This window comes from Nicotiana sylvestris, chromosome 9, assembly GCF_000393655.2.
Source record: "Nicotiana sylvestris chromosome 9, ASM39365v2, whole genome shotgun sequence".
Classification (NCBI taxonomy): domain Eukaryota; kingdom Viridiplantae; phylum Streptophyta; class Magnoliopsida; order Solanales; family Solanaceae; genus Nicotiana; species Nicotiana sylvestris.
Window position 1 is genome coordinate 61,729,026 of NC_091065.1, and position 72,089 is coordinate 61,801,114.

General features: G+C 39.8%; 2 protein-coding genes across 2 annotated transcripts; both read left to right on the top strand.

Annotated features, from left to right (window-relative positions):
• Positions 1 to 9,428: 9,428 nt before the first annotated feature.
• On the top strand, positions 9,429 to 14,014 carry LOC138877657 (uncharacterized). Its single transcript, XM_070157284.1, has 5 exons — positions 9,429 to 10,271; positions 10,465 to 11,165; positions 12,050 to 12,613; positions 12,662 to 12,961; positions 13,831 to 14,014. Exons 1-5 carry the CDS (start codon positions 9,429 to 9,431, stop codon positions 14,012 to 14,014), a joined length of 2,592 nt encoding a protein of 863 aa, XP_070013385.1.
• A 14,625-nt stretch (positions 14,015 to 28,639) lies between these two features.
• LOC138877658 (uncharacterized) lies at positions 28,640 to 29,101 on the top strand. Its single transcript, XM_070157285.1, has one exon. The coding sequence runs from the start codon at positions 28,640 to 28,642 to the stop codon at positions 29,099 to 29,101; it is 462 nt and encodes a 153-aa protein (XP_070013386.1).
• Positions 29,102 to 72,089: the final 42,988 nt, after the last annotated feature.

Below are 72,089 nucleotides of genomic sequence, written 5' to 3' on the forward strand. Positions count from 1 at the left end.
ATAACGGCTCCAACACCTCTCTAATCTTCAATCCCAAGCCAAACGATCTGAAACTAGTCAAATAAATGAGCAATCGGATAAAATACACTCCAATACTCATAATAACTCAATTCATAACAATTCCCAACTCCTGTTAAAAAGTCAATAAAGTCAACCCTCAGGCCCACGTGCTTGAATTTGAATTTTTTCGAAGATAAACATTATGCATAACATTACGAACTCAAATATATAACTTATTCCAAATTCCATGCCCAATTTCGTGGCCAAATTCCAAAAATACCAATTTCTAGGTTTTTCTTCAAAATCCTATAATTTCTACAAATTTCAATGTTTAAATCCTTATAGAATTCATGTATTTAACTTACAATAGGTGGGGATAACTTACCTTGCCATTGACGATGAAAACCTCCACTTGAAGCTCTCCAAGAATCGCCCAAACCAAGAGAGAATGAAAGAAAATGCGCCAAATCCTGTTCTAAAAGAACACACTACCCAACGACCTCTCACACATGCGATCACTTGACCGCTTCTGCGGTAAAAATACCGCTTCTGAGGTCCTCCTTCAGGCCCCTAAAATCCGCATCTTGGGCCCCAACCGCGCTTTTACGCCTTTGCTTCTGCGGCTCCACATGCACAGGTGTGGTCCCACTTATGCGGAACTTGACTGCATCTGCGATCCCAGCCTTCCCTAGCCAGATCCGCTTCTATGACCTTCTTGACCGCTTCTACGGCTCCGCACCTGCGGCCAAAACCTCGCAAGTCCGGTAACACCAGACGACAGCTGCTTCAACATTTCCTCAAGCCCAAACTCGATCCATTTACCATTCGGAATCCACCCGAGGCCCTTAGAACCTTAACCAAATATACCAACATGTCCTAAAATACGATACGAACTTAGTCGAAGCCTCAAACCACGTCAAACAACATCAAAACTACAAATTGCACATCGATTCAAGCATAATGAACTGTTGAACTTCTAACTTCCATATCGGATGCTGAAACTTATCAAATCTACGTTCGATTGACCTTAAATTTTGCACACAAGTCACATTCGACATTACGGACCTACTCCAACTTCCAGAATGAGAATCCGAACTCGATATCAAAAAGTTCACTCCGAGTCAAACTTCCTAAAAACCTTCAAACTTCCAACTTTCGCCAAATGACCCCGAAATGACCTACGGACCTCCAAATCTACATTCGAACGTGCTCCTAAGACTAAAATCACCATACAGAGCTATTCCCAGGTTTGGAATCCCAAACGGACATCGATAACATCAAAATCCACTCCAACCCAAACTTATGAAATTCATCCAAAATGCCAACTTTCCACAATAAGCGCCAGAATTCTCCCAGTTCATCCAAAACCTGATCCGGACATACACCTAAGTCCAAAATTATCATACAAACCTATTGAAACCTTCAAATACTAATTCCAAGGTCGTTTACTCAAAAGTTAAACCTTAGTCAATTTTTCCAACTTAAAGCTTCCGAAATTAGAATTTTCTTCCCAAATCAATTCCGACTACACGTGTAAGTCATAATACCTGAAATGAAGCTACTCAAGGCCTCAAACCGCAGAACGACACGCTTGAGCTTAAAATGACTGGTCGAGTCATTACATTCTCCCCTAGTTAAACATACGTTCATCCTCGTATGTGCTAAGAATTGATCCAGAGTTGTCCAAGACCACTGTTTAACACCTCGTGCACCTACACATGTCACCACAGTCCGGTTGAACACATTAGCTCGAGTTTGACTGAAGATCCTTTGTTTTATTTAGTCAATAAGCCTTAGAACCAAATTCCAATCTTTGAATTTCTCTACAATACCTGATTCTAACATATGAACACCATATCAATCACTATACATTGCACCTAATCATGACCATGCTCCTTCGCTGAAATCACACCATGCACCACATAGGTCGCTTGACCATAACAATATCCTATGACAACAATATAACTCCACTTCCATGAATCTGATGCCTATAACACACCTCATGATGCATACAAGTCCTGGTCCAACTATCGCAGTTCCGCCACGATGAAAGCGATGCGTAGAAACTAATAACCGCCTGCCGAATCAACAAATCATGGAGTCTCTCTTTGTGACAAGGACCATTACCTCATTCTGAATTGAATAATGATATTTGCTCCTTAATATACCCTTCCTAACTCCAATCGCACTAATCCCAAGTCCAATAACCTCGTCTCGCCAAATACAAGTTGTTCAGGCAATAAGCCATCTCAAATACCGCCAAAATCGCATATAACACCAACAATGCACCAACAAGCTACAAATTCGAATATAACCCATAAGTAAGAACGAACTCTGATAGAGAATTACCCAGCTCGCGTAACGAATAAAACGGTCTAATAGGTGCTATGAACCTACCTCAAGGATGAAGACAATGCACATAAAATAAGTGTAAGGAACTATGCTCAACATCTCACTGTTGTAGCGTGCAACCCGATTCAATATGACACTGTTGCGGTGTGCAAACCGATCCAAACATGACAATGTTGCAACGTGCAACCCGATCCACACAACCTACCCGTGGCGACGTGCCACCCGATCCAAATAATATATACGTGGTTGCGTGCCACCCAATCCGCACATAATAATCAAGAAGAAAACACAATCAAATCATAATGCTTATACTTACGAACTACCCGAATATCGACCACAAGCACGCCAAGTGCATAATACAAATCCTGGGGAGACGGACAACGCCATACTCTACGAAACCCAAGCACAACTAAGGTGTGATATATGATCTACATCTCGAGAGCCATCCTGCTCACATAACACTACAACTATACAGGACCTCAACAAATGTGCGAATAATCAAACTGTCTCACAACCCACATGGCATAATAAAGTATTACACGAAATAACTGACGATGAAATTAACATCCAATGTCTGAAGACTCCTCCATAAGAAATGCTATGCTGAATGAACACACCCAGCATGGTGTAGAGCACACATCCACATTTAGACCGATCAACGGACCTCAAGCTGATTCTGATCATACCACACTGGGCTAATAACCTTTCAAGGATCCACACTGACCTATTCATGACATATAAGAACATCAGTCAAATCCAGAAGAAAGTCACAACCTATAGCCCTAGGAATAGAACGACTCTCAGGCATTAACTCTCGCATTTGTGATATTACCATAACCTCCATACTTGGTTTCAATCTTTAACAATCAAGTTACTAACATGTCACACTTATACAAATCTCCCCGTGGGGTACACTCCCATGACCTTCCACTCAGGTAGCTAAGTCCGCATATCCAAACCACCAACCGTTCCAATTCCGTAAAGCGAATCAAAATCTGTAAGTCAATACATAAAGCCTCTTCCTCAGAACATCATTCTCGGGTGACACTAAAGAAAATGCCAGCTTACTTTAAACATCTGAATTCATCCCTGCTCATCCGAGCTCGTGACATACATTTAACACCGAACCGCGACCTTGACCTTCATCTTCCAGTTCCCATGCCGCTCACCGCACCCATCATGCCGCTACGCGATAATACACATATTCACCATAACCCTTGAACTACTAGTGGAATAAACACTTCATTGGCTAGAAACCTTTCACTTAGCTCATTTCAGAAGGACCAATGCAACACGCAACAGAATCCTCAAACCGCAAAAAATACAAACCTCAAGTCGTGATCTAAACTGCCATAACTCTTCCGAAATCCATTTACACAACAAAGACATTTGAACCAAATACCTCTCAAATCAACCAAGTTGTGGTGGAGCTCAAGCCCAAGTGTACAACCAGAAACTACATGTATAACTTCATGCTGAAGAAACTGATCATTGCCACAATCATGCTGATTCAACCATTACTAACTGACCCAACTTCTTCAAATTTATTCTCGACTTGACTAAGAAATAATAATAGCTCTATTCAAACATGTAACGAACCAAATCTTCACTCATCCTAAGTGACCCATATCACGAGATCACACCGTCTCATTACCCATGAATCATCCCATACTGGCACAATAGCGTCACCGTTGGTACACCTATTCTGCAAGACCTTCCGTGAATCTGAGGCTATTCCTTCCTTTCCTCCAATACTGCACTGCATACCCAATGATAACATAGAACATCCCAAGTCCTTAGGAACTATACTTAAATTATTGACCCCACTAGGACCACTATTGAGAGTCATCCACTCCGACTTGTTCCCAAATATAAGCCAAACGCTAGTGTGCTATTAGCACGTAAACACCCGATCAATGAAGCACCCGACTGAATTCCTTCCCCTTGTACATTACACCCAACAGAAGTAGAAACTCTAAGTCTTCCCAAAACCGGAACATGAGCCGATAAGGCCCAAATATAGCACACATTCCTCAAATCCTTCGCTTGAATTACCACTGATGTTTTTTTTCCTTATTCATATTAACCTACCAATATGCCGATAACCCGAAACCGCACAAGCAGATGACCACACGATCATATCGTAGAGGTGGGGCTCCCCTACTTAGCTTGAAGCTACAATTACATAACTTGGGACCCACCAAGGTTCCTCCTTCCCAATTACCATGATCTTGCATAATTAACCCACCAAACTTTTTGTAGTTTCTTATTAAGCTTTTCATGAACATTTCGAATTATCAGCCATGATTGCCTGTTCGACCTTCTACTGGATAGTAAGTAAAACTCTTCGTGAAAACTTCACCAAAATCATGCAACCGCTAACCTACTCACAGGAGATAACCCACCCATGGATTCGCATGCCGACATTTTCCAACGGCGCTGCATTGGGTACAACTACTATGAAATTAGTAGGCCCTCCTGAGCCTGTGCTCATCCACCAGCTGTACAAGTCTATTCATTTCCCATTGACATCAACTGAAAGTCCAACAATACATTTCACACTTGACGTCACACTGCATTCCCCTTCATTTTAAGCAAACTCCTTTTTGCCATATTTAAGGTTCCTCAGTACAGTAGCCACTATCCCAAATACAATCCGTAGACCTCGTCACTTCTCCACCATGATTCCGAAATCACTCTAAACATTCTTCAAATAAGTAGCTCCCTACCACAGAATTCATATGCTACTCTACTACTGCCACTTCAGTTATACCTGTTCTTTAAGTAATTGCTCAACCTTTGCTTTTCATACTTGGCCTACTAATAATTAAACCACTGCGAGACACCTCCCGCCATGCCTTTCCTCATACTTTTCTGCTTGATTATTGCCCCAATCAAATCTATACTTGTAGCACCTGAACTAATGAGTCGTTACCAACTCTAAACCTCCTAGAAGATCACCTTTCTCAAACCATCAACATTATAAATAAAAATTCGATCTTGAACCACTACACACCACTACCTCTAACAACCGATCCTTAGGCACCATTTCACAACACCCTACCCCATAGGCAAAAAATCAAAAAGATTATAACACTGGCGAACTTTAATGTGTTCCAACAAAGACGGCGACACCACATATAAAATTAGAATTCCACCCCACTCGAGAATATCAAGTTTCGTTACTCCATCAACTAAAGCCTGAGCATTCACAGATCGATTGTCTTTCCTCCGCTGGATTTAAACGCTGAACCCCTAAATCATGTGCTCAGAAATCCTCCTTTACAGTCATTCACTGCCTTGACACATAAACAAACACCCTACCATTACATCAATATTGTTCGACAAAGCCTTATAAACATCATAGAAACCTGTAAATAGCCTCAGAACTATCAAAAATACAACAATTGAGCTAAAATGATCAAACATCCTTCCGCAAGAAGATGATAATAACTTGCTCGAATGCGCTGGGAGAAATATCCTACCCTACGATAAGTAGGAATTTTAGCCTATTATTTGCCCTCTTTTACTTAGGTTTTGGGTTAAAAATGCGCGAAGGTATTCCCGGAAACTAACTTAATGTGCTTGCTTACAGGGTTTGTTCAAAATATGTCAAAGAAACCATAATCAACTTATAAAGGAGTCAAACTTGAACAAATCCAAGACTGGGATAAGAGCGCGGACCACGACATAAAAGTGCATCCGCATAAGGATCGACGTCGAGGCAACCATATTTCGCAAAACGCGAAGTAGAGATTCAGAGAAGTGGTTTTGGGCACATACATGGACGCGGACAACGACAGAAAGATGCGGCCGCTAAATTATTGGCGCGGCCGCAATTGTAATTCCACTGACAACGTGTGATAAGGATCAGATACTTTGCAAGTTATAAAAAAATGAAGAAAGCGGTCCGTTTCAAGAATACACGGCTGCAAAAAATTGCCCACGCGGACACGATGAAAAATACGCGGTTCGCGAAACAAGTTCCAGCCCATTCTCAAATGTATAGAAACTCGAACCACGCTCAATATTACGTGGCCGCGAAACCTCTATAGAGGCATTTTTGTCTAGAAATTTCTGCCTAGTATAAATAGATCTTTTTCACATCTTCAGGTTATGTTATGTTTTTGCTGAGCACGTGAGACGACTAGGTTTTTCCTTTTTGGGCAATTTTGTACAAGATTTACCTTATAACATTAGAGTTTCATCTTTTAATTTAGCATTATGGATTTTATCTTCTCTTTATCTTTGATTTCTACTATTATCATGAGTAGTTAAGCCCATAGCTAGGGTTGTGACCAAACCCTAGTGTGGGTATTTGATGGGTCTTGAATTTTAGGGCTTGAATGTGTATGGGTTAGTGATTTTTAGCCTAGTTCTTGCTAGAACTATTGAATCAGTAGTTGCAAACACTGATTTATGCCTTTATGACTTAGTTTCTACGTGAGAAAGAGGGACTAAGTCTAGGAAAATTAGGCTAACAAGAAATTGGGGTGAACTCAAGAAATTGATAGCCCCAATAAAAGGGCTAAACCTAGAGATAGTAATACTCAACTTGAACTAAAATCACTTGAATTGCATGAGTACCCATTTGGACTTGAGAAAGCCAAATTGGGCAAAATCGCTCAAACTACCGAGAGGTATAGAGTGAGTACCCGGGTGTGATAGCTATATTATGACCCCACTTAATCATATGGTTTCCCTAGATCCATGCTACCCGTTAGATATCTACCTAGGTGGAAGTAGCTACCCTAGTCCCTTTAAATCCTTGAAAACAACCAACAAAAACATTGTACTTAGTTTCAAATACTGCATGCTATAGACTAGAAGTAGAAGTAGAAAACAAACCAACCATTTGTATAAGTGCAATTAAGAGCAAAACCCGCATCTTTACTTGGATATAAACCTAACTCCAAACAAATTAACTCCCCGTGGATTCGATCTCGACCTTGTTAGGTAAAACTGCATCAATCATCCTCCCTACTCAATAGTAGTGCAGGCTTGGATCCGATCACTTTTTGGCACCGTTGCCGGGGAGTTAGACGGTTTTAGCTATATATACAAGTATTCATGTATTTTGTTTTTCTTTTCTTCCATTTTTATAATTTTTTGTGAATTGCTTTTAGGTACCAAATGGATCTTAACAATGATGCCCTCAGAAATTTGCCATTGGGGGAGGAGGTAGATGATAATAACGTGGATGAGATTCAACCCAAACCTCAAGTACAAAGGAGAGGCCGACCGCCTCATGATAATATTCCAAACCCTCCCCCACCTCCAGCAAGGGCAACACACCGGGTGTTGCCCAACGAAGGCTATGCAAGTGCAATAGTCCCGCCCCGAATTAGGGTGGGCAACTTTAAAATAACCAATGTCATGCTTACACTCTTGGATCAAAGGGGTTTCTTCACCTGAGCTCCACACAAAAATTCCTACAATCATCTCAAAGGTTTTGTTGACACGTGTTGGGGGAGCAAGCAAACCAACGTTTCTGAGGACGCACTGAGGTTAAGGCTATTCCCATTTTCTCTAAGGGGAAAGGCTTTGGATTGGCTAGAAAGGTTGCCCAACCATTCCATCACCACTTGGGATGAGTTGGCCAAAATGTTCATTGCAAAGTTCTTTTCTCTGGGACATATGGCGATGCTAAGAGATGAGATTCTTGCTTTTAAACAAGATCCAAATGAACCGCTTCATGAGATTTGGAAAAGGTATTGGACGACGGTTAAAGAGTGTCCGAATAATGATATGACCAAAGCCATGATCCAACAAACATTCTACCGTGGCATAAATACAACAAACCAACCTTTGGTGGAAGTGAAATTAAGAGCAAAACCCACATCTCTACTTGGATATATAAACCTAAATCCAAACAAATTAACTCCTTATGGATTCAATCCTGACCTTGTTGGGTAAAACTGCATCGACCATCCTTGCTACGCAATAGTAGTGGCTTGGACCCGATCAATTTTTGGGGTCAGGGGAAGTTCATGAACACGCCATATGCCTAAGCGTGTGAAATACTTAATGAGATGGCAGAGACCTCTTCGGCATGGCAAAGTCAAGCTAATGTGCCACAAGGTGGCCTTAATATTATTCACCTAAACAAGGAGCTCCATGACCACGACCAAACTATAGCCGAGTTGACTACTACCATGAACCAATTGGCCAAAGCTCTGTTACAACAAGTTCAAGGGCCAAAACAAGTGAATGCCATGGAAGGAGTGAATATGATGATCAAAAAGAGAAGGCAACGAGGTCAACAAGTTCAAAACTATCTGAACCAATTTGAGAAAAGTGGTAGTGGGCATAATCAAGATGATTCCTATGATGATCAAAGTGAATAGGTGCAATATGTCAACAATTATCAAGGTCAACGGGGCTATGCTCCGAATGAACAACAATGGAGATCGCAAGGAAATTGGGAAAATCAAGGTCAACAAAGCAATTGAAATAGTGGCAACAACAACAACCAAGGCAATTGGGGTGGCAAAACTAATAGTAATTGGCGAGGTAATAACAATCAAGGGGGTTGGAACAACAATAATCAAAGGAATTGGGGGCCGGGCTTTCAAAGGCCTCCGATGTATCAACAATCAAACAACCCGCCTCCATATCCATCACAAGGTCGTAGCTCGTACAATCATGAGCTGGGACGGATTGAATCCATGTTTGAGCAGATGATGAAGAAAAATGCCGACTCCGATATTGGCCTCCCACAACACTTCCATCCGCAACTTGAAAGTCCAACTTGGCCAAATTTCTCAAGCTTTGAATACTCGCGTAAGGGGGCACTACCAAATGATACGGTAGTAAACTCGAAGGGTGGAAACAATACGGGCCATGCGATGGCGATGACTACAAGAAGTGGTAGGGGTGGAGTTGCTAGTTCCTCTAATCCAAGAAAGATTGTGAGTGATGATGTGTTGGTGCAAGATGATGATGAACCAAGCAATGAGTTGCAAGTGAATGATGAGAATGTGAATAATGAAGTGAGGATAGACATTGATAACAACATGGAGGAGACACAAAATGATGTGAACCCATCTAGGGAATACGTGATAGACATACCATAAATGGTAGTGCCTAAAGCTAAGGCTCCCTTGCCTAGGCCTCCTCCACCATATCCTCAAAGGCTCGCAAATCAAAACAATAAGAATCAGTTCAAGAAATTCATTGATATGATGAAAAGTTTGTCCATAAATGTGCCTTTGGTTGAAGCTATAAAACAAATGCCTGGATATGCAAAGTTCATGAAAGACTTGGTAACAAAGAAGAGATCAGTGAATTGTGAAACGATCAAAATGACACATCAAGTGAGTAACATTGTACATTCTATGGTCCCAAATCTAGAAGACCCCAGTGCTTTTACAATCCCGTGCACTATTGGTAGTGCCACTTTCGCCAAAGCTTTGTGCGACTTGTGGGAAAGCATTAACTTGATGCCATATTCTGTGTTCAAGACATTAGGGATTGGGCAGCCAAGGCCCACGTCTATGAGGTTGCAAATGGCAGACAGGACAATGAAGAGGACATTGGGGAAAATTGATGATATGCTAGTTCGGGTCGACACGTTCATACTTCCAGCAGATTTTGTGATACTTTACTATGAGGTTGACTATGAGGTGCTGGTCATATTGGGGAGACCTTTCCTAGCTATAGGTAAGGCCTTAGTTGATGTGGAAACATGGGAGCTCACCTTCCGGGTGGGTGATGAAAAGGTTGTGTTCCATATTTGCAAGTCAATGAGGCAACCCAATAGCAATGAAGTATGTTCATTTGTGGATGTTGTGACCGAAGTGATTGTTGAAGACACAACTGTTGTGATTAATATGGAAGACCCATTGGAAGCTATGTTGTTGAATCATGATGTGGATGAGAAGGAAGGCTTGGTTGAATATGTCAATGCTTTACAAGGAGTGGGTTTGTATATATATGAGCCCCAGAAACTTTCCTTGGACCTTGAGAACCGGAAGACTCCACCAACAAAACCCTCAATCGAGGAGCCTCCCATATTAGAGTTGAAGCCTTTGCCTTCACACCTCAGGTATGAGTTCTTAGGCCCTTGTTCCATGTCCCGTTATTCTTTCCTCATTCTTAACTAACGTGCAGGTAGATGCCACCCTTGTGGTACTCCAAAGGAGGAAGAAGGCAATAGGTTGGACTTTGGCGGATATTCGGGGTATAATACCCTCCTTTTGCATGCAAAAAATCATATTGGAGGAAGATGCCAAACTCTCTGTGGAACATCAAAGAAGGTTGAATGAGGCCATGCAAGAGGATGTCAAGAAAGAAGTTATCAAGTGGATATATGCAGGGGTTGTGTACCCTATTTTGGATAGTTCATTGACTTCGTCGGTACAATGTGTACTGAAGAAGGAGGGTATGACTATGGTCACACAGGAGAAAAATGAGTTGATCCCCACTAGGACTGTCACCAGATGGAGGGTATGCATGGATTACCGAAAGCTGAACAAAGTGACCCACAAAGATCATTTTCCATTGCCCTTTCTTCATCAAATGTTGGATAGACTTGCCAGGCGTGCCTACTATTGCTTTTTGGATGGGTACTCAAGATACAACCAAATTCTCATTGCACTGGAAGACCAAGAGAAAATCACATTCACATGTCTGTATGGCGCATTTGCATTATCACAGATGCCATTTGGTTTGTGTAATGCACCGGCTACCTTTCAGCGGTGTATGATGGCAATATTTATGGATATGGTGGAGGACTTCCTCGAAGAGTTCATGGATGATTTTAGTGTTGTGGGTGACTCCTTTGAAGAATGCTTGGATAATCTTGACAAAGTGTTGGCCCGATGTGAAGAGACCAACCTATTGCTTAATTGGGAAAAATGCCACTTAATGGTCGAGGAGGGCATTGTCCTCGGCCATCAGATCTCAAAGAATGGTATTGAAGTGGAAAAGTCGAAGATTTAAGTGATTTCAAAACTCCCTCCTCCTACTTCCGTCAAGGGATCTGGGAGCTTTCTTGGGCACGCGGGGTTCTACCGAAGGTTCCTCAAGGATTTCTCAAAAATGGTGAACCCCTTGTGCAAGTTGTTGTAAAAGGATACAAAGTTTGTGTTTAATGATAATTGCATGAAAGCTTTTGAGCTTCTCAAGTATAGATTGACTACTACTCTAATCATTACCTTACCCAGTTGGAGCTTACCATTTAAGCTCATGTGCGATGCTAGTGACATTGAGGTAAGAGTGGTTTTGGGGCAAAGGATCAACAAGATATTTCATCCGGTCTATTATGCCGGCAAAATGATGAATGTCGCCCAAGTAAATTATACGGTGACCAAGAAAGAGTTATTATCCATTGTCTTTTCCATGGAAAAGTTTAGGCCATATCTCATGGGTTCCAAAGTGATTGTGCACACCAATCACGCAACATTCCGTTACTTGATGACAAAAAAGGAATCTAAGGCTAGGTTGATGAGATGGGTTCTTCTGCTTCAAGAGTTTGACCTTGAAATCATTGATAAAAAAGGGAGTAAGAATCAAGTAGCAAACCACTTGTCCCGCTTAGAAGAGGAGGGGAGGCCCCATGATGGCCTCGAAATTAATGATTCGTGCCGGATGAACAACTCCTCTCCGTGTCTTTAAATGATATTCCTTGGTTCGCCGATGTGGCTAACTTTCTTGTGACCGACATTGTCTCGAGTGAGCTCTCTTCTAACCAAAGGAAGAAGCTTAAATGGGGCAGCTTGGATTATTATTGGGATGAGCCATATATTTTCAAGATTTGCAATGATGATGCGAACCGGAGATGTGTTCCGGAAGATAAGCAAATGAGTATTCTTGATGCTTGCCATTCCTTGCCCTATGGTGGTCATCATGGTGGGGCGAGAAATAATTCAAAGGTTCTCAGCTATGGATTTTATTGGCCTACCCTGTATAAAGATTCTAGTGAGCTTGTTAAGATATGTGATGAGTGCCAGAGAGTTGGTGGAATTTCCAAGAAGGATGAAATGCCTCTCACCACTATTCTTGAGATTGATATTTTTGATGTGTGGGGCATCGACTTCATGGGGACATTTGTGAGTTCATGTAGTAACACTTACAATCTAGTTGTTGTTTATTATGTTTCCAAGTGGGTTGAAGTTGTGGCTTTGCCCAACAATGAAGCACGGAGTGTGGTGGCGTTCTTAAAGAAAAATATCTTCATAAGTTTTGGCACTCCAAGGGCGATCATCAGTGATGGGGGTTCTCATTTTTGCAACAAGGCCTTCGATACTTTACTGTCCAAGTATGGTGTCAATCATAAGGTGTCAACCCCTTATCATCCCTAGGATAGTGGACAAGTTGAGGTCTCCAACAAGGAGATAAAGAGGGATTGGTCAAGGAAACTTGACGATGCTTTGTGGGCTTACAAAATTGCATACAAGACTCCAATTGGTATGTCTCCGTACCGGTTGGTATTTGGGAAAGCATGCCATCTTCTGGTTGAATTAGAGCATAAAGCCATGTGGGCACTGAAGAAGTTAAACCTTGAATGGGATATAGCTGCCAATCTTCGGGTAGGGCAACTAAATGAACTTGATGAGTTCTGGTTTCATGCTTATTCCAGCTCATCCTTGTATAAGGACAAAATAAAGTACTTACATGACAAATATGCCCGAAATAAATAATTCAAGGAGGGTGACTTGGTTCTTCTATTCATAATGGAGTGGCCCTTTTGAAGTGGTGCATGTAACTCCGTTTGATGCTCTTGATTTAAAAAACAAAAATGGTGAAATCTTTAGAGTTAATGGGCACCAAGTGAAGCACTATCTTCGCAAGTTTGATGACAGCCACATGGTGACCTTGATCAATTTTAAATGATGATGGTAACATACGTCGTGTCGTGATGTTAAATCAGGCGCTTCTTGGGAGGCAACCCATGTGTTTTTCTTTTATTTTGATTTTCTTCTTAGTTTAGGATTTGTTTTGTACTAACTGGTTGTGAAGTTTGTGTAGGAATTATTTGTGTAGTGTAGGACTTTGGCTGAAAAATTCGCCCAACTGTGGGAATTTTGTGGACTGCGCCCAAAATCTCGCGGTCCGCATTAGCAATACGCAGTGGCACTTTTTGTTCGCGGATGCGTACTTGAAGAGCTCAAAATATCAGCTCTCTGAAGTTGAGTTCCCGTCCGCGTTCATAATCTGGCGGACCACAGTGACTTTCGCGGCCGCGCATATTTTTTCGCTGACGGCATCCAGGTTTTTGCAGCAGCCCTACATAAAGGTAAAAAGCATGGACCACGGTAGAATTTCGTGGATCACTCTTAGGTAAGGCGGTGGGTCCCCATCTGTTTGTTATAAATAGAAGGTCCTTAACACTTTTACACTTTTCGAACCTCAAATTTCGCCACACTATAGCATTGTTCACCTTCATCTCCTTTGGCTCTCAATATCATTTCACACTAATCAAGAGTCTAATTTCCACTAAATTTCACAACTGGTATGCTCAAATCCTTTATGCAGGGCTGACCAGTTTGAGGAGCCGGCTGGCACTACACATGCTGTTGCAGAGATGATCCAGATGCTCCGCAACCCCGTGGTCCCCCAACCAAATTTGGAGATCCAGTTAGAGGACCCGGAGGGAGCTGCTGATCCTATGCAGTCCGAGGAGCCCACTCATGTGCCGGACCTGATGCAGATCACATAGGGAGTTTTCTTTACTCTCTAACCCTTTCCCTGATTTTGTTTTGATATTAGCATTGAGGATAATGCTATCTTTTATTATGGGGGGGTGGGGGGTGGTCTATTTTGATTTTGTGATAATTGGATAACATTGGTATGTAATAACTATGAGATTATTTTTTTTCTTTTATCTTTACTTCTCGTTATTTTACTTTTGGTATGTATATATTCGTTACTTTCACATTTGGTATGTATATATTTGTACCATTTGATGTATATATTCATTTTCATTTATGTAAATATTCACTTTACTTCAATTTTGTATATATTCAGTTTGATTTCTGTAGTTTACTTCCTAACTTCTTTTCTAATTTTACTTCATAGCTTCTTATTTCCTTTAGTAATTTCTTTTTAAGTTGTTAGCTTCTTTTTACATTTTTGTGAACAATAAGCCTTTGGTTTTCTTAATGCCACAGTTCTTTTCAAAGGTGGATGTTGTGTGAAGGTGGCTCTTTCCGACGATGGATGACTTGACAACCTTCATAAGGGATTGAGTCCATTTTTCTTTTTGCTTTGATATGTAGTAGTAATGAATAAAAGTGTCTCAGAAAAGCGTCACTTGGTCCTAGCACATTTACCTATGATCTTATGGTTAGAAACAAGTTGATTTGCAAAGAATAGTTCTAGTTGTGACCTTTAGACTCTTGTGTTGACTAAACAATCATCGAGTGGCTTCTTGGAGCCATTTGTGATGCTCAATCTTAGCTAGGGTTGTTTTGGGTCCTCGACTATGTTCTCTTTAGCAATCCAACAACTTGTGAGGTGAAGTATTGAATTGCAAGTCCAAATCCCATGTAAATAAGTCTAGAACTTGCCCTGAATGTTTGTCTAGGCAAAATTCTAAGTGTAGCTCGACTTGTGAAATGATTATAGGCTCTCCTTGATCCAATTTGAAACTTGAAAGCATCCATGCCCTACCAAATATGATACCCCTAATCAACCTCGTTGAGCCGAATCCCTTTTTCTTTTAATAACCATGATACAAGCCTTTATACGTTCTATAATGACCATCTCTTGTCACTCAATCTTTCCTTAGGATATTGGCAAAAGCATAAGTTTGGGGAGAGACGAGGAATGTGAAAGTGATAAAAAGTACAAAATGAAGAAAAAGGGAAGGCAAAAGAAAAGAAAGAAAACCCAAAAAGTCAATGAAAGCCAAAAAGAAAGTGAATAAGATAGAAAACTGAAGGGATTCAATGAAAGCAATGATGAAAGGCATGGAATGATTAGAAAAGGAGAAAAATGATCGTCATGAACAAGAAAGAGTGGCAGTGTGTCTCTCTAGTTCCCCTAAGGAAGAAGAAAATGACTTAAAGAGTCAAGCAAGTGTGAGCCAAAATAAGAAAATGAAGTGCTTAAGGAAAGATGAAACCTTTATAGACCGATAAATCCTACCTTGATCCAAAATCCTTCATTACATTCCCGCAAAATCCCTATATGATTTCGAGTTGAGTGAGCTTACATTAGTGGTGATTCATATTAGGGGCAAGCTTATGGTACTTAGAGCCGGACTTGTGACATTCCCTTGTGAGAGATGAATGTACTTCTTCACAATCCTTGTTTTGAATGCTACAATTCTTAAGTGAGATTTGCTTATGGAGAGTAGAGGAGAAAGAGTTTGGGTTCCACAACGACCTACGTAATAGAGCGAGCTTCCTTGGTGAATTCAGTCAGCTCTTGATGCTCTAGTGTTGCATCAGAACTATGGTACTCAAAAGGTTTTGTGTTGTTGATAATTCATTTGTGTTGAGGGTAATTGTTAGTCCCAATTGATGCTTAATGAAGACACCTTAGGACAACTGAAACTTTCCCTTATTTTTCTTGTGGATGTGTGAATTACCTTATTTACTTGAGGACAAGCAAAAACTTATGTTTGGGGGAGTTGATAAGTAGGAATTTTAGCCTATTATTTTCTCTCTTTTACTTAGGTTTTGGGTAAAAAATGCGTGAAGGTATTCCCGAAAACTAACTTATTGTGCTTGCTTGCAGGATTTGTTCAAAATGAGCCAAAGAAGCCATAATCAACTCATAAAAGAGTCAATCTTGAACAAATCCAAGACTGGGATAAGAGCACAGACCGCGACATAAAAGTGCATCCGTGTAAGGATCAACGCTGAGGCGACCATAATTCGCGGACCGTGGAGTAGAGATTTAGACAAGTGGTTTTGGGTATAGGCATGGGCGCGGACAACAATAGAAAGGCGCTGCTGCTAAATTACTAGCACGAGCGCGATTGGAATTCCGCTGACAGCGTGTGCTAAGGATCGAAGACTTTGCAATTTATGCAAAAATGAAGAAAGCGGTCCACGTCAAGAATATGCGGCCGCAATGAAAAATATGCGGTCCAAGAAACAAGTTCCAACCCACTCTCAGATGTAAAGAATCACGAGCCGCGCTTAATATTACGCGGCAATGAAAGCAAGAGTGCGGCCACGGTTAGAATTACGCAGCCGCAAAACCTCCACAGGGGCATTTTTGTCCGAAAATTTCAGCCTAGTATAAATAGATCTTTTTCACATTTTTAGGTTATGTTATGTTTTTGCTGAGCACGTGAGACGGCTAGGTTTTCCTATTTGGGCAATTTTGTACAAGATAGAGTTTCATCTTTTAATTTAGCATTATGGATTTTATCTTTTCTTTATCTTTGATTTCTGCTATTATCATGAGTAACTAAACTCATATCCAATTCTAGTGTGGGTATTAGATGGGTCTTGAATTTTAGGGCTTGAATGTGTGTGGGTTAGTGATTTTTAGCCTAGTTCTTACTAGAACTATTGAATTAGTGGTTGCAAACACTGATTTTTGCCTTTATGACTTAGTCTCTACTTGAGAAAGAGGGACTAAGTCTAGGAAAACTAAGCTAACAAGGAATTGGGGTGAACTCAAGAAATTGATAGCCCCGATAAAAGGGTTAAACCTAGAAATAGTAATACCCGACTTGAGCTAAAATCACTTGAATTGCATGAGTACCCATTTGGACTTGAGAAAGCCAAATTGGGCAAAATCATTCAAACTACTGAGAGGTATAGAGTGAGTACCCGAGTGTGATAGCTATATTAGGACCCCACTTAATCACATGATTTCCCTAGATTCTTGCTACCCGTTAGATATCCACCTATGCAGAAGTCACTACCCTAGTCCCTTTAAATCCCTGAAAACAACCAACAAAAAGTTTGTACTTAGTTTCAAATACTACATGCTATAGACTAGAAGTAGAAGTAAAAAACAAACCAACCATTTGTGGAAGTGCAAAACCCGCATCTCTACTTGGATAAAAACCTAACTCCAAACAAATTAACTCCCTGCGGACTTGTTGGGTAAAAGTTCATCGACCATCCTCGCTGCTTAAAAGTAGTACAGGCTTGGATCCGATCACCCCATATCTATAGTAATGCTGCAACCCTTGATGCCCAATTGACATGAGCACTCCACATTGTATAAGAATGAGTAGGAAGGAAATAAAGGCACAAGCCTCAAAGGGGTCAAATCGCACAATGAGGAATCAAGAAGGGAAGTGCTCCTAACAGCCCTGTAGCACCTCAAAGATAAGTACAGACGTCTCCGTACCAATTCGCAAGACTCTACTAGACTTTCTCATGACTCGTGAGACCTAAGTAAACCTAACGCTCTGATAACAAGCTAACATGACCCAAAATCCACTATAGGTCGTGATGGCGCCTAACGATGCCGTCAGGCAACCCAACATTGATTTATCAATTTATTTACTTGTTTTATTACTTTTGAAATCATAATCTTCATTAATTCAATGATATAAAACAGAATTTATAGGGTGAATTATGATAATTATGTGATCTATGATAACAAACAATTAGTAGGAACTCCTAAACCCCGGTGTCACAAGTGCATGAGCATTTTTCTAAGGAGTACAATAATAATACAACATATGTCCGGAATGTAATAAGGCAGAATAAAATAAATAATACAATAGAGACTCAATGAACCATAGAGCGTAGCCTGGAATGCAGCTCACATAAAAATCTCCTCCACAGGTGCACCCACGTGCCAAGATGATCACCAAGTGACCTGTCAGATCCTGCACATTTAGTGCAGAAGTGCAGCATGAGTATGTAAATCAATACATACCTAGTAAGTATCTAGCCTAATCCCGGAGAAGTAGTGATGAGGGGTCGATATCGACACTTACTAGAGGTCTAAATAAATAATATAATAATTCATAGTAGATATGAAGTGCACAACAATACTGAGGTAAAATATGAAATTTCATAATGTTCCGATTATTCCTATTAAAGCATAAGTTTCTCGTTCTTTCATTCTATCTTAATATCTCAGAAAATTTCAAGGGTCAATGCCAAATAAATAAGAAATACTGTAAAGTTTTGGGCATTAATAGGAAGATTAGCTCCTGAATATTCAGACTACTAGCGATATAACGCACAATTCTGCTGAGGTTATTCGGCCCGATCCAGAACAACATGTACACTGCCGAGGGTCGAGCAGCACAAATCATAGATGTTTTTATATAGTAACGAGGCATTCGGCCCGCTCTACACGAAAGGAAGGAAGTTAACAAATTACAACACACATGTTCACAATATAGTGCATAAGCACAATAATAGGTACACCTCTATACATTTATCAAATATCTTAGAACCAACACAAGGTGATAAGCTTGACCATATATATTTATTTCTAAATCAACTTCAGATATAACTTTAATTAATTAAGACAACGGAACAAATTCAAATAATTCAATTATTACATGATAAGGTCCTAAGTCTACCTGGACATAAACATTCTTTAGTTAGGTACGGACTCTCATCACCTCGTACGTACGTAGCACCCACAACCAGTTGCACATAACAATAAATATCACCTAGGGCGTAGTTTCCCCCTCACAGAGTTAGACAGGAGACTTACCTTGCTCCAAAGTTCAATAAACGGCTCCAACGCCTCTCTAACTCTTGAATCCCAAGGCAATCGATCCAAAACTAGTCAAATAAATGAGCAAACCAATAAAATATACTCCAATACTAAAATAACTCAATTCATAACAATTTCCAACTCTAATCGAAAAGTCAATAAAGTCAACCCTCATGCCCACGTGCCCGGATTCCAAAATATTTCGAAGATAAATATTACCTATAGCATTACGAACTCAAATATTCCAAATTCCATGTCCAATTTTGTGGCCAAATTCAAAAATACCAATTTCTATATCTTTCTTCAAAATCCCAGAATTTCTACAAATTTCCATGTTTAAATACTTATATAATCCATGTATTTAACTCACAATAGGTGGGGATAACTTACCTTGCCATTGATGATGAAAACCTCCACTTAAAGCTCGCCAAGAATCGCCCAAACCAAGAGAGAATGATAGAAAAAGGGCCAAATCTCGTTCCTAAAAGAACACACTGCCCATCGACCTCTTGCACCTGCGGTCACTTGACTGCTTCTGTGGTTTCATAGGTGCAGCAAAAATACCGCTTCTGCGGTCCTCCTTCAGGCCCCTCAACTCTACATCTGCGGCTCCAGCCGCGCTTCTGCGCCTTCGCTTTTCCAGCTCCACATGCGCAGGTGTGGTCCCGCTTATGCGGAACTCGACCGCATCTGCGTTCCAAGTCTTCCCCTGCCAAATCTGCTTTTGCGACCCTTTTGGCCACTTCTGTGGCTCCACACCGGCGGCCAAAACCTCGCAGGTGCGGTTACACTAGATGACAACTGCTTCAGCATTTTCCCAAGCCCAAACTCTATCCATTTACCATCCGAATCCACCCGAGGCCCTCGGGACCTTAACTAAATATACCAACACATCTCAAAATATGATACGAACTTAGTCAAAGCCTCAAACCAAGTCAAACAATATCAAAACTACAAATTGCACATCGACTCAAGCATAATGAACTATTGAACTTCTAACTTCCACATCCGATGCCGAAAGGGGAGATAGTTGCAATTCTTGATGAGTTATCTGAAGATGCTAATAAGTCACCCTTTGAGAGTGCTGAAAGAATAAGATCAACTGGTGTTCACCAAGTTGATGCTAATAAATCTGTGCAGGTACAACTTGATGCTATGGCTAAAGAAATACAAAAGCTAACCTTATCTACGATATAGAGTGAGCCTCATACAACTTGGGATATATATGGAAGAGGATACCCTAGTCATGAGTGTCAAGCTCAACTAAGGAAGTGAATGATATGGAAAATTATAACTTTAATGCAATGGGTCAGAAGCACCCCGATTTTTCATGGAGTTTATCTGGGGGTTACCGCAAATGCATGGAAACAAAACAATCCCAAATTCTAGGGAAAAGGAGCTCCTAGTTTTGTGAATTAGCTGAGGCATATGTTTCAGCCTCAACAGCCCAATCAACCTAGTCTAGAAGATATCATAAAGGCCTTTATTGTGAAAACTTATGAACGATTTGAAGTACAAGGGGACATAATTCAAAATTTTGAGAAGCAAGTGGGACAGATTGCAAAAATATTATCTGAGAGGGTTCCAGGAACTCTCTTTGCTGATACTGAAAGAAATACTGAAGAAAAGTGAATGATGTAACCTTGAGAAGTGGGAAAGTGTTGAAAGAGCTCACCCCAGTCCAAAGAGAGGTGAGACTTGAAAAATAAAGTGGAGAGCAGCTGAAAAGTGATATTGATAAAAAAGGAAGAAAATTCGAGAAGGAAGGAACCTGAAGAGAACAAGCATACACCCGATTTACCTTTCCCCAAAAGCTATATAGAGAAAAGCTAAACAAGCAATTTGAGAAATTTCTGGATATGCTGAAATAGGTTCATGTAAACTTACCATTCATAGAAGTGCTCTCACAAATGCCGGCCTATGCGAAGTTCTTGAAAGAGATCCTTACGAAGAAGAGGAAAATATAGGAGATCTCAGTGGTTGAGCTCACAGAGCATTGCAACGCGATTTTGCAAAAACAACTCCCACAAAAGTATGGAGATCTAGGGAGTTTTACTATACCTTGCTCTTTAGGAACTATTAATTTTGATAAATCTTTATGTGATTCTTGTGCCTCAATTAATTTAATGCCTTTATATATCTACATGAAACTAGAGAAGAAGATTTGATAAATAGGGTCTGCACCCATATCTTTGCAGCTGGTAGACCAAACGACTGTAATACCCGAGGGGATAGTGGAAGATGTGTTAGTTCAGGTGGATAAGTTCTTATTTCCTATGGATTTTATTATGGTAAAGATGGAGGAAAATAAGGAGTTCCCCCTCATCCTAGGAAGACCATTCTTAGCAACATGCAGAGCTATATTAGATATACAACAGAGAAAACCCATGCTTAGAGTGGGTGAAGAGACTGTAACTTTTAAGATGGATGTAGCAAGGGGGACACAAAAGGAAAAACCAGCTACTAGTGTTGAGTGGAAAGTAAATGGCTCAAAAGAGAAGGCTGAGGTGAGCGAAAAAGATAAGTGTGGGGTGTACCCAAAGAAGGCTGAGAAGAAGCTGTCTGCATGGATGTGTGCATTAGTTCGGGCGTGAGGAATGGAGCCCGACTTTAACTTAGACCCCGACTAGATGTTCAGGGAAATTTTCTTTACCTTATGATTTTTAATTGTGTGTCATGGGGACATGCCACAACTTAAAGTTTGGGGTAGGGGATATCTGTTTGTATGTATGTATATATACTAGTTTTAGTTTTTTTTGTTAGTTGTAGTAGTTAGAGATAGAAAAAATGAAGAAAAAAACATAAAGTTTAGAATTTGTGATTTTCCCGATGATGGATATCATCAATAAGTTTCTTGAGGGATTAAAGTCAAAGGAAAAAAGACCAAAAAGATTTTCTTTTGTATGTAGAGTAATAATTCCCCCTTGGTTTTTCTTTGTGCCACGATCTTTTCCAAGGATTTTGTTTGAACCGGATTTAGTTAGTTTTTAATTTTGTTAGGAGTAGGAAACCTTGTGCTATGATTTGAAATGGAAGCAATATTTCTTGACTTATTATGCCTTGAGAATATTGAGTGCTTTAGTTGTGACATTTAGGCTCAATTTTTGACTCTTGTATAAGTACCTTAAATTGTATGATCTTAACTTTGTTTAACTGCTTTTACTAAAGTGTCTTGATGAGTCTGATCTAAGTGAGTTATGTGCCATGTGTGTGTGAGGTTTTGTGTTATTCTGTGCATTGCATTTGATATCTAGAACTTGCCTCGTGTGTTTGCAAAGCAAAATTAGTAGTTTTGTTCAGTCTAGAAAGTGATATAGGTATTTCTTTGTTGAACCGGTTATATGCTTTCACCCACCTAATTGTTATGTGTCTTAGTTAACCCCTTTGAGCTTGTAATCCTATTTCTTTGTCAACCACATTACGAGCCTTACCCATCTGGTTGAATTGACTATCTATTTGAACTTTGTACCTCTCGTGAGCACTTGAATTTGTTATAAACTTTGTAAAAGTTAAAGTGTGGGGTATTAGTTTGGCTTTTGAGTGGAACTATTTAAATAAGGAGAAAGGTGCACTGTTTTGAAAAAGTAAGAGCCACTTGAATTGAAAAAAAAACTTGTATTTTTGTGCAAATATTCCTTGACAAGTGGTAACTCTTGATGTAATTGTGCTTAAAGAAGTAGGGGAGTTGATGTGTTTTGATGTGAAGGTGGAGTTATGGTTTGACATAAGTGTGGGGTTTTGAATGGTAAATTGTATGTATTAAAGTTCTTAGGAGGTGTAGTCACTCTTATATATAAATGTATCTTACCCATCTCACAGCCTACATTATAACCAATTAAAGTCCTACTTGATCCTTAATTGAATGAGCTCAATTAGTAGAGTAGTAAGTATACTATAGGCAAGCCTATGATACATCTTTTGTGGGACATGAATGTTGTTTCTGAGAGTGAGCAAATTCTTTCTATTTGAGTTCCTAATTGTTCTAAATTTTATTGTGTGTAGAACTACTCTCTATTATTGTGTGAGGAAACTTGATTCATGAAGGAAAGGTAATGTCGTTGAACTCTATATTAGAATAAGAGAGAGGGTTGTGAAAAATGCGTGGTGCTTTTGAGTCAAATTTTGAGGCAAGGAAATTATGTTATTATGCTTAATTTATTTTAAATATTCTTGGTGTAATGAGTTAGCAGAATTGTTTAAAAAGGTTATGTCTATATAAAGTGTAGTTTGATTGCTCGAGGACGAGCAATGGTTTAAGTATAAGGCTTCCTCTGGTTGTAACTTCTTCTTTACACTTTTTCTGACGCAATCCATTATTTGGTCTGTAATAAGTTGTAATAAACATTGGGGTTGGCTAGTGAAACGTGATGGGTAATTATGCATGTTTAGCTGTAGAAGGGTAGATGACATGTCTATAGGACTTGTTTAAATTTCTGCATGTTTATTACCACTCTTAGATGCCATGCCTATAGGACTTGTTTTCTGCATGTTTAACTCTGCATTTAGAGAACCTGTCTATAGGATTTGTTAAATTCTACACGTCTAATTCAGCATTTAGATAACATGCCCATAGGACTTGTTTCAAAATTCTGCATGTTATGGCCACGCTTAGACACCATTTTCTTAGGATCTAAACGACTAAAATTAGACATTATGTCCATAAGGTTAAGAATCAGTCCCCTTTTTGTAGAAATCATGCTTGTAGGAAGTAAATCCTGCCTGTTTCATTTTTTCGATCAAGCTAGATATCATGTGCATAGGAATTAAAATGACCAATACTAGATATCCTGCCTATAGGATCTGAAGCCAATTTAAAATTAGTTTGACCCTGAATCAGTTTTAAACAACCTTACTCTTTACTTTAACATGGTTAGAAAGCATGCCTATAGGATCCAAATCGTTCGTTTAAAACTGTTATTGCTTTGCCACGTTTTGGATCAGTAGTAGATACCATGTTTGTAGGATCTCACCCAAACCCTTAGGCAAGCCCTAGGTGATAACAAATAAAATCAGAACCCGCTTTGTTAGACAACTACTACTACAACCAGCAGGCAGGCCTGATTCGAACTTCTTATCTGAGTTATGTAATAAACTGGTCTGCCTCAACGATTAAAATTCTCTTTGCCTTAGTATTTTAAATTCAGACCTTAACTATATTTAAGTCATGCAATTAATGTGCTTTGTTTGAGGAGGCATACATGAGCCTTTTGGTTGTTTCCATATTTCCCCTAATATGTAGTCCCATGTGTTTTTGTATGTCGCCTTAGCTTTTTCACTTTTTGAAACCCATAAGTCAGCCTAATATCCCTCCTCTTTAGGAATAGTAGTCCTAGTTCCTCCGAGACTGATAGGAATGGGATGGGTGATAGCATGCAATAGTGGTCGAGACCAATCCGCGCTTTAATACCTTAATGGGGTGGGGAGGGTAGATATGGACATGATGACCGGTGCACTAATACGACGTGTATCCCCTCTTTTGAGGAGTGTCATACCGGGTATCACATTGATGTGATCAATATTATATTTAAACCTAGGACCCCCTTCTTTTATATATCCTCAAGTATATAGAACAGTAACTCCTTTTCAAAATTCATATTTTTCTTTCAAACTCTTATGTATTTAAATTTAAATCCCCTATTATTTGAGTCTATACTTGTCTATTTGCTAAATTGCACAAATTTACAAGAAACTGTCTGGCCGGGAACCACACTAGTGGATCCTGAGGGGTGCCTAATACCTTCCCCTTAGGATAATTTTAAGCCTTTACCCTATATCTGGTTATCAAACGAACTTAGAAGTGAACCCTTATAGGTGTCTTAATTCACCTTCAATCATTAGGTGGCGACTCTTCAAATGCAAAACACAGTTCCCAAAATGAATGAGTTGTCCTAAAATATCGTAAATCCGATCTCCCGATGCATAAGAGGGGAAAAAGAGGGTGCGACAGCATGGCGACTCTGCTGGGAATATTTAGGCTTTTACCATTTCAGTCTGTTATTGTGAATTTGTACCTCCTTATGTACAATTACTTGTTTAATTCCTTTAAGCATTCGATTTCCTTCTCAACTGCAAAACTGACTTGTCTCATTTGTTCCTTTCTTTTATTACTGCTTTAAATTATGAAATTTCTATATTTACTGCTTTCTTAATGTGCAAATACGTGCCAACATGCTTATAATTATTGCATAACCATGCTCAAGATCATACTCCACTCGTGCCAAACAAATACCATAGCAACGCTTATAATGAGTGGTTGCGCTCTTCCTATATTATCACCCCCTAAATTCGGAAAGACATATTTGCGGTAAAACCAGTCGATCAGCGGTGCAGTCGACAGTTCCGTGCCTTCCCCTTGAGTTGTCTGCTCAAGGGTACCAGTCTAAAACCCCATAGAAACCTTACTCTGTTCAAATTGTGCTTGCATCATGGTCAAACCTAGCTGGGTCAGTTATGTTGTCCACATAATGATCCTTTAAGATAGCCTTGTCCAAAGTCCACCGGGTTTCCCTGAACCCAAATAGATATCACCACGTTCTGTGCATTTATTTGGAGAACTAAATGTTTCATGCTAATTGTTGATATTAAATAGTCGAGTCTGGTGGGGGTAAGGGCCTAACCCTTTTGTTTTGCAGAAAATGAGGCACGAGGTCCCCAGTTTTGGTATGATTAGCACACCCCCACTCTTGCTAGACTGGTGGAGGAGTCTCCCATCAAATGACCAAATCAACGAGTGGAAAGAGAGGGCCGCCAAAGCTAGCGAAAAGTTGGAATATATGGAGTACAGTCTGCTAGAATTGGAAGGGAAAGTGAGGAAGAGAGTCACCGACTGCCAGAACGTCGAGGGAAACGAAGGGGAACACCTGGCAAAGGCATTTTTACTGGTGAACCTACGCGAACTGGAGGTTTTGATCAACGAGAGCATTCAGTCTGGGGAAGGTCCTTCTGGGACTAAATAGATAGGAGTTTTTCATTTTGCTCTATAAAATGTAATAAGGCCAATGGTCATTAGTGATTTTCATTTCCTGTTCATTTAGTGTCAATTTGGGATTCGTCTATCTTTATTAATAAAATGAGGCATTTAGTATCCTAAGTTCTCCAAATCAATTTATCGCTAGGCCCACCTTAGGAACAAAGAGGTTCCCAAATTAGGACACGTTTTACATTCCACACTATGTGTTTAAATATTGCAACACTTATTATAATCCTTGCTAACTTGCTACCTTTTTGTTTTATTATTCCCCTCCCCAATGGTTAGTTCGTGCACTCTGGCAACATCATCCTATTCCACGAGATCCAGGGGCCCTCCACCCATTCATCCTCTTAGTCCTGTCAAAAAAAAGAACAAAAAGAAGATGGAAGATTTGAACAACGTCAGAAAGGAGAATTCAACTGAACGGGTAGAGGTTACTAATGGTCATGGTACTCAGGTTCCTAAGGATATGCATCTCAACTTGAACAAAAACTGCTGAAATTCCAAGAAGAGCTTGATCAGGTTTGGAACTTGGCAAATCTGTCATTTTCCCTCACCACTCCAGATATCAATTTCCCAAACTCTCAAAACCCCACACCTCCGCAGAATACCCCAAAACCGCAGAACCATCCCACTCCTCACCATCACTACAACACCTGCTATCTCCTAAACAACACTCCACTACTCATCCCAGAACCCCAAAACTCCACAAATGACCACTTTCGCACCCACCATAACACCCCCATCTACGTGGAGACCATGCTACACTCCACCCAACCTATCTCAAACACACCCGATTATGATGATAAAGACTTACTCATCAGGAACCTAGCTAAGGAACTTAAGAAATTGACTAGCCGGATTCAAGGCGTTGAAGGAAGCAAGGGAATTGAGGGGCTGAACTATGAAGATCTTTGCATATAGCCCGATGTCGAACTGCCCGAGGGGTACAAACCTCCTAAGTACAAGATGTTTGATGGTACAGGGGATCCAAGGGTCCATTTGAGAACATATTATGCCAAGCTGGTTGGAGTAGGGAAAGACGAGAGAATCTGCATGAAGCTGTTCATGAGGAGTTTGAATGGAGATGCTTTGTCTTGGTACATTAGCCAAGATCCAAAGAAGTGGTCAAACTGGGTAGGCATGGCATCCGACTTTATGGACAGGTTCAGGTTTAAAACAGAGAATGCGCCGGACGTGTTCAGAATCTAAAGAAGAAGCCCAAGGAATCATTTCGCTACTCGCTGGAGGTCCAAAACTCCTAAGGTCAGACGTGCCTTAGAAGAGGAACAAAAGAATAAATTTTTTGTCCAGGCCCAGGACCCACAGTATTATGAATGACTGATGATGATTGAGAGCCACAAATTTTCCGACATTATCAAACTAGTTGAAAGGATTGAAGAGGGCATCAAAAGCGGTATGGTTACAAACTTCGAGGCCTTGCAAGCTACAAATAAGGCCTTATAGTTTGGTGGTGTGGCCAAGAAAAGGGACGTGGGGACGGTAATGGTTTCAAAGAGAACCAAATCTCCCATCAAATACCAAACTTACCCAACACCTCCACTCACATATCAACAAACTCTGAACTACCAAGCACCATCACCCTCCTATCAAGCTCCACCACCCACTTGTCAATCACCTCCACCTCCTACATATCAGCCTACTTTGCCTAGATATTCCCAACCCGCACATGTCTACCAAACTTAGAATGCTCAACCATCCCACTATCAGTAACCTCCCGCTCGTCAAAACTTCCCTAGACCTCGACGAAATTTTGATCGCAGACTTCCAAAACAATATACAGCCATCGCTGAGCCTATTGACCAGTTGTATGAGAGACTCAAAGCTGCTGGTTATGTCACCCCCATCCCTGTTGCAACTCCTAAGAACCCTTTTCAGTGGGTTAACCCAAACAAATCCTATGCATACCACTCCGGCATGAAAGGGTACACCATCAACGACTGTCGTTCCTTGAAAGACAAGATCCAGACTTTAATTTATAACAAGATTATTATGGCAAAGGAACCCGCTCCAAATGTCTGCAATAATCCTCTGCTCGATCATAAGGGTTGAGGCATCGACATGATTAAAATAGAAGATGACTGGGATCCTGAGGGATCAATCGGGTTGATCGCAGAAGGCAATAACCCAAAGAAGCCAATAGTTACTCTTAATCCAATCATAGTCCAGATCTAGCCATCTGGGGACACCGAGGTAAATATGTCTGTGCCACTTGAGTTTGAAGCAACGTCATCTGCAAAGACACCAGCGACAATTGAGGTCGAATTCATGTCTCTAACAAATGCACTCACACCGTTTGAAATTGCAGTTTTACCACCCAAGGTAAGTGCTCCATTCGGAGTAGGGATAGCCACACCGATCCTAGTGGTGATGTCGACCATGGCACCATTCCATACAAAGGCTGTACCCTAGGACTATATAGCCGAGGCAAGAAGGAAAGGAAAGGTTAGGTTCGAAGAGACTGTTGCAGCACAAGGTATGATAAGAACTGGTAGAGTCTATACCCCGGAACATCTAGCTGAGTCAAGCAAGCAGGCCTCCAATCGGTCACCCATCATTGAGACAGGTCTAGATGATCTTTGGAGAAAGATACAGGCTAAGGAATACTCAGTCATCGACCAGTTGAACAAAACACCGGTGCAAATCTCCATTCTTGCTTTGCTACAAAATTCCGAGGCACAGAAGAACGCTCTACTAATGGTGCTAAGTGAAGCATACATACCAAGCAACATCACTGGCGGAGAAATGGTTAACATGGTAGGACAGGTGTTGGAGAGCCATAAGATCACTTTTCATGAGGATGAGCTGTCGCACGAGGGGCTAGGACACAACAAGGCACTGCACATCACCGTGCAATGTGAGGGCTATTTCATCACCAGGATCCTGATCGGCGGGGGTTCTAGCCTCAACATTTGTCCACTCGTAACACTCAAGAAGTTAGGTAAAGGACTGCATAAGATAAAAGATGGAGCTATCAATGTGAAATCTTTCGATGGTTCCCAAAGGTCCACCATTGGGGAGATTAGTCTATGCTTGCAAATGGGGCCAACCTGGTTTGATATTGATTACCAGGTGATAGTTGTGCCAGCATCTTACAACTTGCTACTGGGACAGCCATGGATTCATGCTGTTGGGGCCGTAGTATCAACGCTGCATTAGGCAGTAAAGTTCGAATGGAATCACCAGGAAGTGATCATTCACGGCGACGGTAGCAACCCTATATACAGTCGCCAGACCATTCCAGCAATTAGAGGAAGAAGGAAGCTAGGTGGGGAGACTTACCATCACATTGAACGGGTAAATGCTATTGACAAAGGCAAATGGTGGGATAACAAGATCGAGAGTATAAATTAGAGTGGGTACGAACCTGGCAAGGGGATCGGAAAGAACCTCCAAGGAATCTTTAAGCCCATAAAGCTCAAGAAACATGGCACTACTTTCGGCCTGGGATATGAATACACCTGGGAAGAATTCAACAACTGGTCACCACCATGGCGCGGTCCTTACTATCCACTAGAGCAGTCAATACCACATTTGGAGCAAACCTTCCAACAGGCCGATATTATTTATGGGCCAGACGAAGAAGAAGCACTGGCTCGATGACAAACTTGTTCCTAGAAGACAATGATATAGATTGATGTGTTGTTCTCGAGGAGGAGGGGGAGGAAGGCCCTTCCATACAGGCTGTGAGAAGAGGGTACACCTCAGTAACTAGACCATCAAGACAACCAGAGCCCGACGAGCCTCGGGGTAGCAAGGCTAAAACAAGCATCATGCATTGTTTTTATTTACTAAATAATTTTCCTTTCACATTTTAATTCCCACAATAAGATCTCCAATGATCAAAACTATTATGCAATTTATCAAAGCATTTTGACTTTTCTTATGAATTAACACTCATTATTATTTTCTCTCATTACTTTACTTATACAGCATTACTATTACTTATCTTGATGAACCAATGACTGTGACTTGCAATGAGACAATGCAACAAACGGACATTGATTCAGAAGAAGATGACATACCAGAGGGATTGTCAAAGAAGTTGAGAACTTTGAGAACAGACCTAAGTCTAACCTGGACGAGACCAAAATTGTTAACCTGGGAGATGTAGAGAACGTCAAGGAAACACAAATCAGCGTTCACCTGTCACCATCAGAAATGAAAGAATACACAGAATTCCTGAAGAAGTATGAGGACATATTCGACTGGTCATATGATGACATGACTGGTCTAAATACGTCTTTTGTGGCTCAAAAACTGCCAATCGATCCGACATGTCCGCCGGTAAAGCAAAAACTCAAAAAGTTCAAGCTTGATATGAGTTTGAAAATCAAGGAAGAAGTCACTAAGCATGTCAAAGCTAAGGTTCTCAGGGTAGTAGAATACCCGACATGGTTAGTCAACATCATACCGGTACCAAAGAAAGACGGGAAGGTCCGAGTCTGTGTCGACTACCGGGATCTCAACCAGGCCAGTCCAAAAGACGACTTCCCTTTGCCGAACATACACATCCTGATTGACAATTGCGCTAAGAATGAGCTGCAGTCATTTGTAGATTGTTTCGCTAGTTATCATCAGATCTGGATGGATGAAGAAAATGCTGAGAAAATTGCTTTCATTATGCCTTGGGGAATGTACAGTTACAAAATGATGTCGTTCGACCTGAAGAATGCAGGGGCCACCTACATGAGGGCCATGACCACCATTTTCCATGATATGATACACAAGGAGATTGAGGTATATGTAGATAATGTCATCATCAAGTCCAAGAAGGCCATTGATCACATGGAAGATTTGAGGAAGTTCTTCAATAAACTGCGGAGGTACAATCTGAAACTAAATCCCGTGAAGTGCGCATTTGGGGTTCCTACTGGAAAGATGCTTGGATTTATTGTGAGTCGCCGAGGAATAGAACTGGATCCATCAAAAGTCAAAGCTATTCAAGAATTGCCACTACTGTCAAATACATGCAGGCATGATAAAGGTGTCTCCAAATAAGCTTAATGCAACGAGCTCACCATGGCCATTCGCCACTTGGGGAATGGATGTTATTGGATCAATTGAGCCTGATGCATCCAATGGGCACATGTTTATCATAGTAGCAATCGACTATTTCACCAAATGGGTCAAAGCAGCATCTTACAGAGCAGTAACTAAGAAAGTTGTGGCAGACTTTGTCCGCGATCGCATTGTTTGTCAATTCGGGGTTACAGAGTCGATCATTACTGATAATGGCTCCAACCTTAATAGTGAGTTGATAAAAGCTATGTGTGAAACCTTCAGGATCAAACACAAGAATTATACAGCCTATAGGCCGCAAATGAATGGAGTTTTAGAGGTCGCAAACAAGAATATCAAACAGATATTAAGGAAAATGGTAGAGAAGCATAAACAGTGGCACGAGAAGTTATCGTTTGCTCTATTGGGGTATCACACCACAATCTGTACATCAACCGGGGAAACCCCCTATATGTTGGTTTATGGTACAGAGGCAGTCATTCCCGTTGAGGTAGAAATTCCTTCCCTAAGGATCATACAAGAAGTTGAGCTCGACGACGCAGAATGGGTAAAAAGTCGTTGTGAGCAACTAGCCCTTATAGACGGAAAGAGAATGAATGCAGTTTGCCATGGTCAACTCTTTCAGAACAGAATGTCCAGAGCCTTCAACAAAAGAGTCAAGGCGAGACAGTTCACACCGGGACTGCTGGTGTTAAAGAAAATTTTTCTGTTTCACGATGAAGCAAAGGGGAAGTTCTCTCCCGACTGGCAGGGTCCATACATGGTTCACCTAGTTTTGACAGGAGGAGCCCTCATACTTGTAGAAATGGACGGAGAAGTCTGGCCAAAACCAATCAACTCAGATGCAGTCAAGCGCTACTATGTGTAATCCTTATGTTTCCCTTATATGATGTAATTTGAACTACGCTTGACCTGATTCCTGTTTAAGAAGGGATGGTTCGGTCACAATTCAATAAAATTCTCATTCCCCCCCGCAATTGGAAACTGGGGCAGAATTTTCAGGAGGACCCTCAAAATTCTGAAGTAATTTCAGTCGATCGTCGCAAGCAACAGCCAGAAGCATCAACCCATTAAACTGGGGAAGAATTTTGAGGGCCCTCAAAATTCCGTAGTAAGAGATGTTGCAATGTACCGAACCATGTCACAGTCGTCGGTTCATCTAAAAAATTATTATATCATATTTTTACAAAATCATGCATATTACTGAAATTGCTTTGTTTAGCAACGCTACCCCAATAATACATATAGTATCACCAGATTAGATCCGAGAAGGTCAAGCAAAGGCCAGCAGGGATGCGAACTAACCTCCCTTTACAAAACTCACGATTTTTCTTTGGATGCAGGCATTTGAATTGCGAAATCATCAAACATACTATACACTCACGAGACAAACATTGTTTGGGAATACAACTCTCGGAACCGTTGCGCTTACCAACATTTGCTATCCACACACACCAATGACACGCCATGTGTCACAATGTCCCCAACAGTCATAATATCGCAATCTGCTATCAACTAAGAAAGCTCTATCACCATTTGCCATTTTATTTCTTGCATAACGATACCATTCTGCCTTCTGAGACTAAACGATATCTCCATCTGTATTTCTGCATTGCATAAGGCTACCATTCTACCTTCTGAGACTAAACGTTATCTCCATCTGTATTTTTGCATTGCATAAGGCTGCCATTATGCCTTCCAAGACTAAACGTTGTCTCCATCTTCATTGTTTGCATTGCATAAGGCTACCATTTTGCCTTCTGAGATTAAATGTTGTCTCCATATGCATTTCTGCACTCCATAGGGATACCATTCTGCCTTCTGAGACTAAACATTGTCTCCATCTGCATTTCTACATTGCATAATGCTACCATTCTGCCTTCCGAGGTTAAGCTCTACCTCCAACAGCATCTGCATGGCTGAAAGATTGCCACACACTGCATTGCATGGCTGAAAGATCGCCACATACTACATCTGCATGGCTGAAAGACTGCCACATACTGCATCTCACGGGCTAAAATATCTCCTTATCTACATCTCATGGGCTGAAAGATCACCTCCTACTGCATTGCATGGCTGAAAGATCGCCACATACTGCATCTGCATGGCTGAAAGATCGCCACATACTGCATTGCATGGCTGAAAGATCGCCACATACTGCATTGCATGGCTGAAAGATCGCCACATATTGCATCTGCATGGCTGAAAGATTGCCATATACTGCATCTTATGGGCTGAAAGATCGCCTCCTACTGCATTGCATGGTTGAAAGATCGCCACATACTGCATCTCATGGGTTGAAAGATCGCCACATACTGCATCTCATGGGCTGAAACATCGCCACATACTGCATCTCATGGGCTGAAAGATCGCCACATACTGCATTTCATAGGCTGAAAGATCGCCCAATTATCCAAAGGCGTCATCGTTCGGAGGCACCATTTTCATAGCCCGAGAATACCATGTCATTGCCTAAGGATCCCTTCTAAGTTTTTTTTTGCATATCATTATTCAAAGGCATCATGGTTCGGAGGCACCATCCTCAGAGCCCAAGAGCATCATTTCATGGCCTGTGAATCCTTTGTTGCATGCTTCATGGCCCACGACATCATGGTCTAAGGACGTCATCCTAACCATCCAAAGACAACATTCATGGTCCGAAGGGAACTTGCATCACGTTTAAATTCATGCACATTATACGCGTGTATTATTTCTAATTGCTGGTACACCGGTGAGAAACGACCATCCCAGCAGGAGCAAGCCTGCTCCAGTTCCCGCAGCCATACCAAACCTTAACCATTCCCACAAGCCGTCCACTCACCCCATCCGGGATATTGCGTCCGTTCCTAAAGAGTCTCCATCGGCATACGCCGCCGACGGATCCAGAACTACATATGGCCTGATTCTTGTAAGACCAAGGATATGTAGGCAGCTCAGAAGCCAAGGCGTGGCCTAAACCTCTTCAAACTATTTTGCTCGGTCAAAATTGGCCAACATATCTTTACCCGACAACTCTTTCATCCTTCCCGGGTAAAAAGGGGCAGTTGTTGATACCCAATTTTTCCCTATATATTTTTCAATATGCAAATACCTTCAAAATAGCATATATATGCATATATAAGTATGTCCAAATGTTTTGGTATTTTTTCCTCAATTTTTTAAAGGTTTTTAAATCAATTTATTTCCCTATTTTATCCATAAAACCCAATAATTATTTTCAAAATTTTATTTTTAGTAATTCATTTATTGGTCACATTTATGTTAAAATATAGCCAAGATGATTTTTTGCATATTTTTACAAATTTATTTAGTATTTTTAAAGCTAAATTGCATATAATTGCAATATTAGCCTCTTTTAGGATTTAATTGCGTTTACATTTATAAAAATTAAGTCCAGTATTTTTAAATTGATAATTATATGTTATAAAACATTCTAGTACTTTCAATTTAATTCCAAAATTTAATTTGCTATTTTTATGAAATAAATGGGGAAAATGGTTATTTAAAATCTAGCCAGATTTTATTTCAATTTCAGCCTAATTTGAACCCCAATTTGAACCCAATTTACCCCGACCCAATTTCAAATTAAAATGACCCTTTACCCGTTTAAATGACCCAACCCGAGTTTCCCACCTAACCACTTTAATCCCAGTCATTGGTCGTTCAACGGCTCTCATTACCCCTTACCATTTTTAACCCAAACCAACCCCTAAACCTAATTCATTTCTCACCTACCACCGCCCTTGAATCCCTTTCTCTCTCAACTCTCTCTGAAACACTCGTGAACCCTAGCTGCCGCCCTCTCACCCCACCCTGATATCTACCTAATACATGGCTTCCATGGTCATTTGAGACATGTACCAGCCTTCCATGGCTTCTTTGTGTTTGTTCTTATGGTTTCACGACCAGACCTTGAAGGAGCCTGGTCCAGTCCTTGTTCGATTTCAGTTCATGGCTCTTCTTCTGTCATACTTGACCTTTTCTCCTCGAGTCAGAACCTTGACTCTCCTTGTTAGATCGATAACTTTCAGGGCCTTTCTCACCTTTTCTGAGTTTTTCGAAACCCTAATCTTTAAGATGTTTTAACTTTCTTTTCGATCTGCTTTAGATCTGTGATTACCTTGAACGTTTAAACATTTTCTCGAAGTTTCTTTAACTTTGCTTTCAAAATGGCTCTTCATCTTTTCCGATTAGGGTTTTTCTTTTAAGTTATTTCAAAATCTCTTCTCTGATTTTAACATATGTGTGATTCTGCTATGTTTTGCCCGTGTTGTTCTTCTATCTGAGTTAGCATGTTGAAAACCCTAATTTCTTTTGGGTCTCAATCGAGTCCTGAAGATGTCTGTTAGATGTGTGCTTGTTTGTTTAAACTCTTGCTTGACTTGTTTGTTTACCATCTTTTAAACTCGATTATTGTTGAAAACCCTAAGTCTTCTTGGCCTGGAATTGTTTGTTTGAGCATGCACGTGATGCGATTAAAGTTCTTTATTTCTTGCTCTTTTCTTTATGAGGTTATTTGATTCTGAGTTTTACTATCCTTTAAACTCGATTGTTGTTGAAACCTTAACTTTTTCAAGAGGTTTTCTCACTTGTTAATGTGAGACCTTTACTCGCTTTTGACTCTCTTCTTTGATTTGGCTTTATGTGTGAGCCCTGACTATCTACTGAACCATATGCTTATTCCTGCTGCTATTGTATGCTATTTCTTTTGCCAATAGGTTTGGCCTCGCATGTCTGATGTCTTGTTCACTCTATTTATATGCTGGAGTTTCTTCCTTGATTGATCTTCATCTTTTCCTTTATGAACCCTAATTTCACTCGCCTGTTCAAAGCTGGTTGATTCTTTTCCTTTACTGTAATATTTACCTTGCTGATTTCTTTTCCAAAATAAGCATATATCAGTACTGAGACTTGATTGCTTACTTAATGGTTTTACTACTCCTTTTATGGCAACAATCAATCTGCTTACAAACTGATTTTCTTTCCTTATTTTGCATTTGTCACTACCGTTAAACAGTGATTCCTTAATTAAAGGGAATCACTTGTGTAATTGATTCTGACCTATATTGTTTCTATGTTTGTATCTTATTACTTTTCCTTTACTCGTTTTTAGAAGCTATAAATACCCTGCACTTTCTCTTCTTTCGAAAAAAACGAACACTTAAGTTCAAAACATACACTTCACTCAAAACTTTCTCTCTTTTCTCTGTTACTACTTGTGCTGGTGCCTTACCTAGCCAGCAGAAAGACAAGACTAGGCTGTAGGAAATTTGCTTACTTTCTTTCTGCATTTGCTTCTTTACTGGTATGTTCTAATTAATCTTGAACATCAACAACAACATGTTTCTTTACTGTTTCTTGCACTCTTGCCCATTTCCTGCTTGTGTTTAATCGAGTTCCATTATTAAGCATGTTGTGATCTGCCCCTTCCTCTTTTGAATTAACGTTTTTCTAATGTTTGAACTCTGTCAGTCACCTATGATGACTTATGAATCCCAAACCCCCATATCCCCTATGTGTTTGTATTCCTTAGTTGGTTTGAGGGCATGTCAGCATTAGACATTGTTGTGCATGACCCAAACCTGACCCTTCCTGGATCATATGTTTCATATCCTCTCTATGTGTTATGTCTTCTGGCTAGTTTATGGGCATGCCAACATCACGTATTGTTGAGCATGTCCATATTTGACCCCTCATAGGGTCATATGCTACCTACAATGTATTCCCAAACCCCTGCCCTCTTCGAGCAATTACTCATGCTGTATAATTTTAGCTATACTACTATTGTTTTCCTAACTACCCTTATCCTCTTGCTATTCTCAACCCAGTTTTAAATAAATCTTTGTTTCTTCACTTCCACTATACTCTTAGACTTAGGTTCTGCCCCTCTTATGCGAGCCTTGCCTTGGGACCCATGAGCTCCCTCTAAACTTGGAACATAAGGGCTGGCCCTTCCACACTACACTCATCTCTATCTGGTTATGCAAACTTGGGTGTGAGCACTGCCTGGGGTCCCCTTGAGACCCTTAGGTAGCTTTTACATACTCAAGTCTAAGAAAGGATTTGAAACAATGGCATTTGAGGTGGTTTATTCCATAACTCAGAGAGAGAAGTCAAGAATCAGGCTTCATCTGGTTGTAACTTCTTCTTTACACTTTTTTTGACGCAATCCATTATTTGGTCTGTAATAAGTTGTAATAAATATTGGGGTTGGCTAGTGAAAAGGGATGGGTAATTATGCATGTTTAGCTGTAGAAGGGTAGAAGACATGCCTAGAGGACTTGTTTAAATTTCTGCATGTTTATTAACACTCTTTGATGCCATGCCTATAGGACTTGCTTTCTACATGTTTAACTCTGCATTTAGAGAACCTATCTATAGGATTTGTTAAATTATGCACGTCTAATTCAGCATTTAGATAACATGCCCATAGGACTTGTTTCAAAATTATGCATGTTATGTCCACGCTTAGACACCATGTTCTTAGGATCTAAACGGCTAAAATCAGACATTATGTCCATAAGGTCAAGAATAAGTCCCTTTTTGTAGAAATCATGTCTATAGGAAGTAAATCCTGCCTGTTTTATTTTTTCGATCAAGCTAGATATCATGTCTATAGGAATTGAAATGATAAAGACTAAATATCCTGCCTATAGGATCTGAAACCAATTCAAAATCAGTTTGACCCTGAATCAGTTTTAAACAACCTTACTCTGTAATTTAACACAGTTAGAAAGCGTTCCTATAGGATCAAAATCGTTCGTTTAAAACTGTTATTGATTTGTCACGTTCTGGATCAGTAGTAGATTACATGTTCATAGGATCTCACCCAAACCCTTAGGCAAGCCCTAGGTGATAACAAATATCAGAACCCGCTTTGTTAGACAGTTACTGCTACAACCAGCAGGCAGGCCTGATTCGAACTTCTTATCTGAGTTATGTAATAAACTGGTCTGCCTCAACGATTAAAATTCTCCTTCCCTTAGTATTTTAAATTTAGACCTTAACTATGTAAGTCATGCTATTTATATGCTTTGTTTGAGGAGGCATACATGAGCCTTTTGGTTGTTTACATGTTTCCCCTAATATGCAGTCCCATGTGTTTTTGTATGTCAGCTTAGCTTTTTTACCTTTTGAAACCAAAAAGTCAGCATAATATCCCTCCCTTTTAGGAATAATAGTCTTAAGTTCCTCTGGGACTGATAGGAATGGGACGGGTAATAACATACAATAGTGGTCGAGATCAATCCGCGCTTCAATACCTTAATGGGGTTGGGAAGGGTAGATATGGACATAATGACCAGTGCACTAATACCACGTGCATCCCCTCTTTTGAGGAGTGTCATACCGGGTATCACATTGATGTGATCCATATTATATTTAAACCTACAACCCCCTTCTTTTATATATCCTCAGATATATGTAGAACTGTAACTCCTTTTCAAAATTCATCTTTTTCTTTCAAACGCTTATGTATTTAAATTTAAATCCCCTATTATTTGAGCCTATACTTGTCTATTTGCTAAATTGCACAAATTCACAAGAAACTGTCTGGCCGGGAACCACACTAGTGGATCCTGAAGGATGTCTAACACCTTTCCCTTAGGATAATTTCAAGTCCTTACCCTATCTCTGGTTATCAAACGAACTTAGAATTGAACCCTTATAGGTGTCCTAATGCACCTTAAATTTTTAGGTGGCGACTCTTCAAATGCAAAACCAGTTCCCAAAAGGAATGAGTTGTCCTAAAATGTCATAAACCCAATCTCCCAATGCATAAGAGGGGAAAAAGGGGGCGCGTCATAATTATGATAAATTCGATGGCGGATCTTTATAGCCAATAATGAGCAATAAATGAAGAATAACAAATAGAACACAACGAATGTAAGCAATAAATGTGAGTAGTGAAATCAGGAGAATATGTTAAGTTAGGAAGCAGAGAGAATGTTCCTGTATATTCAATATTGAGTATCCGATCCCCCACAAATGACAAGGATCTCCTTTATATATGAGGGAAATCCCAACATCGTACAAATACATTTATGTCACGCCCCAACCTCGGGAGGCGCGACCTTGATGATCGTAAAATAGAACTGTTTGTTTTTACCGTATACACACATTGATAAAAACTAGTTAAGAGGATAATCGAGAGAGGTTCTCCTAAAGACCAATCCACTATGCATTCTTCCATATCTTCACAGAGCTTAAATTGGTTCATATCGTGAGGTTGAGACTTAATCGAGAGAGAAGTTTCTGCTAAATATTTGAACTAATAATTGAGTGAATTCGAGAGACTAACTTGAACATTAGACGTGAATTATCTAGAGTTAGATTCTAAACAATTATCCTGCACCTATCCTATCAAAACCCATTTTTCCCATTGATAACCTTCTTTGCTTATTCCTTGGTTCGATTGTCAGTAGTCAATAACTTTAGATTCTTTGTTAATTTTAGTTAGAAATCATATAAATCTCAACTGTTGTTCCTCTTGGATAGCAATCAAGCTAGTAACTACGAGAATTCTGTTTAACTCCAATCCCTATGGATACAATATTATACTATACTCTATTTAATTAGCGAGCATAAATTAAGTCTGTGTTTTACAATTGTCAGTAGGGAGTTTTGGTGGCCGTTGGATCCTTGTGATCCAACGATCAAGATTAAATCTCTAGGTTCTTTAAAAATTAAAGAGGAAATTAGAGTAAAATTGTGGGCCGTTGATCTAAGAAATAAACCGCCAAGATTAGTTGTGTTTGTTTTGTGAGTGTGGGAGACCGATGACATGGCGTGCTTTGACCAGTTCAAGTGGGTTGGCATGGATTGCCAACTTGGAGAGAAGGGGTTATCTGGACTGGGTCAGATGAGGAATTGAACATGTGTATTGGGTTGGTTTTAATTAAGGAATGACCATTTTGTATTTAATTGTGCAATTGTAATTGTAGCCATTTAGTTTTTAACCTCTTTAAAATTAATTAATTTCCAGTAAAATGTAGTAAAAATAGAATCATTAAATATACTACTAATTTTATAATTAATTAATTGCAAAATACATTGTCTTCTAAATTATGACACTAATTTCAAATTATTAACATAGTAGCCAATTTAACTAAAATTGAGAAATAATTTGTTAAATTAATTATAGAGCATATGTGGTGTGTATAAAATACTGTTATAATAATACAAAAATAGTAAGTACATTTGTAAATGTAAAATACTAATACTGGGTGATTAATTTCAAAATTAATACTTCATTAATTTGTAAGAATAGGTATTATCGATAGAAAATACTTCCAAAACCATTATTGTAAATTATGTAGTATAAGTAAATTAATTTTAAAAAGAAGGGTCAAAATTGGCTGTCAACAGCTGCCCCTCTTTGATCGGAGATGAACAAAAAGTTTTTGGGCAAAGAAAATTGAACCAAAGCCAATTTTGTCCCGACTTTAGGCATACATCGCAGGAATGGCACGAAGAATATGAGCTGCATGATTGGTAGTTAAGAAGGATTCTGGGAGGATTTTGGAGAGATTTTGGGAAGTTGGGGCCGAATTCTGGCTTTGAATTGCTTACATACCTCGAGCTTAACGAGGATTATGCCGCATGTAGTTTTGGAGTGAGAATTTTGAGAAAACGATACTCGCAGGAATTGCCCCAGCATCGTATAATGACGATACAACGAGACGGAGGATTGGGCACTCATGATAGCTTGTATTTTGGGGCTCGACTTGAGGGATTTGAAATTTTGGAGTTCCACTGGCCGTTTTGTGCTTGAACGTGGATCCTTGGCCCGCTAACGAGTTTGCTATCCCTCATAGCATTGTAGTTTGGTCTGCTTCTTAGAAAGAGTTCCACGTTGCGATATTTGTTCCTGCAAAAAATGAAATACACACATACCCATATATTGCAATGCAGAATATATTAAGATGTGATGTAAATGATGCAGAAATGATGATGCTTGGCTATCGGTGAGCCATTATTTGGGATCGAGATGATAGGATACTTGAACTTGACTCGATTTGTTAGAGGGGTTTTGTACCATTACGATGCTATTGGAGCATTTGAAAAATGTCTCCGCTTGTTGGGAGAGCTTGACTTGTAGAGTGCGTCTCCACTTGTTGGGAGAGATTTGCACTGAGAAATGTCTCTGTTTGTTGGGAGAGCTTGATTTGTAGAGTGCGCCTCCTCTTGTTGGGAGACTTTGCACTAAAATGTAAAGTAATCTCTTTTTTGGGAGCGATTGACTTAAAGCGTAATCATGCCTGAAGTTGCATGAGAAAAACGTCAAAACATTCAAAGTAATAGAAAAAGAAAAAAAAAACATGCCCAAGAGATACTCTTGACTGCGAAGCTAAGTTGCGGCAACCGACTGGCAGAACGTCGGTGACGAGATTTGCGATTATCTATTTCAGGCCTCCGTTGTGATGGAGCGACGAGGCGAATTGTTCCATTGACGTAATGAACAATTTGCTATTTACAAGGCTTCAATTGGCAAAGCTGACGTTTGATTTGTACGTGGCACTCCGATTGATTGAGCTAACGATTTGTTATATACAAGATTCCAATTAGTGAAGCTGATGACTCATTTTGTACAAGGTGCTCTGATTGGTTGAGTAGCCAGTTGGCTATATATAAGGCTTCAATTGGAGAAGCCAAAGGTTCATTTTGTACAAGGTGCACCGATTTGTTGAGCAGGCAGTTTGCTATATACAGTATGCCTTTTTCCGCATCAGCAGTCTGAATCTGAGGTACCTGCAAAGGATCCAAGGATTAGCTTTAGTTTTACAGAAAAATTTAAGTAAAGGAGAAAGTGACGAATCAGTCATTTTCCCCAATGTGGCCCCAATATTTCCTTATTTCCTGTTGAACCTGCACTCAAAGAAGAATTCTTAATGGGAGCGAGGGGTTGGTTTGTGTCGACCACAATGTTGGTTTTGACCCAGACCTTGATATGGCAATTCCACGAAGTTCGGGAGGTAGAACAAAGTCACGACACAAAAATCCCTCTGAAGGAGTCGTAATGGCACCTAGTCTCTAAACTAGGTAAGCCTAACATTTACTGAAATAACATTGATATTTATTAACTTCAAATGAAATTTCTCTAATCAATTTACAATTCCCAAAACCGGTAGTACAAGTCATAAGCTTTTCTAAGAGTAGTTATACAAAATAAATACATAACTGTTCCGAACAAAAGGAATATATGGAAATAAGTACAATTGAAGGTGACTCCGAGGACTGCGAATGCTGCAGCAGGTTTACCTTGAATCTCCACCGCAACGAATGGCTACTATCGATCAAATACATGGATCTGTACACAAAATGTATAGAAGTGTAGTATCAGCACAACCGACCCCACGTGCTGGTAAGTGTCTAGCCTAACCTCGGCGAAGTAGTGGCGAGGCTAGGACCAGACTACCAAATAAACCTGTATAATATAGCGTACAAAATAATAGGAAGCAGATAACAATGATGGCAACAATGATCAACAAGTAATATAATTAGCAGGCAACAAGAACACCATCAATGCTTCTCAACAAATAATAAATACAAGTGCAATCAATTAATCGAGTCGTTCAAATATATATCTTTCGCCTATAAATCCCTAAAGTAATAATCTCTAAGATAATACGCTTATCAATGAATATATTTCGAATATATTTCCTTCAAATAAGTATCTTCCAAGTAAGCATCTTTCAAATATAATTCTTTCAAGTAAAGATCACCTTGTGATGCCTCATTTTATAATCATAAATAATATAGGTCTCTGCCCACTTTCATATTTTCACGGCACCTCGTGCCCACATATTTTTGTCTCATATTGCACAACAATATCCTCATATTACTCAGTTCATAGGTTCCATGACCCAATACAATTAAGAATGTTCAAGGAGCCTCATTCACTTAACATAAAGTAGAGTACAACTCCCAACCCAAATAGAAAATCAACAAGAAAAGATGAAGTTATTTTTAGAAGTCATTTAAAAAGAAAATACCCTTTTCAATTAAAGCACAATATCGAATGAATTATTACCTTTAATACGAGAAATCAATAAATCAAAACATACAAGAAATTCCATTTTAAGCAAAGTACAACCTCAAACGGTTTAAGGAAAATTTAGCTGAGAAATCAATAGAGTTAAAAATGTAACAATTGTTGAAATTTGAAGTATTGATTATATATATAAAACAAATATATATATATATAACAAATAGGGCGAGGTATTGTCAACACTATGGATTCCCACACAAAAGATCACAGCCGTAAAGAAATCTAAACCATTAAAACACTTGAATTGATAACAACAATTACAACGGAGACAAAATAATCATGGAAGGAGTACAGCGGCCAGGGCCCTACTGAGATAAAATAAGATATAATGTATGACAGATAAGATAAGCAATTCAGTTGCAAGCTAACAATAAGAATGTTTATACGAGAAAGTAAGGAATGCAATAACCGAAATAGACGTTAAAACAATCACTAGGATAATAACCGGGGATCTCTCAGTATCCTGAGGATCTCTTGGTATCCTCACTCTGTATCAGGGATCTCTTGGTATCCCGAGGATCTCTTGGTATCCTCATTATATACTAGGGATCTCTTGGTATCCTGAGGATCTCTTGGTATCCTCATTATATACTAGGGATCTCTTGGTATCCCGAGGATCTCTTGGTATCCTCATTATACTAGGGATCTCTTTGTATCCCGAGGATCTCTTGGTATCCTCAATATAAATGCTAGGGATCTCTTGGTTTCCCGAGGATCTCTTGGTATCCTCAATATATGTGCAGGAGGATCTCCCGGGAATCTAACCCATAGTCCCAAAATAAATACACAACGCAACCAACAGAATCAACAGTTACATCACAACAGAAGGATCGAATATCACCACAATACATATAACAACAACAAATGACAATAATACAAGGTAAGACAAGTAAATCAACTCAGAGGCTGTAAATCACGAGAAAACAGTAGAACCAGCTCAAAGGAATAACCACAGAAAAGAATACTGGCATAAAGGAAACAGTTCAATAACGGGAAAATTAACACGTAGCAACGATCCCACAATATATAAGTCAATAATAAGGAAATCAACACGAGTCAAGTAACCATGAAAATATAACACAACAATAGGAGAGGTGACACTCTTCAGTTAAGTCAAATAGGAGTCACATTAATCAAAGTATACGACTCACGGGCATGCTTGAATCATAGATACTCGTCACCATGCCCATACGTCGTAATCGACAAATAACACATAACAATTATGACACAACTCCTAATCCCTCAAGCTAAGGTTAGACCAAACGATCCGGCTCAATAATCAATCCGAAACCACGTTCTTGCCACGCGTATCCGACTCTAAATGGCCCAAATCTATCCAATTAAATTGCATAACGTAAATAACACTTTAAGTAACTCATTCTACAATTAAATTCTAAGCTAATACGTGATATTAGGTAAAATAACCAAAATGCCCCTCGGTCCCACGTCCTGGAATCGGATAAAATTTTACAAAATCGAATACCCATTCCGATACGAGTTCACCCATACAAAAATTATCCAATTCTGATACCATTTGGTCCTTCAAATTATCATTTTACATTTTTGAAAGATTTCACAATTTTCTTCCCAAATTCCATCCCAAATCACGAATTAAATGATGGATTCAATGATAGATTCATGTACTCTAGCCAAATCTGAGTTAGAATCACTTACCCCGATGAATTTCTTGAAAAACCTTCGAAAAATCGCCAAAATCCGAGCTCTCTAGGTCAAAATATTAAATAAAACCCAAAACCTCGTATTTATAGGTACCCCTCAGGTTTCCAGCTCTGCGGACCGCACAAAAATGACCGCGGTCCGCACAAAAATGACTGCGGCCGCACAGGTTTTCCTTTGTAGTGACAGGCTTTAGTATTTTGGCCATAACTTTCGCTACAGATGTCCAAATGCCTATTATAATATGTGTCTGAAAACTAGATTCAAAGATCTACAACTTTCGCTTTTGAATCATTTCACAATTCCTTGTAAAGCAAAAGATATGAGCTTCCGAAGTTGGACCAACGACTTGCGGATTCTTCATGACCGCGGACCATTTTCTGCGGCCGCACTAAAACCACCGCGCCCAACACTAAATCCATTGCGTCCAACGCTAAAACTTCTGCCCCCATCCATTTTCTAAGTTCCGGAATGTCCGGACTCGCTCAAAACTCTCTCGAAACACACAAGAGGACCCTGGGACCTCAACCAAATGTATCAACACATCCCATAACATCATCAAAATTTAGTCGAGCCTTCGAATTACTCCAAACAAAACCAAAACACCAAATCCACCTCGGATTCAAGCCTAAGGACTAAGGAACTTTCAAATTCCACAAACAACGCCGAAATCTATCAAATCAAGTCTGATTGACCCCAAATTTTGCACACAAGTCATAAATGACATAATGGAGCTATTCCAACTTCTTGAGTCGGATTTTTGATCTCGATATCAAAAAGTCAACCCCTCGGCCAAACTTTCAAACTACAACTTCCTGTTTTCGCCATTTCAAGCCTAATTAATCTACAACTTCCAAATAATTTTTCCAGGCATGCTCCTAAATCCAAAATCACCGTACGTAGTTATTGGAATCATCAAAAATCCATTCCGTATTCGTTGACTCATATTTCACCTTCCGATCAATTTAATTCAACTTAAGCTCTCTTCTTGGACACTAAGTGTCTCAATTCCTTTCAAAAACCTTTCCGAACCCGAACCAATTTCCCCCGGCAAGTTACATAAGAACCGTGAAGCATGAATTTAGCAGTATATGGGGAAACGAGGTTGTACTTATTCAAAACGACCGTTCGGGTCGTTACATTCTCCACCTCTTAAACAAACGTTCGTCCTCGAACGTACTAAGATTATTATGAGGTTTCAAATTTGATGTTTCTAATTTTACACTTATACTCGTGGTTGATCCCATATTACCACATTCAAAATAAGTCCGACAACACCATTTCAATTGAGATTATTTCCTTTACCCATATTTGTAAACTTTATGACCAAATTTCTTACGCTCCGAACATTTTCAAAGTGGTCCAATTTTCACATCAACACACGGTATTAGTCTCGATTGTATATAGCAACCTGTGCCTATGCACACATGAACTTTTAATAGCGCTTAAATACTTTGAGATTTTTCGTGGTGTACATTCTCCCCACTTAGGGTTATTCATCCTCAATGAGAAGTAGAGTCCGCCCTCAAACACATAACGTAACTTATTTCTTTCTTTGCACATCTTAATATCCCAAATTTTTCTAACTCCCAAATTTTTCAGAAATTTCGGCAGAGTCTCCCCTGCAATTGGGACTATCCACCTGTCAGAGTAACACCAAAACAACTCCTAACAACACACCCACAACTCAACAATGCACCACAATGTATATATCAATAATACTAATATTCGCATTACAAGCACTGCATTATCAGAATTATATCTTGACATGAACCACGTCATATGTATGACCATAACCACATCTCTGGTCTTAATAGTTGTACATAATCGATTACAAAATCGCCAATAAACCTCATGTCAACAAAATCTTGTTTCAAACCTCCATTTACTAACAACGAGGCATGAAGACCTCATAATAACTTACCCAGATTAACGAGTCACATTTAATGCCACCTAGGCACTCATCTTTTAGGCTAAAACTCAATAATTGCAATACAATTTGGCAAATTATGCACATAGATAATCATACAAGAAATTTCAAATAAGCCTCATAGGCATGACTCCCTATAAGTACTATAGTACAAATTTTTAATTTCACAAGGGAGAATTTAAACACATAAATTTCTCACCACAAGGACCTCGCCATTATATAACATCCACCGCAGCTTGTAGCCCGGTTTAAATATTTCATATCATATAAAAATGTGAGGATCTCGTCCTCAACTCTGAATCACAAGTATTTTGCACATTGTGCCAACTAAAATTTTCCATTTCCTTTCTTCCTTCTTCCAAATAATTTCCGTCAAACAAAATCACACATATAATGAACCCTCATACTGGTAGGGCATATAATTCACAGTTGAAATTAATTATTTAGAAATTACATCAAACTCACTAAAATGATTAACAAAAGTCACTTTTGGGCTCACAACTATTTTTAGTGACCAATACACAATGATAGGTATAGCTATCTCCATATAATTTCCCAACAAAAGTATTCACATACGTAAATTTTAGGATTATGAAGCTCACTCATGAGTGGAGCATATTAGGACTTGCCTTGATACTCAGAACCGAATCAAGTTAATGAAATTGTTACTTTATAATAACTCGAACGTACTTGTAACGACTCCATCTAGTGTAGCGACCTCAGCTATACCATAGCAAATATATTAATGGGTCGGGCCTCCACCTCTTAGGCGCCATCTACCCGTTTTTCCTCCACCCCTAATTGGTAGTGTAAGTAAAGTAGTAACTGTAATGGAGTACATGGCACGTGTGCTCTGATGGAACAACTTTCTCCCAAGTCTAGGACAATTTCTCAAAATGTTCCTAGTATCACCATATTCATAACAACCCATCCGCAGTTCGACTGCTCATACTGAATTCATACCGGATCACTTAAATAACCATTGTAGGAAATTCCATGCCACTGGTACATTAAAAGATGACCGCCCCTTGAGAGTGTTGTGATTAACTTAAGCACTACGAGTATATTGAATATGTTTCCAAGACCCCGCTGATACTGAAATGTAGAATTATTAAGGATGCGAGAATATCTTAAGTCTCATCATCATCCCGTTCAAATATCAGCTCTTGATCATATACAAGTTTTGGAAAACCTTTCAATACCAAATAAATACATCTCAGGCCAAAATTGGTATAAACATGACCCCGTAATTTGATCATTGATAGTGGACTCCCCTCACTTGGGACGAAGCCATAGGTCACAACATCCAATAATCCACAATGTTAACCTTCACAACTCATATAAGTTAACCAGACACAAGGGCCCAATGCACCCCTACATGATTCACTGGGTGATCTCTCAGTACTTCCGTATCTGTAATCTTGGAAACACGTGGTAACAATGATTGAGCAATCCTGGCTCCCTTATAACCCCTCTGTGGTACCACTGATCATTGGCGCATAGTTATTACCGAGTGCACAATTTCATACACGAGTGGGTGCAAAACAACATAAGTTATATGCTTCAAGTTGAATAAATGTCGCACGATAAGGAATGAAAGAAGTGAGGTTATCCTAATAGTTCTATAGCCTCTCGAAGATAAGTACAGACGTCTTCGTACCAATCCGCAAGACTCTACTAAACTCGCTTATGATTTGTAGCACCTATGAACCTAGAGATCTTATACCAACTTGTCATGACCCAAAAATCCTTCCGAAGGAGTCGTGATGGCACCTAGTCTCTAAACTAGGTAAGCCTAACATTTACTGAAATAACATTGATATTTATTAACTTCAAATGAAATTTCTCTAATCAATTTACAATTCCCAAAACCGGTAGTACAAGTCATAAGCTTTTCTAAGAGTAGTTATACAAAATAAATACATCACTGTTCCGAACAAAAAGAATATATGGAAATAAGTACAATTGAAGGTGATTCCGAGGACTGCGAATGCTGCAGCAGGTTTACCTTGAGTCTCCACCGCAATGAATGGCTACTATCGATCAAATACATGGATCTGTACACAAAATGTATAGAAGTGTATTATCAGCACAACCGACCCCATGTGCTAGTAAGTGTCTAGCCTAACCTCGGCGAAGTAGTGGCGAGGCTAGGACCAGACTACCAAATAAACCTGTATAATATAGCGTACAAAATAATAGGAAGCAGATAACAATGATGGCAACAATGATCAACAAGTGATATAATTAGCACGCAACAAGAACACCATAAATGCTTCTCAACAAATAATAAGTACAAGTGCAATCAATTAATCGAGTCGTTCAAATATAAATTTTTCGCCTATAAATCCTTCAAGTAATAATCTCTAAGATAATATGTTTTTCAATGAATATATTTCGAATATATTTCCTTCAAATAAGTATCTTCCAAGTAAGCATCTTTCAAATATAATTCTTTCAAGTAAAGATCACCTTGTGACGCCTCATTTCAAAATCATAAATAATATAGGTCTCAGCCCACTTTCATATTTTCACGGCACCTCGTGCCCACATATTTTTATCTCATATTGCACAACAATATCTTCTTATTACTCAGTTCATAGGTTCCATGACCCAATACAATTAAGAATGTTCAAGGAGCCTCATTCACTTAACATAAAGTAAAGTACAGCTCCCAAACCAAATAGGAAATCAACAAGAAAAGATGAAATTATTTTTAGAAATCATTTGATAAAGAAAATACCCTTTTCAATTAAAGTACGATATCGAATGTATTATTAACTTTAATACGAGAAATCAATAAATCAAAACATAGAAGAAATTCCTTTTTAAGTTAAAGTACAACCTCAAACGGTTTAAGAAAAATTTAGCTGAGAAATCAATTGAGTTAAAAATGTAACAATTGTTGAAATTTGAAGTATTGAATATATATATAAAACAAATAGGGTGAGGTATTGTCAACACTATGGATTCCCACACAAAAGATCACAACCGTAAAGGAATCTAAACTATTAAAACACTTGAATTGATAACAACAATTACAACGGAGACAAAATAATCACAGAAGAAGTACAACGGTCAGGGCCCTATAGAGATAAAATAAGATATAAGGTATGATGGATAAGATAAGCAATACAGTTGCAAGCTAACAATAAGAATATTAATACGAGAAAGTAAGGAACGCAATAACCGAAACAGAGGCTAAAACAATCACTAGGATAATAACCGGGGATCTCTCAGTATCCCGAGGATCTCTTGGTATCCTCAATCTGTTCCAGGGATCTCTTGGTATCCCGATTATCTCTTGGTATCGTCATTATATACTAGGGATCTCTTGGTATCCCGATGATCTCTTGGTATCCTCATTATATACTAGGGATCTCTTGGTATCCCGAGGATCTCTTGGTATCCTCATTATACTAGGGATCTCTTGGTATCCTCATTATATACTAGGGATCTCTTGGTATCCTCATTATACTAGGGATCTATTGGTATCATGAGGATCTCTTGGTATCCTCAATATAAATGCTAGGGATCTCTTGGTATCCCGGGGATCTCTTGGTATCCTCAATATATGTGCAGGGGGATCTCCCGGGAATCTAACTTGTAGTCCCAAAGTAAATACACAACGCAACCAACAGAATCAACAGTTACATCACAACAGAAGGATCAGATCTCACCGCAATACATACAATAACAACAAATGACAATAATACAAGGTAAGACAAGTAAATCAACTCAGGGGCTGTAAATCACGAGAAAATAGTAGAACCAGCTCAAAGGAATAACCACAGAAAAGAATACTGGCATAAAGGAAACAATTCAATAATGGGAAAACTAACACGTAGCAACGATCCCACAATATATAAGTCAATAATAAGGAAATCAACACGAGTCAAGTAGCTATGAAAATATAACACAACAATAAGAGAGGCAAAACTCTTCAGTTAAGTCAAATAAGAATCACATTAATCAAACTATAAGACTCATGGGCATGCTTGACTCCAACGTATAGATACTCGTCACCATGCTTATACGTCGTACTCGACAAATAACACATAACAATTATGACACAACTCCTAGTCCCTCAATCTAAGGTTAGACCAAACACTTACTTCGATCCGGCTCAATAATCAATCCGAAACCACGTTCTTGCCACGTGTATCCGACTCCAAATAGCCCAAATCTATCCAATTAAATTGCTTAACGTAAATAACACTTCAAGTAACTCATTCTACAATTAAATTCTAAGCTAATACGCGAAATTAGGTAAAATGACCAAAATGCCCCTCGGGCCCACGTCTCGGAATCGGATAAATATTTACAAAATCAAATACTCATTCGGATACGAGTTCGCCCACACAAAAATTATCCAATTCCGATACCATTTGGTCCTTCAAATCATCATTTTACATTTTTGAAAGATTTCACAATTTTCTTCCCAAATTCCATCCCAAATCACGAATTAAATGATGGATTCAATGATAGATTTATGTATTCTAGCCAAATCTGAGTTAGAATCACTTACCTCGATGAATTTCTTGAAAACCCTTCGAAAAATCGCCAAAATCCGAGCTCCCTAGGTCAAAATGTTAAATAAAACCCAAAACCCCGTATTTATAGAGTACTCCACTGATTTTCACCTTTGCGAACCGCACAAAAACGACCACGGTCCGCACAAAACCAGTGCGGTCCGCACAAAAACGACTGCGGCCACACAGGTTTTCCTCTACAGTGACAAGCTTTAGTATTTTGGCCATAACTTTCTCTACAGATGTCCAAATGCCTATTATAATATTGTTTTCAAAATTAGATTCAAAGATCTACAACTTTCGCTTTTGAATCATTTCAAAATTCCTTGTAGATCAAACGATATAAGCTTCCGAAGTTGGACCAACGACCTGCGGATTCTTCATGACCGCGGACCATTTTCCGCGATCGCACTAAAACCACCGTGCCCAGCACTAAATCCACTGCATCCAACGCTAAAACTTCTGCCCCCATCCATTTTCTAAGTTCCGGAATGTCCGGACTCGCTCAAAACTCATTCGAAACACACACGAGACCCCCGAGACCTCAACCAAATGTACCAACACATCCCATAACATCATCAAAATTTAGTCGAGCCTTCGAATTACTCCAAACAAAACCAAAACACCAAATCCACCTCGGATTCAAGCCTAAGGACTAAGGAACTTTCAAATTCCACAAACAACGCCGAAATCTATCAAATCAAGTCTGATTGACCCTAAATTTTGCACACAAGTCATAAATGACATAATGGAGCTATTCCAACTTCTTGAGTTGGATTTTTGATCTCGATATCAAAAAGTCAACCCCTCAGTCAAACTTCCAAACTGCGACTTCCTGTTTTCGCCATTTCAAGCCTAATTAATCTACAACTTCCAAATAATTTTTCCAGGCATGCTCCTAAATCCAAAATTACCATACGTAGTTATTGGAATCATCAAAAATCCATTCCGGATTCGTTGACTCATATTTCACCTTCCGATCAATTTAATTCAACTTAAGCTCTCTTCTTGGACACTAAGTGTCTCAATTCCTTTCAATAACCTTTCCGAACCCGAACCAATTTCCCCCGGCAAGTTACATAAGAACCGTGAAGCATGAATTTAGTAGTATATGGGGAAACGAGGTTGTACTTATTCAAAACGACCGGTCGGGTCATTACAAATAAATTACTGTATTTTAGAAAACATTTTGAAAATTTTGTTTTAAGTGTCGTCGTTTAGAATTTCTATCCCATCATTACCATCATTTTTTTCAAAGTATATCATTCCTAGGCCCTGATGAAATACTTGGTTAATTCACTATCATCCAACGGAGGTTGCGCCCTGGCGGCTTCTGACCTCCACTGACGTGCATATTCTTGGAATGATTCGGACGGCTTTTTCTGCGGGTTTACAAGTGCTAACCTATCAGGAGTGATCTGTGTGTTGAATCAAAAGCAATTCATGAAATCTTCTGCCATATCTTGCCATGTTCTCCAGTTTCGTGGATCTTGTCGAGGATACCAAGTAAGTGCTTCTCCCATCAGGCTCCTAATGAACAACTTCATTCTCAGCTTCTCATTCCTTCCCGCTCCAACTAACATGTCACAGTATGCTCTCAAATGTGCATGGGGATCCCCCGTCCTGTCGAAGATATCGAACTTGGAGGCTTACACCCTAGTAGCATATCCATATTCGGATGGATACACAGATCCTCAGACACTGACTCTTCTTCCTTATGCCTAGCTTCCCTTTCCATCTCAGCGTATTGGTTAATCTCATAAGGCACCCTGATCATGACAGGCACTGTAAAGGTAGGTTCAGAAATGGCATATACAGGAGGAACATAGTGCTCATAGGTGGCAGTATGTGCCACAGGTATGTGCTGAGTTGGGTGAGTGGTAAAAGTGACTCCGTTACGAGGAGGGGTCTGAGTTGTGTTAGTGGTAACATGCAGGTTTTGTGGCATTTGAACGTACTGTGGTACGTAGGGATGTGGATAGGGGGATTTGGTGGGTTTAAGGGGGTTACTAGAGGTATGATTTGAGTGGTGGGGAATGAAGTAGGGGTGTTGTTGATTTGGCGTGATGTGGAAGGAAAGTGGGCAAGGATTGAATCCAAAGAAGGAAAGCGAGTTGGTTGAGGGAGCGTTGTCACGGTCAGATGTGCTAGTTCCTTGATATGATGTACTTCCTCCCTTAAAGACTCCATCTCTTGGGCCATCCTGTCCACGTGTTCATCATTCCTTGTATCTTCTTTCTCTCCCGATAATCCCGGGCTATTGGCTATGACCAGAGCATGTTCGGTCAGGTTTTCTGTAGCAGACATCTTCCCATTTGATCTTAAGTTGTACGGTGGCTCTGCCAATTTCAGGTCGATACAAACCAACTTTCTTTTGGGGAATAATAATCAAATAAGAAACGAAAAAAGAAAGAGAAAAAGAAACAGAAAACAGTTTTTTCATTTATACAAGCAGAAGATCACACCGAGCAGTTAATTCATGTATTCAGGCAAGCACATTTTCCTAGTATTCGTGGGACCTCTCATTGCCGGTGATGGGCCTAAATTTCAAATGTTTGACAAACAATTAGACTCGACACATTTAGATCCGATGCAAGTTTTCTTTTCATTGATAATGTTTGGATTGAGATAAGTGGGAACAGAGATTGCATTACTATTTTTGGAATTCATAGAACTGCATAGGCTTAAACAACTCGCGCTTAGGGAAAATAAGAAAACTGGGGATAAAGATACAAAGTGGGAAAGAAGAGGAAATCAACCAACTTCTAGTAACCACCTTTGGAATCATTCTCCGTCTGCTCTTCTTCCTCTGGCTCTTCCTCCGGATCTTCTTCCAGGTCTTCTTCAAACTCCTCTTCGTCATCGTTGAACTTAGACTCTTCTCCTAGATCTCCCTCCGGCTCTACCTCAGATTCTATCTAGATGCACTCCACTACTCGGTCATTGTCTTTAGCAGGTGGCAGCATGTGATCGATGGATCCTGGGACCACTTGATAATGCATCAAGGTAATCACAAGGTAATGTGGCAGAATCTCATGGTAGATTTGGAAAGCAGCCAAAAGGAAACACGTCAGAGAACTCCCACACCACGGGCAATAAATCAATCGTGGGAGTCTCTGTAGCAATTGTTGACAGCTAATTTTGACACTCCTTTTAAAATTAATTTAGTTATACTTAATAATTTACAATAATGGTTATGGAAGTCTTTTCTATCAATAATACCTATTCTTAAAATTAATTAAGTATTAATTTTTAAATTAATCACCCAGTATTAGTATTGTACAATTACAAATGTACTTACTATTTTAGTACTATTACAATAATTTTTTATACAAACCACATGGGCTCTATAATTAATTTAATAAACTAATTCTCAATTTTAGTTAAATAGGCTACTATGCTAAAAATGAAAATTAGTGTCATAATTTAGAAGACAGCTTATTTTGTAAACAATAAATTACAATAATTAGTAGTATATTTGATGATTATATTTTTACTACATTTTACTGGAAATAATTAAGTTTAATTAGTTTTAAAGAAGTTAAAGACTAAATGCCTACGATTCCAATTGCATAATTAAACACAAAATGACCATTTCTTAAATTAAAATCAGCCCAATACACAGGACCAACCTCTCATCTGACCTAGTCCAAACAACCCCTTCTCTCCAAATTGGCAATCCGTCCCAACCCACTTGAACCAATCAAAGCACGCCACGTTACCGGTCTCCCACATCCATAAAACAAACACAATTAGTCTGAGTCGTTTATTTATTAGATCAATGACCCACAATTTTACTCTACTTTCCTATTTATTTTTTAAAGCACCCAAATATTTAATCTTGACCGTTGGATCACAAAGATCCACGACCACCAAAATTCCCTACAAAATTAATTTAGTCCCTAATTATTAGGGTCACCAGACTCGGCCGCCACTTTTCCCCTTTCTCTCTCATTTCTCTCAACACCACAAACCCGTCAATCACAAAGCTTGCACTAATTAGTGCAAAGTCATGAATCATGATCAAAAATCATTCCTTCTGCCTTCATTACCCACGATTCTCGCTGAATCTTTGCCCATTTTGTCTTTGAAATTCAAATTCCCTAAATCCAAAAACCCTAGCCAGACAATGAAACTTCAAATCATCTCTATTTCCTCTATGGTCTTTCAAATTCATGGCATGTATGGCCATCTATCTTGTCTCTATACTATGAATCTCATCATTCTTTTTCCATTTCCACTATTTAATTTCAAAAGCCCTAAAGTTGAAGTCACAGACCAAGGGGTGAAATCTCAAAATCGTCTGAGATTTCTTGTGTTCATTCAAGTCAAAGCAGATAAGAAGTCTCCTCAGAACCTTATTATGATTATTCGAGGTCCAAAGATCAAATGCAATGACCTCCGGACATTAGGGCTTTACCCGATGGATTTTGCCATTAACGGTCAACCTTCTCTCACTCAGGTAAATCCCTCACTGTTTTCCCTCTATTCTTTTTTATTTCACCCGTTTATGCTCACATCACTACCTCAACTTCATCTTCCACAACTGAGTTTGAATTTTTCTGAAACCCTAAGCCACTAATGGCACTATAAATAGAGCCTAGATTTTTCTCACCTAAAATTCACCTAACATCATCGAACAACCTACAATCACCAAGCAATACCTACTAGACCTAACAATAGTCTACAATTTCATACAAGTTAAGAGGCTAGGTTTCTTTTTTGATTGATCTCTATTCCTTTTGTTTCTGAGTTTCTTCACTGCTCAAGAGTTTGAATTTTGGTTTTCATATGGCTAAGTTAGAAATAATGTTTGGTCTATTGCCCTAGAAAAAGGTTAGTACACTTTCACTCTTTCTCTTTTGACTGCCTTTATTCGTAAATCATGAATATGCTACTGTGTTTTCGTTAATAGCTTCGTTTATAATGTTTGTTATCAGTCTGTAATTGTTTATTTGGTTCACCATGACTTGTTGATGATTTTTGATTAGCTATTACATTTTATTCAGTATTGAGTGAGTGGCTATGTGAGATTATGACTTCAATTCTATATTAAACAGCCTATGTGATTAAGTTGCTTAACATGCCTTATTAATTTCTTATATCTACCTAGACTTCAAACTTTCCTCTAGTGTTCTGTTATAATCTTCATGCCTATCATACTATATTCTTTTGAGCTCTATTATTCTATACTTTAGGTTGTTGTTAGATGATTCTAGCTAGAACATATATAAAAATACATAGTGTAACCCTGCATCACTTGGTTAATGCTTGTGAGGTCTAAGTGTTCAAAATGCTTCCTTTCTTTATATAAGTGCTTGTTAACCTTTAAGAATTCTTTGAGTCAACACTATGAAAGTTTATATCCATGTCTAACTGTTAGTTGTATCTCTAAGTATGAAACAAACTTATTAGGATGAACTTCTGTGAATATTAGTGATCATTCTGCACATGTTTTGTTATGATCATGCTATCTCTCATGAATTAGATTGTAGTTATGTCTGCTATAGTTGAATATTAACTATTTTTGTTTACCTTAAAAAATGGTAATTACAATTAGATTTGATTTTGTGATTTTAAAAATGCGTGATCTATTTATATGCTAGTTATTAGGTAATAGATACTAAGTATGAGATTAGAAAATAAGATAAGGACTTGAAAATAATATGTTCAAGCAAACCGAGCGGCTAAGAATCGGGGCCTCGAGCCTGGTTATAGGGACCTTGAGGTCGAGCTCGGTACTGAGCTATGGATATCCGATGAAGGAGTAACAATTCTGAGAGCTTTGATGAAGGCTCTTTATGATCAATAATGAGCAATAAATGAAGAACAATAAATAGAACGCAATTTATAGTGAAATCGAGAGAATATGTTTAAGTTAGAGAGTAGAGAGAATGTTCTTGTATTGAATATTGTAAGTAGTATATGTCCCCTTACAAAAATAACAAGGGTCCCCTTTATATATCAGAGGGAATCCCAACATAGTATAAGTGAATTTATTACAAAGATATATGGCTGGTACAGCCTTTTAATGCCACGGTACGGGCATGAACTAGCCTAATAGATTTGGACAGCTTTAGTCATATGCCTTGGGAATCTCCCACTCGTTTATCATAGCCGTCGATTTCTTCTGCCCCGAGTTTGAGCATATAGGACCCTCGGGGTTGAGCCCTAAGTTGAAATTCGAGCATTCTGGGAGCGGTATTTATGATGTGCCTCAACGGTCTCAAAATCAGACCTTATTATTTTTGCCGTAAATAGATAGTCCCCGCATTTCTTAGATTAAAATGATAAAAAACGATTTTGACATTGATCTCCTCGAGCATCTTGTGATGATATCATGCTTATAACGTTAGCTTTTGTGATGACTGAGACGTCCTATCGATACACCTTTCAAAAAATATTCAATGTAGAGCTGGTTTACTTTCTTAGAGCGATAATATCACCGTTGATATGTCTCCCAAAAAGCATTGATTGCGCCTGTCGATACGTTTCCCAAAGGCATTGATTATGTCGTCGGTTACGCTGCCACTTTCCTATAAATAGAAGCTTTCTTGAATCAAACTTCATTTGGTCATTCTTCAACAACCTTCAACTCCTTTCTTTTATTCATCCTTATCCAACTCTATTTCCTATGTTTAAAACCCGTGGCCAAAAGGTCACACGGTAGTGCCTTCACCATTTATGTTATGGCTCTTTATTAGAGTTTTCCCCTAACGAGTGGGATCACACTGGTTTTTTTTTGTTGTTGTTGTTGTTGGCCCAAAATAATAAGAGAGGAATCTCAAATTATCTTTGTATCAGAGGATATGTGGACCGCAAACTGTTGTTCATCTCTCTTAACTTCCACCTGGTGTGGCGCTTCACTCCTTTTGCTTTCTATGGAGTGAGGTGGTAACATCTTCTAACTTTTGCATCCTACACCAGTGCAATGTCTCAATAAGTCGCTCCCCAATAGTAGTGCTGGCGAGACCCATACTCACCAAAATTTTCACCTAGCTACTTCTTTATCATTTCCTCCTTCTTCATCTTTTTTCGCTTCTTCTTAATCTTCTTCTGCTTCTTCTTCATCGTTTTCTGCTTCCTCTTTATTGTTTTTTACTTCTTATAGATCCTTGAAGACGCCATTTGGAAGACCAAGATGAGGCCCCCGAGATAATGGTTCTCAAAGATACTGCCCCCGAGGGTGTACCCCCGAGAGTAGATTAGACTTTTAGCTGCTATTTTTTTTGCTTCTTCGTTTTTGTGTAAGGACCCTCTGTGGGCTTTGTAATCATCATTTATTAATACAAAAATGCTTCTTCAATTTGTCTCTGATTTGTGTTGGATCTCCCTTTATTTATGTTTGTGAAGAATCTGAGCACGTGAGTCTACCGATCGGGCCGAATACCGGGCCTGGGCGTAGGTATTCCCTCGGTTCTTGATTGGTTAATATGATATTCTCTGGAACCTTTTACCGTTCCTCAGACTGAGCCCGGATTGAATTGATACAAACTTAGGCCACCGGGACCTCTGACTTCGAATTGAGTGAGAATAGGGCTTCGATTTTCAAAATGAAATTTAGCCTTTTAGGCCCTGTCGATACTCTTCGAGGGAGAACTAGCTCAAAATGCCTGAGAATAAAGTTAGCGCTAAGACTTTCACAGACAGTCCCCGAGTGAGAGTTAGCTCAAACTCGGGCTACCTAAAAAACTTGATTTGAACTTAGAGTAAAGATAGCCCTAAGGTGTTATACATAAATCCCAGATGAGGATAAGCCTGGACTCAGATGGCCCCTGGACTAAAGTAATCGAGAGAGCATTTAGCATGATCTAAAGGAGAAAATAGATCTAAGGTTTTCTCAGTAATTCTTGAATGAGACCTAGCTCGGGCTTAAGTGGCTCGAGGGACAAAGAATCGGGTGGATGACCGCACTTGTAATAGTAGAAAATCCTCGATATAGGGTACCACCTCGAGGTTAAGTTTATATGACTAGATCCTTAGAGCTCATTTTTCATTTTGACAAAGATCATCGAGATCGCTCATCATCTTGAGGCTTAGAATGATATTGATGGCTCCTTAGAGCCTATTTTTATTTTGACAGGGAACCTCGAGCTCGGGCGCCATCTCGACGCTTAGAGTGATATTGATGGCTCCTTAGAGCCTATTCTTATTTTGACAGGGATCCTCGAGATCGGGCACCATCTCTAGGCTTAGAGTGATATTGATGGCTCCTTAGAGCCTATTCTCATGGCAGTAGATATCCTCGAGATCGGGTACCATCTCGAAGCCAGGTTGATGCGAGGGTTTTTGATCCCTTGAATGTTATACGTCAGTGTTAATCATATAACATGGTCATAAAATGATTGAGGTGACCCTACTGGTACATCTCCCCAAAAGTGATAATGGCCTAATCGAAATTAATTGCCTTTTTAGGGTAGGCGGACAGTCGCCTCTTGCTCTATATATGAGTTTATTTCCTTCTTTTCTGAGGATTCTGCTATTTTGAGCCGCTACCACTTTTCTCCTGAGTTTCATTTTCTTGCTCTTATTTTATTTTAGCTATGGCTGCCATGCCTAAATCCATTTGCCAAGAAGAGTAGGATTCTGCTTTTTCTTCCCGCTCGATCGGTGGTACATCACCGGCTTCTGTTGAGCCAATCTCAAAACATTTTGTCTTGAGAAGGGACCTTTCGCTAGAGAGGCCTCCCAATGTCGAGGGCCATTGGGATCATGCATCAAGGTTTACTTCATCAATAGGAGAGGAACACCTCGAGGTAGTGAGGAGAGACTACGGATGGGGAGAAAAGGTGGTACTGCAGGTACCCTGCCCGGAAGAGAAAATTACGACTCATACAGAGTGGTTTATACACATGTATACATATCCTTTTACGTTGGGTCCTCTTGATAGAGTCGTGCTTGACTTCTGTCAAAGATATCGAGCTACCCTAGCATAGGTTCACCCGTCGTTCTGGAGGATAGTGCTGATGATAAGGTTCTTTGGGAAAGAAGCCAGGCTCGAGTTCACCCTTAGCCACCTCATCAGATTGTACCGACCCTTCCATTTCTGAGGCCTGCTAGCTTTCCGATGCCACTCCACCAAGCCCTTTGTTGTTGATGATGAAGAAGACGGGGACCGAGGGTGGATAAATCGATTTATCCGAGTAAAGACTATCGATGTTATCCTTGTGGAATTCCTGTTGTTTCCTAAGAAATGGAATGTCACATGTAAGTGGTACACTTGTGTTTTTATCTTTTTTCTTATGACGAGGATGGATTGTGCGAAGACGCTTTCTTTTTCTTTTTGGAGCAACCCCGTGGATTCCATACCAGGTCCTTGACCTGGAGGATTGGGCTTGGAAGTTAGCAGCCCGTTCGACCTATGACGAGCGTAGGTGGTGAGATCTATCCTAGGGTAGATGGGAGGGAAAACACCACGGTACGTGATGTGTGGTTTGATTTCTTTGGAGGGTACTCTGTGTGTACTAACCTCATCATCGTAGGTGTTAAAGAATTTCCTGAGGTGAGATCGTTCTCCCTCGGAGAGGATGAGGGGTCGTCGGCTTCAAGACTGAGAAGTAACATCAAATGGAAGGAACCCTCGCAGGGCGAAGGTGCTCATAGCGATACAAGTCCTGTCCAGAGGCCCGGAGATGATATCTCAACTGAGCCTGCAACACCTGAGGCTTCCGGCCTTGGAAAGATGGTTCCCCCTTTGCCATCGTCTTCTCTTCCCGTCGAAGGTACTTCGATGGACAAAGATTCTATGTCACCGTCTTCTCTTCCCGTCGAAGGTACTTCGGGGGGTGTTCGAGGCCAGGGGCCATCTGGCTCAAGTGAGGTTCCAAACAATCATGTTCCTATTGGGAGCAGTTCTACTGGGGTCGACGAAACCAGGCCGGTAGGTGCACATACGACATTTGAGAAGGCTCAATGGCTCTATTCCGTGGTGAGCTTTGATTGATTGTAAAAGTTTTTCAGTTTTGGATTCCCACTTTATTATTGAGCTTCCTTTTCATAGGCCTTTGACAAGCTCAAGTCCGAGTTGCTTCGCCGTGAAGCTAGATTGAGGAAAGCCATGGATGGGGAGAAATCCCTTAGGCTTCTTTGTGATAAAAGGGGAGATGAGTTGGTATACCTGCGGTACGAAGCGAATCGGAGCCTGAACTCCAAAAGCCACCTTGAGAAACATGTAACCTTTGCTCTGAGGGAATGCATGCTTCTTCTTCTATCCTCAAGGATTAATATTTTGATACCTTAGTTGCAAGGCAAGACCGAGGATTTGGAATGCCTTTGGGGCGAGGTTGGCCAGGAAAAGTTTGAGTGTAACGGGCTAAGGGCTCAGATAGATGCCTATGTTGCGGACAAGAAGAATGCATTGGCCAAGGCTTCTGCCGTTGAGGTGTAGCTCCGGAATGCACATGAAAATGACTTGGTTCAGATGAGCAGGATTGCAAGGCTCGAATCTGAGTTTTTGGAGGTGAAGGTCGAGGTTGTGGATGCCATGGCCGACGCTGAAGAGATTTGGGCTAAGGCCGACAAGAAAGTGGTCATCTATCTAAAAGATGTTGTCGATGCTCGAGCTAAGTTGAGGAGGTTCTTCCGATCAAGAGAGCATAAGCAATGAATATGCCCGGTGTAAATCTTGGAGGGAAACCGTCAAAGAGATTCACATAGGCTTTAATCTCTCGGAAGCGATAGCGCAGACCAAGGTGGATGAATACGACACCAAATTTCTCATATCTGATGCCGAAGATAGCGGAGACGGGGTTGATGGGGCTGTGGCCCCGAGGATAAAATAGACTAGGCTTTTTATTCTTGATTTGTTGTACAATGTTCTTAGAGAACTTTGCAAATGGAACTTTTTGTATTTTTTTGAGTATGTGTATAAAAGAAAAACCTTTGAGTTTCATCTTTCATGCATCTCCCTCTGCTTGTGTGTGTCTTCCTTTGTTTTGAATTTATATGGTTGTCAATGATTAGCCAGGTCAACTAGACTTTGAGTAATGACCCTTAATTATATAATTCGGCCCTGAGGCTTTGATAGGCTGGACCGTGGGCTCTTACGCATAAGGTCGGTACGACCTTCGACATAGGCTGGTAATAGCGGCTCTTACACATTGGCTCGGTACGACCTTTGATTTAAAGCTGGCGACAGTGGCTCTTATGCGTTTGCCCTTAGGCATTTTTAGTTAACTATTTCGGGCTCAGTCTCTGAGTTGGATTTCGACTCGAGCTCATTGACCCTTAAGTTTTTGAATTTTAAGCTGGCCCTTAGGCTCTTACGCGTTGGGTCGGAACGACCTCTAATTTAAAGCTGGCGACAGTGTCTCTTACGCATTGGGTCAGTACGACCTTTGATTTAAAACTGGCGATAGTGGCTCTTATGCATTAGGTCGGTACGACCTTTGATTTAAAGCTGGCAACAGTGGCACTTACGCATTAGGTCGGTACGACCTCTTATGTGGGATTTATTTTCCCTTTTTAAAAGACTTTTTGTATTCACCCGACTCTTTAACGACTCGATAAGAACCTCGATTGTGAGCCGTTAAGTAGCAATGAATGAGCGCCTTGGGAAGTTTCGCTCGACGGCTGAGTTGTTTCGAAGCCCATTGTTTGGAGCTGACATAATCTAAGGGTAGCCTTATTAACCGGTTCTTTTCGAAGTTTTTTCAAAGTAATTGAAGGCCTATGAGTTTTTAGCGACGGTCGGGTGTCTCCAAGCCGTGTGAGTTTGGCTGGATTCTTGTGACCAGAGTCATTGTGTTTGGCCGAAGCCTCAGTCCCCGAGTGAAATAGTTTCAGCGTCTATATCGAGGGTATGCCTTTTTAGGGGTCTTACAAGTTCGAATATATAGCCTTAACTTTAAGATCAGGATTATGCCTTTTGTAAGGTCTTATAAATTTTAACATGCCTTACTTGAGGTCTTACAGACTTGGTTACTTGGTACAAGTATGATTCATGCCTTGCTTGAGGTCTTACAAATTTGGTTACTTGGTACAAGTATGATTCATTCCTTGCTTGAGGTCTTACAGATTTGGTTACTTGGTACAAGTGTGATTCATGCCTTGCTTAAGGTCTTATGTGTTTGGTATTGCCTTATGAAGGCCTTATGAGCTCGGGGTTGCCGCATGGGGTCTTATAGCCTCGACTTTTCAAATCGATGGGGTGACAATCGGTGATAGTCCCCAAGACATCGAAAGTCTTTTAGGCTCTAGAGCCGTTTTTTATAAACTTGGTGTTTCCTCATTGAAGGCTTATGAGTTCCAAGTTTTCTAACTCGGAGGTTGAGTTCCTAACGCCAGTCCCCGAGTGTTCGGGAAATTTTTGGCTTTGGAGCCATTTCTTGAGAAAGCATCAGACTTCTTTGAAGTGTAAAGCGTTTTGATGGAGGAGGAAATATTCTTTGATTACTTTGCACAAGTATACACGTTTTTGCCGTCAAGGGCTCAATTATTCTATGTGGACACGGTTCATTCGACCCTTTTGGCTTGGTACATCGTTTTCCTATCGAGACCCTTTTTGTCTTATCTTGACTTCTCCGAGAAGGCGATCTTCTGGGGGGATCCCCCCAGTGTTCGAGGTTGATTGAAGAGAAGCCTTGAATACTTGTTAGGTTCTCCTTAGGTAGCATATAGATGTTGCCTCATTAAAAACCTTGTTGGTAAAACTTTTATTGGGATAAAACCCGATGGAAGGAAGAGAGTGCAACGTATGCTTTGAAACCTTAAGGTCTTCGAGATGGAGGGCGCTTCGACTGTTTTGATCAAAAAATATGTTCAAAGGTTAGTGTTAGATGTAAATAAAAGGGGGGGATAGTCATACCTTAGTGGCGATGGCGCTTCGATCCTCGATATGCCTTCAATGTTTGCTCTGGGGACGCGACACGGTCCTTTGCTTGTTTTATTCGGTTATAGCCAAGAATGTGTCCCGTTAGTGCTATTTCACTATTTGCTTATCATGTGGCTACTTCGATGTCGAAGGCGTCGATGCCGGTGCTACGTCATGTACTGCGAACATCTCTTTTGCTGCTTGATGTTCTCCATAAACGGTTTTTACTCCGTCCTTTCTCGGAAACTTTATCATTTGATGAAGGGTTGATAGTAGTATCCATGGCCTTCCGAACAATGTGTTGTACCTCATGTCTCCTTCGATGACATGGAATTTGACATTTTGGGTCGTGCCGGCCATGTTGACCGGGATGGTGATTTCCCTTTTGTTGTTTTACTCGCCATGTTAAATCCGTTGAGGACTCGAGGCAGGCATGATCTGGTAGAGCAGTCCGAGCTGCTCCACGACCCTTGACCTGATAATATTGGCTGAGCTACCTATATCCATAAGTACACGTTTAATTTGACATATATTTACAAGAAAAGAAATTACCAATGCATCATTATGAGGTTGAGACAAGGTCTCGATGTCCTCATCACTGAATGTGAGAGCGTCCTCGGGTATGTAACCTCGAGTTTGCTTTTGCCTGGTGATGGATATTTTTGTTCTTCTGATAGTGGGTTCATGTGGGATGTCAACTCCTCCCATGATCATGTGGATGACATGTTGTGGCTCATCTTCTTCATTTTTCTTGTTCGCCTCTCTGTCGACGCCCCCTTTTTCTCTAACCGTGGGGTCATAAATCGGGTATACGACATTGGGAGGACAACTCTATTCCCTTTCGAGAATTGGATTTAGAAGTTGAAGAGTCGCCACCTAATGATTATAGTGCATTAGGACACTTTAAGAAGGGTTTGAGATGAAGAGACCAGAGATTAGGGTAAGGGCTAGAAATTATCCCAAGGGAAAGGTGTTAGGCACCCCTCAAGATCCACTAGTGTGGTTCCCGGCCATGTTATAATTGTGACTTTACAAGTAAACAATCAAGGCTCAAATAAGGATTCGCACATAACATTGCGACCAAGTTGAAAATTTTCGAAGGTAAGTAGAGAGGGCAGAAATTCATGAAAAAGAGATTTGAACAGTTTTACAAGAAGTGATGAAAGCAAATAAAGGGAGGGGAGTCCTAAGTTTATAATTAATATGGATCACTTTAATGCAATACCCAGCGATCACTCCTCAGAAGAGGGGTCGCACGTGATATTAGCGCATCAGTCATCATATCCATATCTACCCTTCCCATCTCATTAAGGTATTTAAACGCGATCAGTCTCGTTTACTTATTGCATGCTAGTACCCGTCCCAACCTATCAGTCCCGGGGTATCAGGACTTCTAATCCTAAAGGGGAAGGAAAGGGATATAGGCATATATGGAGCTCAAAGGTTAAAATTCTAATTGCGACATACAAAACAAGTAACAAATATAAGGATGAACAAAACAAATAGGTAAGGCTCAAGTAAACCCCTTAATCAAACAAACACTTAGTTTAACATGTCTTGGCATATACTGATTTGGTCTTTAAATTAACTTAAACAGCGAACGGACTGGTTCAACCCATATGTTTAGATAGAAAGTCTGCACTAGGAAACTTGGATCCAATTGTCAGAAATTAAGGTATTTCAAGCAAGTGATTTAAAGGGTACTGGTTTCAGGAAAAAGTAGTCTAATGCAGAGGAGTTTTGAAAAGAAAGTATAGACTATAGTAAAAATAAAACACAGAAATGGTTGTGAAAGAGTTTCAGAGATAGAAATATCTAAGGAAAGGGTAATTCGTAGCTGTTTTAAAAGACAATTTCAGGGTCTGAGTAAAACATTTGGGCAGAATGTTTAGAAAGAAACTGTTTCAGAAAAAGATGTCGACTTGAGGGATTTAAAAGCATACTGAGTCAAGAGAGATTTTGTTAAAGAATTAAGACTTCTGAAATCGTTGTTGTATTAAGACGTTAAGGACCAGTTAATAGATCATTATTACTTTAAGAGAATTAGACGAGTTTGATGCTAATCCTATAGGCATGATATCTATCTTGATTTTTAAAACCTGTTATTGAACTTGTAAAAGATGATTGTGTTAATTAACCCTACAGCTTGCCTAATGCATATGCATTCCTTATAGGCATGATCTCTATATGCATTGATTACATGAACGTTAAGTCCTATAGGCGTGATTTCTATGTGATTTGTAGCACAATGAAGCGTTGACCCTATAGGCATGGTCTCTAAATGATGTGGAACCAGAAACATTGAACAATCCTATAGGCAGGATTTCTAAAAAAATTAAAATCCTAAAGCATGGTTTCTACCCTTACTGATGCAAGAATGTAAAACCCCTCCCACAACCTTTTACTATATTCCCCAAATTCTTTATACAAATTATTACAGACCAAAAGAAAGAAAATAAATACATTAAAAACTAACAGCTAGATCCGAGCAGCCTAATTCAATATTAATGTCCAATAACATGTGATTAACCAATTTCGAATTTCCAAAGCCTTCTCTTTATCCAAAGTGTTTCAAAGTTCCAAGGAATCTCAAGGATTCTCGGCATTGCTTACACTCAGGATACCATTTAGAATTAGAATAGTGCAGTGCGGAATAGCCAGCCCTCAGGCATCCAAGTTCAGTGGGAGCTCAAGGGTCCCAAAGCATGGCCTGCAAGAAAGGGGCAGAACTTAGAGCTAGGAGTAAGTGCAAAGTGAAAAGGAATTGGGGAGTCATAACAAATGGTGGTCATACCCAGCCACAAGTTCAGACTGGCACACCCCTGACCATTTGTTTGGTCCAAACAAGTTAAGAGCAGACCTTAGAGGTCAGACCTGAGTCTAGATGGTGATTAGGACACCACCAAACCAAATCAGGCTCATCATATAAAGGGGAAAAGGGAAGTGGGAATTTATTCGAGTAAAGGGTTCAAAAGAACCTAGTTCAAAGTCATGGGCAGCAATAACAGAGTGTTGTCAAGGCTAGAACTGTACTCTCATACAAAGGAGTAAAGGGAAGGGATTCACATGAGAAGAGCACATACAGAGTTGCAGAAACATAAGGAAGAAAGCATAACAGACTAAGATATAAACACATGGTGAAAGAGAGAGCATGACAGGCTAGGAAATAAACACATAGTTAAGGGGGCATTATTTAACTAAGAATGACATACTAGTTGCAAGTACTAGAATAGCAGAACAACAAAAGCAAGTAAACAGCCAAAAATCAGCATGAGCAAAATCGAGTCTTCAGCAAATACTTGAGAGTTCAAAGAGAACTCAAGAATGTTTCAGAAAGTAGAAAGAGAAGAGGAGCAGAGTGCTCAATACTAGAAGTTGAGAAAGTAGTAGTAGAGAAAGTATTGAAAAAATTCGAAGTCTTTTTGAGTATGTCCTCTTTTAAGTGCAGAAGGGGTAGCCCTTTTTATAGTGCAGAAGACAAGTGAGAAGAAGGTAAGAAAATAATTTTGAAAGTCAATCACACAGATTTCCCTTCAGCCAAGGGATTGATTTCAAACCGGGCATGACAAATAAGGAAAGGATTTTGATTTTAAATCTTTTCTAAGGCAGTATAACAGGGGTAAATACATGGAAATCCATTTAAGGAAATAGTTCAACATTACACGGTTTGGGCTAAATAAGGGAAGGCAATCAATCACAGCCAGTAAAAATCAAGGTTTGAGCCTTGGCATGAATGGATCCAACCAAGAAAAGGTGAAGAGAAACTTAATTTGAAGAAAATCATTAACAATCAATCATACCCTTTTGAAAAGGGACTCGGAATCAATCACAGGCTGGCCAAAGGCCTTTTGAAAGAAGAGAAAGTCATATAAAAACCATACAGAGACAAGAGAGAGTTGTTGCAACACTAGCAAAGAAATCAGAGTAGCAAGGAAAGTTAGGTTCATAGACTCAAAGTGAGTCTTTGAAAGAGGGTCAGAGTTCTGAATGGAACCCTAGCCCAAGCACACAGCCAAGCTTGTCAAAAACCTCCAACACTAGGGTTTTCTGACTCAAATCAGATACATAGGCAAAGAACAACAAGTAGAATAGGCTCAATAGCCTCTCTCAGAAACTCATGAGAGAATAAGCAAACAGAGAGAACAACAAGTTTGAAACACAGGGAATACATTTAGGCAAAACTTTGTTGCTTAAACAAGTTCAGGAGATACAAGAAATACAGGTTTAGGAAAACAGTAGAAAAATCATGCTTAGGGCTTTAAACAAAAAATCCAGTGAAGGCAGGAAAGGAGCAAAAGCTCAGTAAAAAATACAGTAGAGGGATATGCGAGGGAGACACATAAAGAATGCTTATAGAAACCAGTAGGAGAAAGAACAAAACACAAAACAGAAGAACATGCGTAATAACGGCAAAACACAAGAACATAGGAGAAGACATACGAGGAAAGAACATAAGACATAAGCGAAAAACTCATAAGAAACATGGCATATACGGATTCACACAAAGAAAAGAAGAAGGAGAAGAGATAGAAGTCGTTTTAAGATTTTTGAAAACCCTAAATCGAAACAGACTAGTTTTAAAAAAGAAAAATTGGGGAAAAGTTTTAAAAACTTAGAGTATAACACAGATTTACCACAGATCTAAGAAAATAAAAGAAAAAGGAACCTTGAACAGCTTTAGGGTTTCTCAGAAACCCTAGAATCGAGAAGGCTTGGAAAGGGTCTGGTCTCGAACAGGTCTGAGCCATAGATATGCTTTTTAAGGCTCGAACACGTCGGAACGGAGCTGGAGAGGCCATAGGACCTCAGATCTGTGGAGGATCTGAACGGGCATCATTGGGGTCGAACCTCAAAATCTCGAACAACCATGATTTGGGGGTGAAGGGAGGTGAGCATAGGCCGTCCATGGCCTGAGAAGCCATGGACTCCGGTGAGATTTGGTCGGAGAAAACGAGGAAGGCGGCTAGGGTTTTTTGAGTGTTAGACAACATTTGAGAGAAAGGGAGGGTTTGAGGGCGGCGGTCGAAGAGAAATGAGAGATAGGGTTAGGTCGTTCAAAATTAAAAAGGAAAGGAGGGATGAGGGTCGTTGATCAAAATGATCAACGGCCAAGATCTGAAGATACAAACGGACGGGTTTAGTTAATGGGTCAGGGGTCAAGTTAAATTTGAATTGGGCTGGTCCAATTTGGGCTTGAAATTGGCTGAGATTGAGATGGAATTGTGGTTAAAATTGAAACGAATTGAGGCTAAAATTGAAATAGCCAGTTTTCCCCTATTATTTTATAAAAATAGTAAAAATGTTTTAAAAGCAAATTAAAGGTACTGAGTTAATAAATAATATGTATACCTTAATTTAAAATATTGGGATCAATTTATATTTAAGAAAAATGCTATTAAATCTTAAAGAGACTAGCATGGCAATTATATGCAATTTAGTTTTAAAATACCAAACGAATTTGTAAAAATATGCAAAAATCATGCCAACTATATTTGAGGTAATTATGAGAATAAAGTAAATTATTTTCCAAAATGGAAAGTTTTGGGAATAACTATTGGGATTTTATGTTGTAAAAATAGGCCGTAAATTGATTTAAAAATCATTAAAAATGCCAAAACCCTTTAAAATGCTTATATATGCACATATATGTCATTTTGAAAATATATAAGGAAAAATTGGGTATCAACACTCTCTTTCCCGGAACTGATTTTTGGCCGGTTGCTAAGGAACTCCTAGAGGTGCCCTTTGCTGAGAAGCCGGGCTACTTTTTCTCGGAGTTGTCTGCAATCTTCAGTCCTATGACCATGTATGCTGTGAAATTCGCACACTAAGTTGGGGTTCCTCTGCGACGGATCTGATAGTACAGGTCTTGGCCACATGTTGTCTCTGATTTTACTGATGGCGAATACGACGTCTAAAACGTCAACGTTGAAGTTGTATTCTGACAGGTGGGGTGCCTCTGTCGGTCCTGTGTGCCTATTGAGTTCGACTCTGCTCACGAGTCCTTGAGGGTTCTGACCTCGGTCTGTTCTTCGATCATTTCGGGGTATATTATGCCTTGGGGAGTGTCTCCTATCTTCGGTGTACGATCGGTACCTTTCCTTGTATGGCTTTGGCTCCTTTGCTAGGAGTCTTCTTGGATAAACCGGGCCTGAGGGGGCTCCCAGTTGGTCGTTCTCGACCCTGATCTTTGATTGGTATCGATTATATGCATCCGACCAGGTCACGGCAGGATATTCAACCAAATTCTGCTTCAGTTGCTTCGAACCACAAAGCTTCACTCATTCAAACCTTGGGTGAAAGCTTGCATTGCCCAGTCATCGGAGGCTAGTGGTAATTCCATTCGCTCCATTTGAAAGTGAGACACGAATTCACGCAGCATCTTGTTTTTCCTCTGTTTGATTTTGAAGACGTCAGATTTCCTTGTAGCCACCTTGATGGCACCGGCATGTGCCTTTATGAAAGAATCTTCCAGCATGGCAAATGAGTCTATTGAATTTGGATCTAGGTTGTGATACCACATCATGGCCCCTTTCGAGAGTGTTTCCCTGAACTTTTTTAACAAGACGGATTCGATCTCGTCTTCCCTCAGGTCGTTGCCCTTCACCACACAAGTGTAAGCAGTGACGTGCTCGTTGGGGTCCAAGGTTCCGTTATACTTCAGAAGGTTGGGCATTCTGAACTTCTTCAGGATGGGCTTTGGAGCGGCAGTTGACGGGAATGGCTTTTGTACGAATTTCTTAATCGACACCCTTCAAGATTGGGGGTGCGCCTGGGATCTGATCGACCCTGGAACTGTAGGTCTCTACCTTCTTATCATTGGCTTCTATCATTTTTTCGCCCGATTCAATTCTCTTTGTGAGGTCCTCTAGCATCTTCATAATATCGGGATCGGTTGCTGACCCATTGTTACTCGATCTTTCCAGTACTTGTTCGGATCGAGGAGCCGTTTTCGGCGGCGCTATACTTGGGGTTTTTTGGTGGCTTTGCAGTTGAGCAATTGTCAGTTGTTATGCCGGCAACATCTCAAAAATAACGTGAAGGCTAACCCCATATTCCTCCCGAGCTGGGGTTTTCTGAGCTTTTTGTTGGTCTTCTTGGCGTATGCTCCTGTTAGTGTGGGAGCTTTTATCGACGTGTTGGGCATCACGTGAGACCACATCCGCTGGGATTGGCTCTAATGCATCCTCAGGGATTCGTGGTGGTACACCAATACCTGGAACGGTCACTTCATTCTCTCCATGGTCTTCAAGATCGTTGTTTTCATATGCATTTACTAAGTTAGACATTTTGACCTGAAATAAAAAATTCTTGGACAAGAAAAAGTGCAAAAGATAACTTGCGTTATGTAGTAAACCATCAAAAAAATAATCACTATTATTTTTAGCCCCACGGTGGGTGCCAAACTGTTTACCTTGAAAATGGTAATTACAATTAGATTTGATTTTGTGATTCTAAAAATACGTGATCTGTTTTTATGCTAGTTGTTAGGAAATAGATGCTAAGTATGAGATTAGAAAATAAGATAAGAACTTGAAAATAATATGTTCAAGCAAACCGAGCTGCTAAGAATCGGGGCCTCGAGCCTGGTTATACGGGACCTCGAGGTCGAGCTCGGTACTGAGTTGTGGATAGCCGATGAAGGAATAAAAATTTTGAGAGCTTTGATGAAGGCTTTTTATGATCAATAATGAGCAATAAATGAAGAGTAATAAATAGAATGCAATAAATAGTGAAATTGAGAAAATATGTTTAAGTTAGAGAGCAGAAAGACTGTTCTTGTATTGAATGTTGTAAGTAGTATATGTCCCCTTACAAAAATGACAAGGGTCCCCTTTATATATCATGGGGAATCCCAACATAGTACAAGCGCATTATTACAAATATATATGGGTGGTACAACCTTTTAATGCCACGGAACGTGCCTGAACTAGCCTAATAGATTTGGCTAGCTTTAGTCATGTGCCTTGGGAATCTCCCACTCGTTCATCATAGCCGTCAATTTACTCTACCCCGAGTTTGAGCATATAAGACCCTCGGGGTCGAGCCCTAAGCTGAACTTCAAGCATTTTGGGAGCGATATTTACGATGTGCATCAACGATCACAAAATTGGACCTTCTAATTT

Excerpts from the sequence above, each read along its gene's own strand:
- LOC138877658 (XM_070157285.1), top strand. The coding sequence starts at position 28,640 with ATGGTGCTAAGTGAAGCATACATACCAAGCAACATCACTGGCGGAGAA.
- LOC138877657 (XM_070157284.1), top strand. The coding sequence starts at position 9,429 with ATGGTAGTGCCTAAAGCTAAGGCTCCCTTGCCTAGGCCTCCTCCACCA. Across the intron at positions 10,272-10,464 it reads ATGTCAATGCTTTACAAGGA|GTAGATGCCACCCTTGTGGT; the intron begins GTGGGTTTGTAT and ends ACTAACGTGCAG. Across the intron at positions 11,166-12,049 it reads TTGGATAATCTTGACAAAGT|GAAGAAGCTTAAATGGGGCA; the intron begins GTTGGCCCGATG and ends TTCTAACCAAAG.